This window comes from Humulus lupulus, chromosome 5 (genome assembly GCF_963169125.1).
Source record: "Humulus lupulus chromosome 5, drHumLupu1.1, whole genome shotgun sequence".
NCBI classification, from domain to species: Eukaryota; Viridiplantae; Streptophyta; class Magnoliopsida; order Rosales; family Cannabaceae; genus Humulus; species Humulus lupulus.
This window is the reverse complement of record NC_084797.1, coordinates 21,198,047-21,270,135: the sequence shown is the minus strand read 5'-3', so window position 1 is coordinate 21,270,135 and position 72,089 is coordinate 21,198,047. Positions and strand designations below refer to the sequence as shown.

The 72,089-nt window shown below is 39.3% G+C and overlaps 3 protein-coding genes and 1 non-coding gene across 9 annotated transcripts; 1 reads left to right on the top strand and 3 right to left on the bottom strand.

The window, feature by feature from the left end:
- Positions 1 to 38,428: 38,428 nt before the first annotated feature.
- On the bottom strand, positions 38,429 to 41,002 carry LOC133834604 (uncharacterized). Its single transcript, XM_062264273.1, has 5 exons — positions 40,713 to 41,002; positions 40,470 to 40,522; positions 39,451 to 39,624; positions 39,201 to 39,302; positions 38,429 to 38,908 (listed from the first exon to the last, which is right to left on the bottom strand). Exons 1-5 carry the CDS (start codon positions 40,927 to 40,929, stop codon positions 38,774 to 38,776), a joined length of 681 nt encoding a protein of 226 aa, XP_062120257.1. The 5' UTR covers positions 40,930 to 41,002; the 3' UTR covers positions 38,429 to 38,773.
- Positions 41,003 to 42,088: 1,086 nt separating this feature from the next.
- LOC133834603 (uncharacterized) lies at positions 42,089 to 45,752 on the bottom strand. 3 transcript variants are annotated; one of them, XM_062264270.1, is made up of 4 exons: positions 45,603 to 45,752; positions 44,651 to 44,692; positions 42,891 to 44,522; positions 42,089 to 42,801 (listed from the first exon to the last, which is right to left on the bottom strand). In XM_062264270.1, exons 3-4 carry the CDS (start codon positions 44,446 to 44,448, stop codon positions 42,398 to 42,400), a joined length of 1,962 nt encoding a protein of 653 aa, XP_062120254.1. In that variant the 5' UTR covers positions 44,449 to 44,522; positions 44,651 to 44,692; positions 45,603 to 45,752; the 3' UTR covers positions 42,089 to 42,397. The 3 variants fall into 3 exon arrangements, with proteins under 3 accessions (XP_062120254.1, XP_062120253.1, XP_062120256.1); XM_062264269.1 differs by having other exon boundaries at positions 44,660 to 44,692; XM_062264272.1 differs by lacking the exon at positions 44,651 to 44,692 and having other exon boundaries at positions 45,603 to 45,729.
- Positions 45,753 to 45,943: 191 nt separating this feature from the next.
- On the bottom strand, positions 45,944 to 46,015 carry TRNAM-CAU (transfer RNA methionine (anticodon CAU)). Its single transcript has one exon. It is a non-coding gene; the product is annotated as a tRNA-Met (tRNA).
- A 7,298-nt stretch (positions 46,016 to 53,313) lies between these two features.
- Positions 53,314 to 56,556, top strand: LOC133834601 (probable inactive receptor kinase At4g23740). Of its 4 annotated transcripts, none has more exons than XM_062264265.1 (3): positions 53,314 to 53,619; positions 54,166 to 55,499; positions 55,602 to 56,556. In XM_062264265.1, the coding sequence occupies exons 2-3, from the start codon at positions 54,257 to 54,259 to the stop codon at positions 56,258 to 56,260; spliced, it is 1,902 nt and encodes a 633-aa protein (XP_062120249.1). In that variant the 5' UTR covers positions 53,314 to 53,619; positions 54,166 to 54,256; the 3' UTR covers positions 56,261 to 56,556. The 4 variants fall into 4 exon arrangements, with proteins under 4 accessions (XP_062120249.1, XP_062120251.1, XP_062120252.1 ...); XM_062264267.1 differs by lacking the exon at positions 53,314 to 53,619 and adding an exon at positions 53,630 to 53,943; XM_062264268.1 differs by lacking the exon at positions 53,314 to 53,619 and adding an exon at positions 53,634 to 53,752.
- Positions 56,557 to 72,089: the final 15,533 nt, after the last annotated feature.

Below are 72,089 nucleotides of genomic sequence, written 5' to 3'. Positions count from 1 at the left end.
ATGGCGGACCTGCATCGACTTCTCTGATCTGAACAAAGCCTGCCCCAAAGATTGCTTCCCCTTGCCAAAGATCGACCAATTGGTAGATGCCACGGCGGGGCACGAGCTCATGTCTTTTATGGATGCATACTCGGGCTATAATCAGATCGCCATGAATCTAGCAGATCAGAAACATGCTAGCTTCATGACCCCAACCAATGTTTATTGTTACAAGGTCATGCCCTTCGAGCTGAAAAACATCGGAGCTACGTACCAAAGGTTGGTAAATAGGATGTTTCCCAATCAGATCGGGAAAAATATGGAAGTGTATGTTGACGACATGTTGGTCAAGTCAAAAACTGCCGATAACCATGTCTCTGATCTCGAGGAATGCTTTAAGATATTGAGAGAATACGGCATGAGGCTAAACCCCCAAAAGTGTACTTTCGAGGTCGCGTCGGGGAAATTCCTGGGTTTCATTGTCAATACCAGAGGAATGGAGGCGAACCCTGATAAGATTAGGTCGCTGCTCAAAATTCCCTCACCCCGGTCGTGAAAAGACGTTCAGAGTCTGACAGGAAGGGTGGCGGCCCTTAATCGGTTTATTTCTAAATCTACCGACAAGTGTTTGCCATTCTACAACCTGCTCCGGGGAAATAAAAAATTCGAGTGGACTAAGGAATGCGAACGTGCCTTCCTCGACTTGAAAGCACATTTGGCCGAGCCGCTCGTATTATCCAAACCAACGACAGGGGAGCCTCTTTTCCTTTACCTAGCTGTCACGGAAGATGCAGCTAGCGCCGTATTAGTCCGAGAAGAAGACCGATCTCAAAAGCCAGTCGATTACATCAACAAAAGGCTTCTCGGAGTTGAATCCCGGTATCCATTGATGGAAAAGATGGCTTTTTTCCTTATTATGGCCTCCTGAAAGCTCAGGCCGTATTTCCAGTCCCACTCAATACACGTCATAACCGATCAGCCTTTAAGGCAGGTTTTACAGAAACCTGAAGCATCGGGGCGTCTGTTGAAGTGGGCTATCGAGCTCAACCAATTTGAGATGCTGTACATACCGCGAACTACAATAAAAGCCAGGCCCTGGCTAATTTTGTGGCAGAGTGCACAGGGTTCCGGGAAGCTCCGGACCCAGATCTGGTAGAAGAGTCAGCTAAGGCCTCATGGAAGGTCTTCGTAGATGGCTCGGCTAACGAGAATGGCTCTAGGGCTAGAATCATATTGATATCCCCGGAGGGACATCAATTCCACTCGGCGTTATGATTCGGATTCAAAGCTTCCAACAACGAGGCTGAATACGAAGCTTTACTGGCTGGGTTAAGGGTGACCCAGGAGCTGAGGGCCAGCTCCGTCCACTGTTACAACGATTCCCAGCTCGTGGTAAACCAAGTGTTGGGGGAATACCAAGCACGGGGAACCAAGATGGCTGCTTACCTAGCCAAGGTAAAGAAAGAACTATCCGCATTCGAGCGCGGCTCAATCGAGTAGATACTTCGGGAGCAGAATGCCAACGCAGACGCCCTGGCGAAGCTCGCTACCTCTGGCGAGGCGGAGACTCTGGGGCTGGTGCAGGTAGAGTTCTTGGAAATACCAAGCATAGAGGAAGTTGGGGCGGAGGTCGAGATGATTGACGCCAGACCGACTTGGATGACTCCCATCCTCGAGTATCTCACAGCAGGAAAGTTACCCGAGGGATGAAATGATGCAAGGCGGGTACTTTACCAGGCTCCAAGATATACAGTGATAGATGGGACATTATACTGGCGTGGACACTCTTTACCTCTCCTATAGTGTGTTCTGCCAAGCGAGGCGAAGACCATTTTGTAGGAGGTACATGAGGGTTTTTGTGGAGATCACACTGGGGGGAAAAGTCTGGCCCTGAAGATACTAAGGCAAGGGTATTATTGGCCCATTTTGTCAAAGGACTTGATCTCCTACATCAAGTAGTGTGACAAGTGCAACCGATTCGCCACAATTGCCCAGGCTCCCCCGGTCGAGCTGAAGATGATCTCGTCCCCATGGCCGTTCGCGGTCTGGGGTATTGACCTGGTTGGTGCCCTCCTTACTGGAAATGGAGGAGTTCGCTACGCGGTGGTGGCTATCGACTACTTCACCAAGTGGGCAGAAGCAGAGCCCCTGGCGACGATCACTTCAAAGAGAGTCCTCGACTTCGTGGTCAAGAGTATTATCTGCTGATTTGGGCTGCCAAAGAAGATCGTGTCGGATAATGGAACACAGTTCGATAGCAACCTCTTCACCGAATTCTGTGAGAGGCACGACATTGTTAAAAGTTTCTCCTCTGTGGCCTATCCCCAGGCCAATGGGCAGGTTGAGGCTGTCAACAAGACGCTAAAGGAGAGCCTTAAGAAAAGACTGGATGAAGCTAAGGGAGTCTGGCCCGAACAACTCCCCCAGGTACTATGGGCATACCGGACCTCACATCGAACGTCGACGAGTCATACTCCTTTCTCCCTAGCTTTCGGGAGTAAGGCAGTCCTTCCTGTCGAAGTAAAGGTAGCCTCACATAGAGTCCAAGCATTTGACCAAGACCGAAATGAAGAACTGCTCTGCGCGTCCCTCGACCTAATTGATGAAAAACGAGAAGCTTCACAACTGCAGCTCGCGCATTATCAGCAAAAGATCACTCGTTATTTCAACTCAAAGGTCAAGAAACACGTCTTTAACATTGGCGACCTGGTACTCAGAAGAGTCTTCCTGGCTGGTAAGGATCCCAAGGATGGAGTGTTGGGACCAAACTGGGAAGGGCCCTATCAAATAACCGAGGTCGTGAAAGAAGGAACATTCAAGCTAGCTCGGCTTAACGAAGAAGCAGTCCCACGAACTTGGAATGCTACACACTTAAAGAAATATTATCAATAATATCTTTGTAAGGCTTAGTTAGAAAAGCCATCTTTTGTATATTAAGTAATAAGAGTTAATCTTTTTGCATTATCGTATATGTTTGTGGATGTAACATCAAGTAACCACGAAAGACCCTTTCCTGATTACTTGGGGGGCATATATCTTGGATATAACCAGGTCCAAAAACTTAGAAGTTTATTCAAATTGATTGATCGATGTTTTTCTTAAAAAGCACAAGATATCAATAAAGGATTAGCACGAACTAAGTTTTTAAAAATTAATGTCCTGGATACAACCAGGTCCTAAAACTTAGAAGTTGATTCAAATTGATTGATCGATGTTTTTATTAAAAAGCACGAGATATCGATAAAGGATTAGCACGAACTAAGTTTTTAAAAATTAATGTCCTGGATACAACCAGGTCCTAAAACTTAGAAGTTGATTCAAATTGGTTGATCGATGTTTTTCTTAAAAAGCACGAGATATCGATAAAGGATTGGCACGAACTAAGTTTTTAAAAATTAATGTCCTGGATACAACCAGGTCCTAAAACTTAGAAGTTGATTTAAATTGATTGATTGATGTTTTTCTTAAAAAGCTCGAGATATCAATAAAAGATTAACACGAACTAAGTTTCTAAAATTAATGTCCTGGGTACAACCAGGTCCTAAGACTTAGAAGTTGATTTAAATTGATTGCACGAGATATCAATAAAAGATTAACGCGAACTAAGTTTTTAAAATTAATGTCCTGGGTACAACCATGTCCTAAGACTTAGAAGTTGGTTCAAATTGATTAACATATGTTTTTTCCTAAAAAGCATAAGATGTCAATCATAACACCAACAGAAACTAAGTTAAACCACAAATATATATAAATATATTAAATAAATCTAAGGAAATCAATTGTCTCGAGGATAAAAAAACCTCGTAATATAAAGTTACAAATAAAAATAAAAGAAAATGGAGTAAAAATCTTAAGCCTCGCCAGGCCGCTCAGTTGAAGTCACTCCCTCGGCGTCCTGCTCGGTTGCAGTGGAAGTCTCCCCGGTCTCAGAAGGCGCCTCTTGTTGAAAGCGAGCTTTGAACTTTTCCAAGAAGGACTCCCACACCTCTGGCCCTAGGAAGGAAAAGTCACCATCCTAGTTGAAGGCCCAGCAATGGTACAGCATGGACTCCATGGAGAAGCTGGATGATGCCCTCTCCGCCACAAGGGCGGCCTTGGCCTCTTCAAGTTTAACCTTCGTGGCGTCCAGGGCGACCTTAGTAGCCTCGGCCTCCAGCAGCTTGGCCCGAGATGCCTCCAGGTCAGCTTTTGCAGCAACTGAGGCGGCCTGCGCGACCTTCTCGCTTTCCCGGGCAATCGCCAGGGCAGCTTTGGCATCCTGCTTCTGTTGTCGAGTGGACACGAGGGTGGCCTGGGCAGCCTGGTGCTCGCCCCGGATCTCGCCAATCCTGGCCCTGGACCAGATATGCTCCGGTGAAGGGCCAAAGTCGCCTGCAAGACAAAAAGATAATAAGGCAAGTGCCTTAGAGAAAAAAACAACATAAAGAACCAGTGGTAAAGCAAACTTACCGTGAGGGTCATCCCCAGTGAAGACTCCATCACATGCTCGGGGCTCCTCGTCTCGATCTCCCGCAAGTCCCTCGAGGTGGCATTGTAGCAGTGGTCCACCATGTAGGTCGCGGTTTCGTAAACCGTCCCCCTAAAGACCTCGAGGATTTTCTCGAAGGCCTGAGGATTGACCGGGACGCGCACGCCAGGAGTCGGGGCTGACAAGGACCCAGTTGGTACCTCCTGTTCCCGATTAGAGACAGGAGGTCGCGGGGGAGGTGGAGCCATCTTCTCCACTGCATGAGGGGGTGGAGGCACCTTCTCTATGGCAGCAGGACCCTAGTTTTTCCCCTTGGCAGGAGGCTTGGAGCTAGTTCCGGGGGGAGGAGTTTTCTTGGTCACCCGGAGCCGCTTCACCAAGGGTCCAGACGACCCAGAGGAGGGATTTCCCCCCTGGAACATAGACCGTAGAACGTTGTCCCCAGGCTACGACATCTCCTCATCTGAAACAAAGAGCGAATCATTAGTATGCATGTAAAAATACTTTGATAACAAAAAAAAATCTAAAGTATGTATTGAAAAAGGCCCTACCCTCCGAGCTAGAGGAGGAATCTATTGTCAGGACCTCCAGCCCCGGAGCTTCTACAGGGGAGTCTAAGATAATGACTTCACGAGTGAGAGGAGGCTCTGGGTCTGGATCCGCCTCAGGACTGGACTCCTCTACATACTGCCTAAGACCCGGAGCTACTACACCCTCTAGAAGGGAGGGCCACGACCTAAAGTTGGTCTCGTACTCCTCAAAAAAGGCCGACCTAAAGGCCAGAGTATTATCTACTACTACAGTACCCCTAGGGCGGCCCATGTCATAACGCAACACTAGCTGGTCAACACACTGGAGTAGAGTGATGTTGCGATCTGCGTCGTTTTGGTGGCGGTGAACGAGTTGGCTGGGGTTAAACCTAGCAAGTCGTAGGACTGCGGCGGCCCTGCCTAAATCCCTAAACAAGTAAGGGTTACCTTGGCCGTAGGGGCCGGCTGCTGCCCCGGACTGGGTCCGCTCTGCGTTGATCTCTTGGGCGACCTCAAGAGCCTGCTTTCGGCACACGAGGGGCACCTCATCCTCCTCATCCTCATCCTCATCTGCGGCCTCCTCCTTGGGGATGGGCGCCATCTCGTGAGCTGCAGGGATGATCTGTGGCCTCCTCAAGGCCAGAGTCTGGCCCGGAGAAATTAACTTACATGCCAGCATCGTCTCATCAGACACGAGCTGGCGGTAGTCTTTTTCACTTAGGGGAGCCCCACCAAGGTTTCGTACTGACCCCCAAGGGTCATGACTTGGCCGTCCTCGCAAAAATAGCTGCACGATAGTTTTCAAGTCAATAACGAATGGGAAGAAACTAACCATCGACGATCTTGCGAGCTAAAGTTAGAAGGAACTTATGAGGATAATTGAAGTAATGGTATTCGCAGTTGCAAAACCTCATTGACATGAAGAATTGATCCTTGAAGTCATTGGGGTGGCTGAGCAGCTCGATGACCGCGGCCGAGTTAGGAAAACGGGTCAGGTAGTAGACCCGTCACCTCGCCCCCGTTGGTCCGGGCTAGCTTTGAGGCAGAAAAAGTAGAGGATATCCGCCGGTGTGGGGACCTCCCATTCCTGCTTCAGGAACAAGTACTTCAACCCCGCTAACAGACGGTAGGAGTTAGGGGGAGTTGGTAGGGGGCCAGCTTCACGAAATTCAGGAAATCCGCGAAGTACTGATCCAGGGGGAGAAAGGCCCCAACCTTGAGGTGTTCGTCGCTCCAGGCCATGAACTCCTCATCGAGTAGTGTGCAGCTCTGCTCGCCCTCAAGGGGAGGACGGACAACCAGGGCGCCCTTCCCTATCTCGATGTTGTGGGAAAGCATGATTTTATTCACTTTCCCCTGGGTTGTAACCTTCGAGGCACTCTTCTCGGCCTCGAAGAAGGCATCAGGTCCCACCTTGACCTCCTTCTCCACGGTGGGACCGACGTGGGGGATTGGGGAGTCTGTTTCCACCTCTTTCCCCTTGCTGGCCCGCTGGGAGGACGAGCTGCTGACACTCTTCTTGGGCATATTCTTCTTGGGTCCCATCTGGTCGCTTAACGAACAAAGATGAAGAAAGTTTAGAAAAAGCAACTTGAGCATAAGAAAGAATCTAGCACGAAGGATGGTTTCCTTTACACGAGCTGAGGTAATCTCAGCCCGCGGCGAGTGAGACCACGCGGTTCTATGAACACGCGCCTATGCTCCCAACGGGTCCCCAATTGCTCGGGATCCGTGTGTCAGGAGGGTCAGGATAAAGTTTTCTTTGGAGGGAAAGTTTCAAAAGGCAAACTGCCTGTGAAGCATGTCCCCTAAGCTACCCAATTTTTGCACCCTAGAAACTTGTTGCCTTCCCCTCTCCAAACAGGCACTTAAAAAGATAACCCAGAAAAATTACCGCAGAGTTTTGTCCTATGAGTCATGTTCCTAGGCATTCTCTTTCCTACGGTCAATACCCCTAGGATAAAAACCTACGCACAAAATACCAGCAAAGAAAAATAAAAGAAAAACAACCTATAGTATGCGGCTAAAAAGGAAGTTTACCTAAGCAAAGAAAAATGGAAACATTTAAAGCATACAGCAGACAGAGGACTTACAAAAGTTTTTTGTTGCGTAAGGACTGAAAAGAGCGTAGGAGTTGGAATCCTGGTGGAATCTTTGGAGCCAGAGTCACGAAAGAACCCTCGTGTTTGGAACTCAGGAACGTCTGGAACAGTGACCGGAAGAAAAAAAAAGGGTTTTGAAACTAAGAAGAGAGAAGAAAGAAGATGAGAAAAAATTTCAAATAAAAAGGTGGCTCATGCGAAAGGTGGCCAACCTTATATATACGTAAAAGGCAAAAGAATGAGGGTCGTTCAATCGTCTTGATGTGGGATACGAGGATCACAACTCGAAAGACAAAACGACGGCCAAAGATAGGCTAGGCCATTTAATGTGATTCTCGGAAGACGGACCGTCTCCAACCACGATGCTCCACGTATCTGATACCAGCGCAATGGGCGGAACATGAAGAGTTGACAAGGAAGCCTAAAAGCCCCCACTGTGGCCATAGGTGACGTCATATGCCATGAGCAGGGGCTTGGGGGGGAAATGTACGCCCTAAATATCCACGGGTTATTAGCGAGCTGAAAAAGGGCATAACCCTACCTTCCACGTGGAAGCCACCTACCCGGAGCTGCTATTACGAGTCTCTACCTCTTTAGCCTGAGGTAGCCAAAGGTTTAGTAAGAACACTCAAAGGCATCGGGTCAGGAGTGTGGACACCACGAGCTGAGACTACATCAGGCTTGAGGTAAGACCTGGAGTTGCACATCCGACCCTTTATAAAGTCAACCACACAATGTAAACGTGTGCATATCAAACATCACATGTCTGCTCCATTCCTGAAATCTCAGACACACAGCATAAACGTGTGTGTTCAGGCACCCCACGACTGGCTTGGGCCATGCGGCCCATTATCCCCCTTACCTATTGATTAGACCACACTTCATTGTCAGGTTTTAGGAATTAATCATGAATGTCACAGAAGTGACATGATGGGTAAGAAGGTCACGGGATGACCCCCTTTGCCAACACCCAGGTGTCCTCTCCCTATAAATATGGAGACCCTGGGTGTTGCAAAGGGTTGGCTTCTAATTGGAAGAGAAACACCCTGTAAGAAATACCAGAGATATATAAATAATATTGACTAGTGGACTAGAGGGATTTTAACCTTCGAACCACCTAAAAAGAGTAAACGAGTTATAACCTTCCTTTGAGATTATTCACATATTACGGTTCATCATTTAGCACTAATCCATCCCATTTATTCATATAATTATCTGTTGCCGAAGAACCGCATCAACACACATAAATTAACATTTACTTTTCCACGATAAAACTAACCAACAAATAAAGTGTTTCCTTAGGGTCGGTTAAGTTAACTTAAGATAGCTTATAAGACAATCTTATCTTTATAATTTAAAACTTAAAATAACTCTTTATTTTCTCTTTTATATATAAAGTACTGCTGATTCGGTCAAGATGCAATTATCCACTACAAAAGCTTAATAAGGCATAGTGCCTTGATTAGGGGGCCATGAGAGCATTATTGGATTATTATGTGTTAATATGTGATTTAATTGGGTATTTATGTGATTATATGAATTGCATGATTTATATTATGATATGAATGATGATGCATGTTTAAGTATATTAATTGTGTGTAACAGGCCCACTTTTATTTAAAGGAGGCATATTGGTAATTTTTACCCGCTGATGGTATAATTATGAATATATGGTATTATATGATTGAGATCACATTATTATGTGGATATATTTGAGATATTTGGTAGGAGTCGGTCCTTTTGAGCAAGATAGCAGTTTAGTCACAAAGGGATTTATACCTGACTCGGGGTGAGCCAATGTGTATTTTGGTAATTTGGTGAGTTACTTGGACCCATTGGAGTATGAGTCGTATTTTGGGAAAAATAGTAATATTCTGGGTCTGGTGGAATTAATTGGGAATTTTGAGCTTATGAGGGATTAGAGAGTCAAAATGTCATTTTTCCCTTGGGGACTTAGAGAGGAGGATTAAGTGGATAAGGGTGCTTTGGTCTATTTGAGATCATTATGTACTTAAGCCAAGGAGGAGTTTATCAGCTCAGAAAGTAATCTCTCTCTACTCTCACTTATTCTCTCTCTAGAGAAATAAGTTTGCTCTCCTTTAAGCTCTTGAAGGGAAGCCTTGAATCCTTAGTTAGGAAGTGATATTTGGGAAATTGGTAGCTGTTAAGAGTACTAAAAACTAGAAGGATTTGAACTTGTTGCAAGAAATCAAGAGGTAAGCTCTGTTTTTCCTTAGCTTGGTTTCATTTTTTTAGTGTTCATGGGAGAGGGTTTGATTTTTGGTTTTTGTTGAGTTTCAGTTAATTTTTAAGGTTGTTTATAGTATTTCTAAGATGTTGGGACCATTATAATGGTCAAAATTGTGTTTTGGGATAGAATTGGGGTCAGTTGCGATTTGGAATCGCTGGTTTCGGAGTTCGTAGGGTTGTGCCGCGGCGCTGTTCTTAGGGCACCGCAGCCCAGATGAACTCCCCTACTTCGAACTACCTTAGCACCGCGATGCATGTGCAGGGATTATTGGGCTCTCTTCCTAGTTGAGTGTCGCGGCCCATTTAGGGACACACCGCAGATCAAATAGAGAAGGGTGAGGAAAATGTGTTTTGGGTTGTGGGAACCCAAACCTAAAGGCTCGGGAATGGTTCTACTACCCGGTTTAGTAGAATTCAAGGTCCCAGAGACTAGGACTTGGTCTGGAAGCCTTTATTGGTTCGTTTCTTGATAGTTATTCCTTGTTATGGTTGTAACTAGGGTTTATTGTTAGGCTCGGGAGGAAAGGATTGCACTCCGGGTTGCCATACTCTATTCGCTCAGGACTTGAGGAAAGAAAACTGCACCTGGACTATGGTTAGGGCTCGAGCACCAATTATCGAACATGGTTATAACCAATCTTAGAATGATCTATTAAACATGTTGGTTGCGATGTGCATACATGTACTATGTAATGAATAATTATCTGTTATATCTAATTGAAAAGCTCGGCTTATAAGTCGAGGGTTTATTGATTATATCTGATTGAAGAGCTCGGTTTATAAGTCGAGGGTTTATCTATTGAATCTGATTAAAAAACTCAGCTTATAAGTCGAGGGTTTATCTATTTTATATGATTGAAAAGCTCGACTTACCAATCAAGGGCGGCAATAGCATGTTCAATGCATGCTGATGTGGTTAAGCTAACCCAAAAGCATAATATACGCTTGAACGGCCCTACGGTCGCTTGGAAAATAAAGTGCAAGATGCATTGGGCTAGCCTTAAGGCTAGTTAGATGGAAATAGGGCAATGGGCCCCCAGTGTGACTCTATAGTCGCTTACATAGATTAAATACATGCACGAGTATGGTTATTACTGCTAGGCATGTTAATTATGATTCTGTAATATGTTGATTAACTGCTTATGATCATGATTATGTTTTCTTGCTAAGTCTTGGCTCATGGGTGCTATATGGTGTAGGTAAAGGAAAGGAAAAGTTGGACCAGCCATAAGTTGGTGAGCTTCAGAGGCGGAGTGTACATATGCGGCTTGCTCGACCGCCACAACCGATGGTATCTGTTGGAACTAAGGTTGGACCCTGATTTTTCCACTTAGGCCGACCTTTTGTATTCATTGCATATGTAACAATTTAAACTTTTTTTTGGGATTCCGTGTAAAGACTCAAACCTTTTTTATGAAATGGTTACTGTTTGACCGAAATTTTTAGTACATAAACCTGGTGTTAGTTTCAATCACACGTTTTAAGTACAAATGACTTGTTTAGCGAGTTAAGCACTATTTTAATTACACAGTGTAACAGTCTTGGATTAGTAGGACATTACAGTTATATTGTGTGTAACTAGTTTCTTTAATTGTAAGTCCTAACTTTTGTTTTTTTGTTGTTGTAGCATATCAATGTTTATTTTTATTATTTGAGGAAGAAGATTAAGTTGAGCGATAGTTTGAACAAGAGGGTTACAACTACAAACTCCTGGTTTGATACAACTATTAAGGGTATGTATGATAACTTTTGGCAGCCAAATGTGATCCAAGCATCATTCGTTCTGATAACCTGGTTTCTAATTATATTATTGGTGAATATTTGTTTTGTAACACTCCTTAGGTGGATGTGGATCATGTTCTTTTTACCGTGCATGTGAAGGTACCAGTTACATTGGATTTTCATACACTTTTGCATAAAGAATAGGATGCTAACTATCTAAACTCTTTGGTGGGCAAGAAGAATGAGACCATTGCTTTGCCATATGTAAAGGCTTATTCTATTGTTATGCCATATTTCCTGGACTTTCTTGATTTTTATGTTGCTAGGAAATACCTAGACTTGAATGTGGGTCCATATTCTATTGGGAAGAAGGAACCATGAGATTTTAGGTTTGTCAAAGACCTGCCTTCTCAAGAAGACAAGTAAGTAGTTGGGTTTTTGTGATTTGTTTTTTTTTTTTTATTTTGTTTGTTTTTATTAATTACATTTTTTTCAATGATTGTGAAATATTTGTTATCAAGTATGTTAATTTGTTTATCCATGGGAAAATGGATGACATCCCAAACAACATGGCTGTCAAAGTTGCTACCTATCACGATTATCTTGCTATTAACTTGTATACTCATGGAAAAAAGAAGCAGATTGGTGGGTACAAGATAGAAGATGATGGTCCATCGAAAAAATCAAAGATGAAGAAGAATAATAAGTAGAGATATTTGTAGACTTTTTAAGTTGTAGTAATGACTTTGACTTTTTTTAAAAGTAAATTTATGGTTTGTAACTGGATACTGCTTTGGAACTGTAGTTGTTTGTGGTTACTTTTTTTAGTTGTTTTGGTTAATGTAAAGGACTAGTTTCATCTTTTGGCTCAATATAATTTTTTTTTATATATAATTATGTGTATGTTTTTTTCCCAATAGTGTTGGTTAACTTTTTTTTTAAAAAAAAGTTTGAAGATAATGTTTTGTATATGTTTTTTTTCATATAGGTTTCTATCATTTTTGTAGAAGTTTGTGTGCTAATGGATAATTGATTATTGCAGTCTTTGAAATTATAAATCATATAGGATTTTTTTATTGTTTTTATTTTTAATTTTTGACATATTTTTTTGTTAAAGTATAATCATTTATTATTTATGAATTTTTAATATATTTGTAAGAGATAATTCATTAAGTAAATAGTTTGTAAATGTTTATTTTTTTAAAAATAGGTGTGTATCATTTTTTGGCAAGTTTGTATAAGGATGGCGTAACAGGTTACCTTACTTTTTGATAGTGTAATTCACAAATAACTGGTTACAATATATTTTTTTTAATTTTGATATATTATTTGTTAGAATAGGAGGATTAATTTTTAATGTTTTTGTAAAAGATATGAGATTAAGTAACTGGTTTTTATTTATATTTATAGGTGGTGTATGATTTTTTCCCAAGTTTATTTTTTGCTAGTGTAAATCATTTGTTACAGGTATCTATAGTAACTTGTTACCGTAAGTATATTTTTGTTTATTAACGTATGTGGTGATGGGTAACCAGGAACTTGAGTTTCTAGTTTATATAAAATGTTAAATGCTTAAAAAAGACACCAATTTCTATAATTGGGAAAACATATTTCCAAAATGTCTGACATTAGGATACAATTTTATTATATCCATTGAATGAATTGAAATTTTAGTCTATATAGCCCTTACAAACTTATTTGTCTAATTTTATTGACATTTTTGGGTTTCTCACCTTTGGGATTGGTTGATTTCTGCATGTTTTTCTATTGTGTCATGTTTGCCCGCATTGTCCACATTTAATCTACACTTTTGGCCCTCCTTTAGATCTAATTCTTTTCCTTCGAGGGTGGCCTGGTGGTTTTCTTGTTTTTGGTGGTAGGACATTTACTGGGATCATTATTAGTAATTGGTTATCGAATGTCTTGGAAAATAATATTAAGTGCAGAATTTATGTTAGTTACCTAAAATTTAATGGCCTAAACAAAATTTTCTCTGAGCATACTTTTAGCATCTGTTGTTAGTTGTGTGAATGTTCCATTCGCTTTGTTTTCATTTTTTTATACCCACGTTTGAACTAAACTTTGAAAGTCCTCCATCATTGTAGTGATTGGCAGCGTTCTTGCAGCTTTCAATGCAACATTTATTGATTCTGCTATATTTTATGTCATCATTGTATATCTTCTTGTTGGAGCATAGCATCTAGACCAAGTGTGATATCCAATTTTTCGTAAATATGGTCTTATGTGAGTGTCAATCTTGTCTATTTCGCGCATGTAGTGCTCAAATGATTTTACCTTGTATGCTTTTGCTACCTTCACAAAATTATGTTTAGGTCCTCGCCATGCACACCAAAATTCACTTTGATGTTGTTTGGCAGGTGGAATATGCAAGCTCCATGGAAAGTTTTTGGGTATACATTTTCTACATCATTTTCTATGCTTTTATGCCTGTCTAAAATGATTGCTAGACATGTTTGTAAAATCACGATTATGTAACTGGTTATTGTTTGGAATTGAAGTAATTGTTTTCATTAATGGAAATGGCTTTTTTTTTAAACTTAAGTTATCATTGTTTTGTTGAATCAGTATTTAACCTGCTACTTTTATGTGTTTAGTTTGTTTCAATAAAAATATGAAAAGAAAAACAGTACCTTCTCTTTCTCCATATGTCTCTTTTAGTTTTGTGATCCATGTCTCTTTTAGTTTTGTGAAAAGCCATAGCCATGATGAATCATTTTCATAATCTCCTATTCCAAAGGCTAATGGAAATATGTTGTTGTTGGCATCCATTGTTGAAGCAGTGAATAAAGTTTCTCCAAACGATGTCTTCAAGTAAGTTCCATCAATCACAATAACTAGCCTACAATGTTTCCATCCTTTGATGGAATTTGCAAATGCTAGGTACGTATATTTGAAGCGATCTTTATTGTCTGTTACCAGGAGTGTTATTGTACGTGGGCTTGACACTTTTAGCATGTGAAGGGAGATGAGAAGTTTCTGGTATGAATCATCTTGGTTTCCTCTTACCAATTCTAAAGCCTTTTCTCTTGCTCTCCAGGCTTTTTGATACCCCATTGAAACACCATAATCATCTAGCATGTTACTCATGATGTCATTTGGTGTGTGTACTCTCTTTATTGACATGTATTTTGTTTTGATTAGTTCTCCAATAACATTGCAATTTGCTTGTCTGTGGTCTTCCATGATGACGTTTGTGTATCCTAATTTCAGCACGAGTCTTTTACTCAGATCGTGTACAGTTGGCAGATAACTACACGGAAGGAATAGCCTATGAGTCCAGGTATTCTCCACGTTGACAGACGATTCTCATGATGGTTGTATGAGTTAGGGATGCCTAAATTGATAAGCGGGAGCTTATAATATTTATAAGGCACGAACTCCATGATACGAGTTTGATAGTGTATTCAGCTCGTGGTAAATTGAAAATATGGCGTGTCCACGGATCCCTGAAGACCCGGATACTTTATATGATCGTTTATGACCAGCCTGTGATATTTAATGTCCCAGATATTAGGAGTCTATTTATTTCATGATCATATCATATCCTAGTATAAATGGGAATATTTCATAATAAATGTAATAAATACGCAAATCTGTGATTAACTCGCAGATTTACCCAAACCTATCCAAGGAATTTCTCTATTAATACTGAGAATATTGGACAGGAAAAGGGACGATTATTCTGTAATACCGAAACTCTGTCAAAATAGAGAGAGAAAAGCAGTAATAATATAGACTCGTGGACTAGGTGGATTTTTGTAATGCCCTGGTTACCCCAGAACAGTTACGGTGATCGGTGAACCGGAAATTTGACCCGCTACCCGAGTCCTTTGGTTAAAAACGTGCTCTAAGTATGATTAACAGGTTAAGGTGGAAAAACTTAATAAAAAGGGAATGGATATATTTTTCATTACAAACTGCTCTGCAGAGCTAATCAAAACATTTACAAGTTGTTCTCAGTACAAAATAGTCATTACAGTTTCAAATTTACAATCCCGCCGACCTAAGCGGCAAAATAGGGTAAACCCCCTAGTTCCTCTGAGAACGCCTTGGCCGTGGTGGTCAAGCGGTCGCATATGTACACATCACCACCTAAGCTCTCCACTCAAGGCTGGGTGAGCTTCTCTTTCCCTTTACCTGCACCACATAGCACCCATGAGCCAAGGCTCAGCAAGAAAAGCATAATAAAGCATGATATAATATCAACAATGACCGTAATAATCATTCAGGACCAACAGTCCAAACAGATAGGTGACAGTCGCAAAAGTCACTAGTATGGGAACAGCACCCTTTAACCATGTGACAATAGAATCACCAGGGCTTAACAGATAAGTGAGTATCTAACTAGCTTTAACAGGATAGGTTCATGGTGATTAGTCACCAACATAACCTTCCTCATGACACTATGGAACAACGTTCCCTAGCCATGTGACAAGCAGTCACCGAGGCCATATGCCCTGGCTCTGTATAGCTAGTCTCAGACTAGCCAAGCGCTTATAATTTCATCGACCTTAGGGTCGGTCCAGTGTTAATGCCTTAGAGCCATTCAACACTGATATCGATTAGATCTAATATTCACTTGGCTCGACGTTCATGACGTTATGCCATTTCTGACTCTTAGGTCAGTATCCCTGACTAGTCAGTACATATACAGATAATCAACATTCACTAGCATTTAATATGCAATCCATGTCAACATCTATCAATCAACATGCCTCAATAGCCAACACGCATGTCAAATATTCACAGGGTGCAGTTTTCTTACCTCAGGTTCGAGCGAGAAATATAACAAGGACGACCCCTGAGAACGATCGATCTTTTAGTTCCTTAGCGATTACCTAGTCATAGCCAATTATAACCTTCATTAATGAGAATCCACATAAATAGGGTCTTAACCTAAGCACCACTCTCGGGACCTCGAAACATGCCCACACAGTGAGTAGATTCGATCCTGGGCCTTAAGGATTGAAACCCCAAGTCAAAAACCCTTAAAAACACTCAAAACGAGACTTAGAAGGAACAGGGTAGTGCTACAGCGCTCAACCCCTAGCGCCCCAGCACTATACTCAGAACCACCAACATGCCAAAAAGCCTCCTGAGGAGCGTTGTATTGCCCTAGGGTGGGCGCTATAGTGCTACCTCCAGACCAGCACTGCCCTGAACCGACCTTCTTCAACTCCTTCGATTCTAACCTGATTCCCAAGCTTCCAAATCCCATTCTTGATGCCAAATGAACCCAAAAACCATCCTAACACACCCCAAACATCACAAGCATGGGAACCCTAGCCAAAACTCCCAACAAAACCAAGAATTCACCCTAGAAATCTCAGCTGCAAAACAAAGCCAAAACAGGGCAAACCAGAGATATCTATGGTTAGAAACTTACCCAAAGCTCAGCTTATGATGCACTTCAACGGTGGAACACACCCCTAAGCTCCCAAGGCTTGCTTCCCAAGCTAGAATCCTCAAGATTGGTTCAAAAATCACAAAGAAAGGTGAAGAGAATAAGGTACGGGAGAATTCTTAAACATGCTCTGTTTTTACTATCTTCTTTCAGATATCAATAGACATATCTATCCTAGGGGTGAAATGTCCATTTTACCCCTAGGTCAATTAATTGTTTCTAAAGGCTCCCAAGGGCATATTTGGTACTTTCCTCCTATCTCGTTAATCATAATTAACGCTCTCCACTTCCCGCTATTCTCAATAATCTCAAACACCAAAAATTCACATCCCGTTACCCTTTAATACCCGACAACATTCTAATTATTAAAATCACCTCGAGACTCAACCCAGGCCCCGGTCTTAAACCTGTTGCGACTAAACCGCTAATCAATATTCCAAGATCCTCTCATGACGAATAGCTCGAACCAACCCACATTATAATGTGGTCTCAACACATATCATCAACGTGCATACAATTATACAATTATACCCTCAACGGGCCAAATTACCATCACACCCTTGGAATTAAAATGTGAACTCACATGCATGCATTTAACATCATATTATAATATAATTCACATATACATGCATAATATCATTTAATGGCGTAATTAAACAAGTATGGTCCTCCCAGCCTACTAATCCCGCCATTAAACCACATCAGAGAATTCGGGGCATTACAATTTTAATCGCTGAACCACGTAAAAAGACCATTGTTCTTGAGAGTTATTTTCTTACTTCGGTTTACCATAAGCACTAATTCAACCTTGTTATTTTCCTAATTCACTATTGGCGAAAAACTGCATCAACATTTTGGTGCTGTCATTGAGAGGTGAGATTAGTGCATTCATCAAAATTCCAATCAAATCTCATCATGGTGGTCACTCGCTCGATGCACGATAATGAGATGGAACAGCCTGGCGGGCAGGAGGCCCACCATAGCGCTGTTCCAAATGAGCATGGCCCTGAAGTTCAGCAATAACCTGGAAAGCAACCGGTGGGCCATGGCGATACTGGGAGTTCAGCGTCATTGCCGCCGAATCCAAACCCAGACTACTTAGCTGTAGTGGAAATGGAAAACACGCAGTTAAGAAGCCATCTTGCTATGGAAAATAGGCAAATCGAGGAGGTTTTGGCTCGGTTACCCCCTCTTGAAACCGACGTTAATATCGGAAAGAGGCAAAGTGGGTCTCATAAGTCCCACAGGAATAACCGATCCAAGAAAAATCGGTCAGTCAAAACTGCCACCCCAAGTTCTGTGCCCACAGCGCGAGATCGTCAAACTGCTCAACCTAGTGGCCCTCCCAAAGGTCATCGACAAGTTAGTCGATTGGTTAAAACCGCGACCCTGAGTTTGGTACCCTCATCGCACGTGCATGGGAATACCCATGGCAACCCACAAGGAGGGGCTGGAGCAGGCTCACAGAGACAAAATGTTTCAACCAAGCCTCCTGCGTCACGATCAGATCGCTAGGCGCAAAAAGCTAGAAATGGTGGGGCAGAGCGACCGCGGACTAATTTAATTTTCCCTGATGGGACAAGAATTGCCTCGCCAGTCAGGCATCCCCCATCACCCATAAGACATCCGCCACCGCCTCATTCTACACAGGACATTCCTACTTATGGGGACAGCAGGAGAAATCCTCCTCCGTCTGCCCCTACTTATGTCCCGTGGACACATGTCAATAGTCTGGATCCTCAGCCTCAACCGCGAGCAGTGAGCTTCGCTAATGGAAGTTATTGGACTGAAAGCCATCGAAGTGGCAGGTTTGAAGGCGATCTGAGAAATCACCTAAGTTTGGCTCAGAGTCCTCGATTCGATCCTCAACCTGATCTACGAGATCGCTTAAACTCGCAGAGAAGAAATTCAGCCCGAAATTAAGGATTTAGTTACACTCGTCAAGGGGGAGGTCCTTCCGAAGTACGTGATAATGGGAATGTCCCACAAAACCAAGCCCAAACTTGGAGGGAAAACAACCCGCCGAATGTGTACGATAGGACGAGAGCTATTGAACAGGCCCAGAATAAACAAGGAACCAGAGACAAAACCCTCGAAAGGTTAGCTCAAATGGAGGAGATAATGAAAAGGCTCATGTCGAAAAAAGAGAAAGATGAGTGCGATTCCGAGGATGAGATCGAACTTTTCGCCTCGAATATTGTTGCGACTACATATCCATAGGGTTTCAGGATGCCACATTATTCAAAGTTTGACGGAGATGGAGATCCTTCTGACCACTTGGGGATGTTCAACACCATGATGATGGCCCACAACATCGAGCCCGAGCTAAGATGCCTGATATTCCCCTCGACTCTGATTGGGCCAGCTAGGCAGTGGTTCAAACAGTACAAGAGGCATTCAATTAGCTCGTGGAAGAGCTCTTCCACTGATTTCAAAAGAGAATTCAAGGCTTCTCAAGCAACTAGGATTAAAGCTGACTCTCTGGCAAAAGTAAAAAAACAGCCCGGTGAACCATTGAAAACATACTTAAGTAGGTTTTCCAATGTTGCTGCACGAGCTAGAGACGCCGACGAGAGTTCTAAGCTCATGGCAATGAGGACGGGAATACTTGTTGGAGGCGACCTGTGGAAAGAGCTATAGAGGAAAGGATTTAATACAGTGGATGAGTTCTTAAACCGAGCTCAAAGGTGGGTCAACCTAGAAGAGGCGCGAGCTTCCGTCACAGGAACCAGCCAAGTCCCTGCCCAGCCCATTGGAGCGGTAACGGATGTAGTAGCTACAGCTCAAACCGTTGCCCAGAATAACCAAGGGGGAAATAATAAGAGAAAGGGAAATGGTGAGGGCGACCAGAATGGAACAAAGAAAAACAAGTCCGTGGAGAAATTTAAACCAGTCTACACAACATATACCGATCTCACGAATACTAGAGAACGCATCTTCTTGGCAAATTCTGCTCGCCTTCCATGGAAGAAACCAAAACCGTTAAAGAATCAAAGGGTGAAGAAAGATTCTTCGAAATTATGTCGATTCCAAAATGATATTGGTCATAATACTTATGACTGCAGACACCTGAAGGATGAGATCGAGACTCTCATTAGGGTAGGACCTTTGGCTCAGTACGCCCAGAATCGGGCAACTCCCAGTCAGCCCGCTGGACAAAACACTTCGTCAGCTCTGGAAATTCCAGTAAATCAGACCAGAGCTCAGGTGAATCAGGATAATCCTCCTCCGATAACATGAGGAGATATAGCCATCATTTCGGGAGGACCTCATCTGGCAGGCACGAGCAGAGGTGCCCAGAAGAGGTATATCAACGAACTGAAATCCCATAACGGAGTAGAGTTTGTCCCGGAGCAACGGTTATCAAAGCAGCAGCGATTGGAAAAACAACCAATCAATTTTACGGAGGAAGATGCCAGCCATGTCCAGTTCCCACATAATGATCCTCTAGTCATAACCGTTCAGCTCGCCAACCAGAGAGTTAGGAGTGATACTAGTAGATAATGGAAGTTTTGTGAATCTACTCTTTAGGCCCACCTTATAAAAAATGGGATTGTCTGTAACCGAGCTAAAGGAAACTTCCATGATTCTATATGGGTTTTCTGGTGAAGGGTCGACAACTATCGAAACAATCGAATTAGTGGTGACATTGGGTGAAGGTCCACGAACTGTTTCCAAGCTTCTTGAGTTTGTGGTCATTGATTGTCTAGTCGTATACAATGTGATTCTAGGCTGACCTGCGTTGATGGCGTTCGAAGCCATAACCTCTATCTGCCACCTAGCAATCATATTCCCCTCATCTGCGGGAATATGCACTGTCAGAGGCGGCCAGCTCGCTGCCCGGGAATGCTATAACATTTCCATTAAGGGGAAATCACAACCCGAGCAGCAAGCGATGGCTATAAATGATGAAGGTGAGGAGTCCCAGGAAGTGGAAGTTGCCTCCGAGACAGAAGAACCTCAAGAAACAAAGGATAAAGGCGTCTTCCCAAGTGATGACATCGATCCATGAATGGGCGAGGACAGGTCAGAGCTTCAAGCTATTGAGGAGCTCAAAGAGGTAAATATAGATCCCAAAGACGCTTCAAGAGTCGTTAAGATTGGAAAAAATCTTGGTGATGATAGGAAAAATGAGCTGGTAAATTTCTGCAAGGGAATCTAGATGTTTTCGCCTGGACTCACGAGGACATGGTGGGAATAAGCCTGAATGTGATCATGCACACCTTAAACTTGGATAAAAGCGTGCCTGCGAAATCCCAAAAACAGAGACGTTTGGGAACAGTTCGAGCTGAGGCATTGGCAGAAGAAGTAGCTCAGTTATTAAAGTGCGGGTTCATTCGTGAAGAAAAATACCTGATCTGGGTAACGAATCCTGTCCTAGTACCGAAGTCGAATGAAATTGGCGGACCTGCATCGATTTCTCCGACCTAAACAAAGCTTGTCCTAAGGATTGCTTCCCATTGCCGAGAATTGATCAGTTAGTAGACACCACCGCGGGACACGAGCTCATGTCCTTTATAGATGCATACTCTGGATATAACCAGGTCGCGATGAATCCTGCGGACCAGAAGCATACTAGCTTTATGACTCGAACGAATGTATACTGTTATAAAGTTATGCCCTTCGGGCTGAAGAACGTCGGGGCTACCTACCAACGGTTAGTCAACAGAATGTTCGTTGATCAGATCGGGAAAAATATGGAAGTGTACGTCGATGATATGCTATTCAAATCCAAGACTACTGATAACCATGTTTCTGATCTAAAGGAATGTTTTGAAATCTTGAGGAAATACAAGATGAGGCTAAATCCCTATAAATGTACTTTTGAAGTAACGTCGAGAAAGTTTATGGGATTCATAGTCAATACAAGGGGGATAGAGGCGAACCCAGAGAAAATCAGGTCATTATTGGAGATGCCTTCGCCCAGCTCGCATAAATAAGTTCAGAGCTTGACTGGAAAAGTGGCGGTGCTAAACCGATTTATTTCAAAGTACACTGACAAGTGTTTGCCCTTTTACAACTTGCTCAGAGGAAATAAGAAATTTGAATGGACTGAGGAGTGCGAGTAGGCATTCCTCGCCCTAAAGACGCATTTGGCCGAACCCCCAGTATTGTCTAAGCCTATATCTAGAGAGCCCCTATTCCTATATTTGGCCGTGACAGAAAATGCAACCAGCGCCGTGTTAGTTCGGGAAGAAGACCGTGCTAAAAAATTGGTGTACTATATAAGCAAAAGACTTCTTGGGGCTGAATCATGGTATCCACTGATAGAAAAGATAGCATTATGCCTGATATTAGCTTCCAGGAAGCTTAGACCATACTTCCAGTCCCATTCAATCCACGTCATGACCGATCAACCTCTAAGGCAGGTATTGCGAAGACCTGAAGCGTCGGGACGTCGCAGTAGAGCTAAACTAGTTCAAGATACTGTACACACCACGAACCTCGATCAAGAGCCAGGCCCTTACTAATTTTGTGGCTAAATGCACCGGAGTTCAAGAGGAGGCTTTGAAGGAGTCGGTGCAGAAATTGTGGAGAATATTCATGGATGGCTCATCTAACGAGAATGGATCTGGGGCTGGGATCATATTGATCTCTTCAGAGGGGCACCAATTCCATACAACGCTGAGATTCAAATTTGAAGCATCAAACAACGAAGCTGAGTATGAGGCGTTGTTAGCCGGGCTTAAAGAGGCAAAGGAATTGAAAGCAAGGGTCGTCCAGTGTTATAGTGATTCCCAGCTCGTGGTCAATCAAGTGTTGGGGGAATATCAAGCACGTGGTACCAAGATGGTAGCTTACCTAGCTAAGTTGAAGAGAGAGCTATCAGAATTTGAATACAGTACTGTCAAACTGATCCCTCGTGAGCAGAACACTAATGCTGACGCTTTGGCAAGGCTTGCCACCACCAAGGAAGCTGAGACTTTGAACATAGTACCGGTAGAATTCTTGGAGAGTCCAAGTGTGGCAGAAAAAGTGATAGAGGTCAAGATGATTGACACAAGGCCGACCTGGATGACCCCCATAGTGGAGTATCATACAACAAGAAGGCTACCTGAGGAAAGAAAGGACGCGAGAATGATACTCTATCAAGCTCTGAGATATGTAGTAGTGGATGGAACATTATACCGACGTGGTCATTCATTGCCTCTTCTACTGTGTGTTTTGCCTGAGGAGGCTAAAATTCTGCAAGAGGTGCATGAAGGATTTTGTAGGGATCATGCTGGGGGGAAAAACCTAGCCTTAAAAATATTAAGGCAGGGTTATTTTTGGCCCACTTTAACAAAAGATTCCATCTCCCATATTCAGAAATGTGACAAATGCCAACGCTTCGCCACAGTCGCACGAGCTGCACCAGTTGAGCTAACGATGATCTCATCCCCGTGGCCATTTGTAGTATGGGGAATTGATTTAATAGGATCCTTACCTATGGGAAAGGGAAGTGTTCGTTATGCGGTGGTGGCCATTGATTATTTCACGAAGTGGGTAGAGGCCGAGCCTCTGGCAACCATCACTTCAAAGAGAGTCCTCGACTTTGTGGTTAAAAAGATCGTGTCAGATAATGGAACCCAGTTTGACAGTGATATCTTCACTGATTTTTGTAAAAAGGCACGGCGTAATTAAAAGTTTTTCTTCGGTTGCATATCCACAGGCCAATGGACAAGTCGAGGCTGTGAATAAGACCCTAAAGGCGAGTCTTAAGAAAAGGTTAGATGAGGCCAAAGGAGTCTGGCCTGAGCAGCTCCCGCAGGTACTCTGGGCATACCGAACTTCCCACAGGACCTCCATAGGATACACTCCTTTCTCCTTGACTTTCGAAAGTGAGGTCGTTCTTCCCATCGAAGCAAAGGTAGCCATGCACAGGCTACAGACATTCAGCCAGGAGCGGAATGATGAGTTGCTTAACGCGTCTCTCGACCTGATTGATGAGAAACGAGAGGATTCACAACTACAACTCGCACATTATCAACAGAAAATCACTCGTTATTTTAATTCCAAGGTCAAAAGATGTAGTTTTGGTTTGGGCGATCTAGTTCTCCGAATGGTCTTTTTGGCGAACAAGGATCCTAAAGACGGCGCTTTAGGTCCGAACTGGGAAGGATCCTATCAGATCGTGGAAATTTTTCATGAGGGAACTTTCAAGTTAGCTCGGCTTAGTGGAAAAACAGTCCCATGGACCTAGAACGCGATGCACTTAAAGAAGTATTATCAATAGTATTACCAACCATCTATGTAAGGCTTAGTTATAAAAGACATTTAATTAAATAATGGGGGATTGTTATATAATTTTTCTTGTTCGTGTGGTTATAAATATTTTTCCTTTATAAGATTATTTATAAATTAGTTTGTGTATTAATGTTTGTAAAAGCAACCAAGAAGGTCTTCACATTCTGGTTACTTGGGGGGCATATAACCCGAGGTGAATCAGGACAAGGTTGCAGATTGAGGTTAAGTTATTTAAAATTTAAAATCCTGGATATAACCAGGTACAAAAATATCCTGGATATAACCAGGTCAAAAACTTAGAAGCTTGGAAAATTGATTATCCGACGGCTTTTTAAGAGCATGAGGTGTCAATAAACCTAGCACGAACTAAGCTCAAATTACTTAAAACCCTGGATACAACCAAGCCCAAAACTTAGAAGTTAGCAAAATTGAATATTCGATGGCTTTCCTAGAAGCTCGAGATGTCAATAAACCTAACGCAAACTAAGTTTGAAATATTTAAAACCCCGGATATAACCGGGTCCAAGGTCTGACACATAACAGGTACGATATAAATCAACACATTAAATTTGGAAATAACCAAACTCAAAATATCTATCCCGATCTAATGACTGATTCCTAAAATCCCGAATATGCAAGTATAAAAAAGCATAAATATGAGGGATAATCAAGGAAAAGACAAATAGATTAAAATTTAGATATATGAATTAAAATTCAAGTTGTCCCGAGGACAAAAACCTCGAACTGGCCCAAGGGCAATTGTTTACAAACATATATAATAAAAAAAAAGGGAAAAGGAAAAATAAATAAAGAAGGCTTCATCATGCCCCTCCAAGGCGTTCTGAGGACGTGACCTCCTTAATCTCCTGCTCGGCCGCAGTGGAAGCATCCCCTGTCTCCGACGGCTCTTGCAAGATCCGGGCTTTGAATTTCTCAAGGTATGGATCCCACAGCTCGGGAGCCATGAAAGAGAAGTTGCCATCCTGGTTAAATGCCCAGCAATGATACAACATGTCTTCCATGGAGGACAGTGAGGTCGCTTTCTCTTCCTTAACCATAGCAATGGCCTTTAGCTACTTTGCTTTGGCCTCAGCAACCTCGACCTGAAGAACAGTCAAGGCAACATTTTCGGCCTGCTTGCTTTCTTGAGATGATGCAAGGGCAGCCTTGGCATCATGCTCGCATTTTTTAGTAGCTTCAAAGGCAGCTTTGGCAGTTTGCTCGCCTTCTTGAGCAGCAGTCAGGGCAGTCTTGGCGACTTGGAGCTCAGCCTGGAGTTCATCATTCCTAGCCCTAGCTCGGGCTATACTGCGGTGCTGAGCCAGGGCCGACTTCTAAGTAAAGAGACAAGTTAGATGCATACTTGGGCAAGATGAAAAGAATAAATTCACTAAGGAACGATATCTTATTGTGAGGGTCATCCCCAAGGCTGACTCCAGGACGTTCTTCGGGCTCTGCTCTTCTATTGTCCTCAGATCCCTCGGGTTGGCTTTATAAATGTGTTCCACCATGTGGTTCGCCGTCTCGTACAGGGTCCCTCGAAAGGTATCGGGGATCTTCTCCAGATCTTGAGGATTGACTGGGATGCGCACAGTAGCGGTGGGGACAAGAGGAGCTGGGGGATCAGCTTGTATAACTTGATCCTGAGCAGATGCAAACCGAGGAGGAGGAATCCTTTTCTCCATCACGGTGGAAGCTGGAGCTACTGAGCTCATACCTTTCCCCTTAGCAGGGGATTTGGAGGTGTTTCCTGCCGTAGGAGGCATTTTCTTCATAAATCGGGGCCACTTTACAACAGGACCCGAGCTGGACTTTCCGCCCTGGAAAGTGGTATGGAGAATAGGAGCTCCGGATCGATCCATTTCTTCGTCTGAAAAGAATAAGAAGGGAGTTAATACACAAGTAAAGTCATAAATTTACATAAAATAAATAAATAAAAGTCCTACCCTCTGGGCTAGGGGAAGAGTCTATTATCACGACCTCCGGCCTTGGGACTACTAGAGAAGGTGGGGAATCTAAGTCTACAATTTCTTGGATTATAGGAGGTTCGGACTCAGGTTCTATTTCGGGGCTGGAATCCTCTACATATTACCTAAATCCAAGGGCAAAGGTGCCCTGGAGCAAAGAAGGCCACGACCTAAGATTGGTCTCATACTCCTCAAAAATGGCTGACCTAAAGGTTGAGGTATTATATACAACAATAGTACCCTTAGGTTAACCCATATCATGGTGCAACACTAAATGGTCCACGTACTGGAGCAGGGTTATGTTACGGTCTGGATTGTTAGGGTGGCGGTGGACGAGCTGGTTTGGGTTAAATCTAACTAGCCTAAATTCGGCGACAACCCTATCTAATTCCCTATAAGGGTATGGGTTACCTTGGCCGGAGGGGTCGGCTGTTGCCCCCGATGCAGCTCGTTCTAGGTTAGGACCCCGAGCAGCCTCGAGAGCCCACCTCTTTCGCACAAGAGGCACTTCATCTTCTTCTTGTTCCTCGCCTTCAGCGACCTCAAAGTCTCTTTCTTGAGAAGGCGGGAGCTCATGGGCTACCGAAAGGGTAGCCCATGTCCTTCTTAAGGCCAAAGTCTGGCCTTCACCAATCAATTTGCACGCCAGCATTGTGACGTCATTCACGAGCTGGAAATAATCCTTCTCGCGAGGCAGAAGCCTAGACAACGTGTCATACTGACCCCCGAGGGTCGTAGACTTCTCCGTCCTCGCAAATATGGTTGCACAAAAAATGGTAAACTCAATTAGTATAAGCACAAGGAGTATGTCTATTAAAAAAGAGAGAATGACTTCGCGAGCTGAGAAAAGAAAGAAGACTTATGAGGATGGTTGAAGTATCGATGCTCACAGTTGCGGAACTCATTCGACATAAAGAATTGATCCTTGTAGTCGTTGGGGTGGATGGGGAGCTTGATGGCCGAGGTTGAGTTCGGGAATCTGGTGAGGTAGTAGAATCCATCACCTCGCCCTCTTTGCTCTGGGTTGGCCTTAAGGCAGAAGAAGTAGAGGATATCTGTCAGAGTGGGGACCTCCCACTTGTGCTTTAAAAATAGGTATTTCAACCCCGCCAGAAGTCAATATGAATTTGGGGGGAGCTGAAGCGGTGCCAACTTCACGTATTTGAGGAAGTCAACAAAATATTGATCTAGGGGAAGGAAGGCCCCCACTTTTAAGTGCTCGTCACTCCAGGTCGCGAAGTCTTCCTGGAGGGACGCACAGCTCTGTTCCCCTTCGAACGAAGGTCGGACAATGAAGACCCCGGACCCGACCTCTATATTGTGGCTTAGCATTATTTTATTGACCCTTCCTTGGGTCGTGATCTTGGAGACGATCGTCTCTGCTTCGAAGAACGTGTTGGGGTCAACCACTATCTCCCTCTCCACCACTGGGCCGAAGTGAGGAAGGGGAGATTCGGGGGTGATCTCTTTTCCCTTGTTTGTTTGCAAAGCAGACGAGCCATATGCATTCTTCTTGGGTGCCATTAGATCGCCTAACGAACAAGAATGACAAGTCACTTAGTAGGCGACCTAAGATTTTGAAAAGGTAATGACACCGAAGTACGAAGGAAAATGGTGTCTTTGATATACAAGTTGAGTTAGTCTCAACCCGTTGTGTGATGCCACACGCTACCCTACGCTACGCACCTCGGTTTCCCCAACAAACCCCTGATGTTTAGGGATTCGTGTGTCAGAAAATTCGGCCACTACTGCCCTTGGGGGGCGGTTTAGAGCAAAACCACCCAAGAAGCGTGTTCCCTAAGTAATCTGATTTCAAACCCTAACCTTTCATCTTCTATATCCCGAATGGGTATTTCCTAAAAATCACCATAAACTACCCAAATTTGCCCAAAAATTACCAAATCCTATGAATATCATAGTTTTAAGAGATGTTCTAAGACCCTCTCAGTAAACCTAAGTTGAAACCTATATGCCAAAAACATTGATAAAACAACCTAATATTAACTACGGTGAAGCATAGATGAGCATGGTAAATAAAACACAGAAATCAGTAAAGAAAGAGTTTATTTGAAACGATAAGACTTACAGTGTGTTCGTCGAAGAAGAAGTAGATTTCGCAAGGCCTAGAAGACTCACTCCTGAGTAATTGAACAACTGGGTGTCGGGGAGATCTTGCAACAAAAATTTTTTGGGGTTTCTTTTCTCTGAGAAAGAAGAAGATTTGAAAAACACTCAAGAGAGAAGATAGAGAAAGTTTTCGAATAAAATGTGATGAACTGTGGTAATTGTCTATCCTATTTATACGTAAACGACATAAATCAATGTGAGCCACCTGATTTGGTCAGTACAAGATATGAGGGCTGTGTTTCAAAGGACAAAACGGTGGCAAAAGGTTGACAAGACAACTATCGCAGTCCTCGAAACCCAATAGACGCCAATGGTAGTGTTCCACGTGTCCAGTACTCGAGTAGTGGACAAGCATGGGTAATTGCAATAGAAGTCTAAAAGTCCCTACTGTGTAGGTCAGAAGATGACATAGTAAACCACGAGCAGGGACTTGGGGGCAAATGTGTATCCTAATTTCAGCACAAGTCTTTTACTCAGATCGTGTTCAGCTGGAAGATAACTGCACGAAAGGAATAGCCTATGAGTCCAGGTATTCTCCACGTTGACAACACGGTTCTCATGATGATTGTACAAGTTAGGGATGCAGAAATTGATAAGCGAGAGCTTATACTATTTATAAGGCACGACCTCCATGATACGAGCTCGACGGTGTATTCAACTCGTGGTAAATTGAAAATATGGCGTGTCCGCGGATCCCTGAATACCCGGATACTTTATACGATCGTTTATGGCCAGCCTGTGATATTTAATGTCCCATATATTAGGAGTCTATTTATTTCATGATTATATCATATCCTAGTATAAATGGGAGTATTTCATAATAAATGTAATAAATACGCAAATCTGTGATTGACTTGCGGATTTACCCAAACCTGTCCAAGGAATTTCTCTATTAATACTGAGAATATTGGACAGGAAAAGGGACGATTATTCTGTAATACCGAAACTCTGTCAAAATAGAGAGAGAAAAACAGTAATAATATAGACTCGTGGACTAGGTGGATTTTAAACGCTGAACCACGTAAAAAGACCATTGTTCTTGAGATTCATTTTCTTACTTCAGTTTACCATCAAGTACTAATTCAATCTTGTTATTTTCCTAATTCACTGTTGGCGAAAAACCGTGTCAACAACGTCCAAGGAGCAATTGTGAGTTTTGACATACTTTCTGATTTTAAATGTTTCTGTTTTCCTGAATTTTGAAGCTTGAAGTAACCAATTATAGTTATCATCCACACAAGTTACTATGTGTTCTCTCGGTTCAGATCTTTATGTCTTGAATTGGAAGTTGTGGATCATAGCATAAAAACATAGTGCAGATTTCAAGAGCCTTTTGTCCTTATAAATCTGTCATTCTTCAACTTTGAAAACCTTAAGATCAATTGTAATTTATGTCTCTTCTTGTCTTTTTCTTTTGTTTTCTTTTGTTCTCTCTATAAATTAAATCAGCTACATTATCAGCTATGTTAGTAATGTTTGGGAAGGTTTGTACCTGGTTACTGGTCCTAGAGGTTGTTTCTTCATATTGTAACTCTGGAACTGATTGTTGGTTGTTTAGTTGCAGAACTAGCATTTATAGATCTATGTTCTGTATTTGTGTTTCTTCTTCATATGTATTGTGTGCAATAGTTTCAACTAGTGTTTCATCAAATATGGTGATGCATAGTGGTAACTCCATTACTTATTTTTGCTTCTTTTTCAGCTCAATATATAATAGGATTAAGTTGTTAATGAGCAACTTCATTGGTGGCATACCTAGCGATAACTGGTAGCACAACTCAATATTTTGCATATTGCATTTTATCTCATTTTTCACTAAATGAACCAAATTGTAACAACTTGTTGGTATTAGCAATCCAGTCATGGTGTAGTCATCATAATGATATATGTTTGTCCATTTCCATCCAAAATGGATCAATGTCATTATGGATTCTGTACGCCCTGGTTTTCCCACGGGCTGTTTAGCAGGACGAGCCTCGGACTAAATCAGGTTTAGTCCGAGGCTCCCACAGGCCGGAGGCTCTATTTCCAGGACGGGCCCTTGTCAGCTCGAGGGGGTCCTGTTTCCAGCTCGCACTTGTTGCCCCAGGAGCTGAGAATGACATCCGACGGCCACGGACGGAGAAGCTCGGGTTATGAACTGCTCCGGTCGCGAGCTTCTCAGGAAGCTCCGACCCTATGGGAAGTCAACACGCAAGATAAACGTGCATATTCCTGCCATCACGTGTCCGATATCCCCCTGACTTCTCGGACACGCAGCAGGAACGTGCGTATTCAGACACCCACGGACGGGTTGGGCCGTGCGGCCCATTATCTCCTTCCATACTGATTAGACCACACTTGTGTGTCAGGTTTAGGAATTAATCATGAATGTCACAGATTTGATATGACAAATGGTAAGGTCACGGGATGACCTCCCTACCAACTTCCAGGTGCCCTCTCCTATAAATAAGGAGACCCTGGGAGTTGATAGGGGTTGGATAACATAGTCCGTAAAGACCTATATACTTTGTAAACCAAATACCCAGAGAATATCAATAATATTGACTAGTGGAGTAGAAGGATTTTAAACTTCGAACCACTTAAAAACTTGTCTTGAGTCACCTAGTTCTTCCCCAAAGATTTCATATCTGTGACGGTTCTACTTTTAGTACTAATATCTTTCTCTTCTTCTCTTAATTATCTGTTGCCGAAGAACCGCGTCAACAGTTTGGTGCTTTCATTGAGAGCAAGTCCGATTAGTACTACCACAAACATACAACTATGGTGACCACTCGATCCAAACATGGCAACGAGACAGAACAGCATGATGGGCAGGAGGCCCACCATGTTGCCCTCCCTGATGAGCAAATTCCTGAAGTCCAGCAGAGGCCAGGGAAGCAGCCGGCGGGCCAAGACGACACTGGTAGTTCAGCACCCCGGCCGCCTAATCCGAATCCATGTTATTACACTGCGGTGGAGATGGAGAATGCTCAGCTGAGGAGCCAATTAGCAGCAGCTGGTCAGCAAATCCAGGATATTCTGAGCCGACTACCCCCTCTCACAACCAACGGTAACGTTGGAGAGAGGCAAGGCGAGGCTCCTAAGTCTCGCCGGAGTAATCGATCCAGGCATAGCCGTTCGGGTAGACCTCCTGCAGTCAACTCCACCCCTTCATCACACCATCAAGAGGCGAACTTCAGGGAAATGCCTCGGACCGAACAGTAGCAGTACAGCCGTTCGGTTAGGACGTCAACCCCTAGCTCTCAGCCTTCCTCGAGGACGCCCAGAAGAGATCGAGGAAATTCCCAAAGAAGGTCCGAGGAGATCCGGAGACGTCAGCCCGTCCCCGAAGAATGTCCAGTTCCTCGTCCAGCTCGCCCAGCGCGAAACCAGCAAGCTGGCAGGGCCGAGAGGCCCCCACCAAATTTAGTCCGACCAGACGGTACCAGGATCGCCTCTCCGGTCAGGCATCCTCCTTCTCCCATCAGATATCCGTCTCCTCAGCCCATCCGAGACATCCCGACCTATGGGAATAGCAGGAGGGGCCCGCCGTCAGCTGGACCCTCCTGGCGCGGCAGGGTGCCGGAGGAAGGATCAGGTCATGGCCGCCAAAGACGCACTCCGAGTCTGTCCAGCAGGAGTCACTGGACCGGCAGTGCACGGAGTGATCTCTCGGGAGGAGACCTGCGCCAGCGACTAAGTTCAGCACAAAGTCACCATACTACCCAGGGAGGCGACCTTCGAGATCGCCTCAACTCTCACAGAGAGGATCGAGTTAGGGATGGTAGCCAGGCCCGTTCAGTTGGGGTCCGATCCGAAGTACGTAACGGCGGGAATGCCCCAAATGACCTATCTCAAGATAGGAGGGGCAACAACCCGCCTAATATGTACAACGGGTCCGGAGCTGTTGAACAGCCCCGGAATAACCCAGGATCTCAAGACAAAACCCTAGAGCGCTTAACTCAGATGGAGGAGCTGATGAAGAAACTCCTATCGGAAAAGGAAAAAGACGAATATGATTCAGGGGATGAGATGGAACTCTTCGCCCCCAATATAGCAGCAACGGCATACCCTTCTGGCTTTCGTATGCCCCACTTGTCAAAGTTCAACGGGGATGGAGACCCGTCTGACCACTTAGGGATGTTCAACACCCTAATGATGGCTCATAACATCGGATCGGAGCTTCGTTGCTTGATCTTTCCTTCCACCCTAACTGGGCCCGCCAGGCAGTGGTTCAAGCAGAGTAAAAGGCAGTCAATCAGCTCCTGGAAGACATTTTCGGCTGACTTCAAAAGGGCATTCCGAGCCTCCCAGGCCGCCCGGGTCCAGGCCGACTCCCTAGCTAACGTGAGACAGCAACCTGGTGAGACGCTGAAAGCCTACTTGAGCATATTTGCAAATGTCGCTGCTCGAGCCAGAGACGCTGACGACAGCTCCAAACTCATGGCCATGAGGACCGGGATCCTAGTCGGCGGAGATCTGTGGAAGGATATTCAGAGGAGGGGGGTCAGATCGGTTAGTGAATTCCTTAACAGAGCCCAAGAGTGGATAAACTTGGAAGAAGCTGAAGCTTCAGCCGCGGGGACCAGCCAGGTCCTGGAGAAGCCCGCTGGGACGGGAACAGAGATCATAGCGGCGATTCCCGACGTTGCGCAGAGTAACCAGCCCGGTGGCGGCAAAAGAAAAGGAAATGGTGAAAACCGCCAGCACGGTCAAAAGAAGAATAAGTATGTGGATAAATTCAAGCCCGTGTTCACAACGTATACCGAGCTCACTCAGACCAGAGAGAATATTTTCCTGGCCAACACTACGCGAGTCCCCTGGAAGAGGCCGGAACCATTAAAACACCCTAAGGGAAAGAGAGACGCTTCCAAATTCTGCCGTTTTCATAACGACGTCGGGCACAATACCGACGACTGCAGGCACCTCAAAGATGAAATCGAAACTCTAATCCGAGCAGGTCCATTGGCGCAATACTCGCGAAATAGGGTCCCGACAAGTCGACCCGCTCCGGAGGTCCCAGCCAATCAGCCCGGACCTCGGGTAGATCAGGATGTCCTTCCTCCCGCGGTCGAGGGGGAGATCTCCACCATCTCTGGAGGACCACACATGGCTGGCACGAGTAGAGGCGCCCAGAAGAGGTATGTGAATGAGTTGAAGGCCCACAATGGAGCGAAGTTCGTCCCGGAACAGCGTCAATCAAAACAACAAAGATTAGAGAAACAACCGATTATCTTCGCGGAGGAAGACGCATGCCATGTCCAATTCCCTCATAACGATCCCTTGGTCGTAGCAGTCCAGCTCGCCAACCGGAGAGTAAGGAGAGTGTTAGTGGACAATGGGAGCTCGGTGAACCTCCTATTCCGGTCCACCTTAGAAAAAATGGGTCTAACCGTCTCCGAGCTGAAGGCAACCTCGATGATGCTGTATGGTTTTTCAGGAGAAGGATCAGCAGCGATAGGGACGATTGAGCTGGTGATCACCCTAGGAGACGAGTTCCGAACGGTGTCCAAACTACTCGAATTCGTAGTCATTGACTGCTCCGCTGCTTACAACGCCATTTTGGGCCGACCTACGCTCATTGCTTTCGAGGCTATCACTTCCGTCCGGCACCTCGCCATGAAATTTCCTACTTCGACAGGGATCTGCACTATCAAGGGCGATCAGCTCGCTGCCAGGGAATGCTACAGCATTTCCATGAAGGGAAAATCTAAACCCGGGCAGGTGACGATGGCCGTTCAGGACGAAGAGGAATCTCGAGGACCCAAGGCGGCCCCCGAGATTGAAAAACCTCAGATTTCTGAAGGCGAAAAGCTCACCCTAAGCGAGGACATTGACCCCCGAGTAGGCGAGGACAGGTCCGAGCTCCAAGCTATTGAAGAGCTCGAGGAGGTAAACATCGATGAGCAAAACCCGTCACGGACGGTTAAGCTCGGAAAGAACCTCTGCGATGGAAGAAAGGCGGAGCTAACTACGTTTCTGAAGAAGAACCTGGACGTATTCGCATGGTCACACGAGGACATGATAGGGATCAGTCCGAGCGTCATCATGCACACGCTCCACCTAGACAAAAGCATCCCTGCCAAGTCTCAAAAGCAGAGGCGTTTAGGGACAACCCGAGCCGAAGCCCTTGAAGAAGAAGTGGCCCGGCTCAAAAGATGTGGCTTTATCTGCGAAGCCAAATTTCCCATTTGGGTTGCCAATCCCGTGTTAGTTCCAAAGCCCAATGGGAAGTGGCGGACCTGTATCGACTTTTCCGACCTGAATAAAGCCTGCCCCAAGGATTGCTTTCCATTACCGAGGATCGATCAACTGGTGGATGCCACGGCGGGGCACGAGCTCATGTCCTTCATGGACGCGTACTCAGGCTACAATCAGATCGCGATGAATCCAGCAGACCAGGAACATATCAGCTTCATGACCCCGACTAATGTCTATTGCTATAAGGTCATGCCGTTCGGTCTTAAGAATGCCGGGGCTACCTACCAAAGGCTGGTAAATAGAATGTTCGCGGACCATATCGGGAAAAACATGGAAGTGTACGTTGATGATATGCTTGTCAAGTCAAAGATTTCCAGCAACCACGTCACCGATCTGGAAGAATGCTTTAACATACTGCGAGAATATGGCATGAGGCTCAATCCTCAGAAGTGCACTTTCGATGTCGCATCGGGGAAATTCTTGGGTTTCATAGTCAATACCCGGGGAATCGAGGCAAAGCCCGACAAGATCAAGTCCCTGCTCGAGCTTCCTTCCCCCCGATCGCGGAAAGATGTCCAAGGCCTCACAGGAAGAGTGGCAGCACTGAACCGGTTCATTTCCAGATCGACCGATAAGTGCTTGCCCTTCTACAACCTGCTCCGGGGAAACAAGAAGTTCGAATGAACAGTAGAATGCGAAGGCGCATTCCTCGACCTAAAAGCGCACCTGGCTGAACCGCCTGTGCTATCAAAGCCCAAGGTAGGAGAACCTCTTTTCCTCTACATGGCCGTAACTGAGGACGCAGCTAGTGCCGTTCTGGTGCGAGAAGAGGACCAGGCTCAGAAAACCCCTGCATGTGGCTACAGTAATATTTTTTACCTAAGCTACAGTGGCATGCTTTCAAAGTGAACAGGGTCAGAAGAACTTACAGTATATGGTTGGATGGTGAGCGAGGTTGCTGCGCTGGTAGGAGCTTCGTTGGTACAGTGGCCTCCCAGGGCTTTGAAGAAACTCGCACGCTTAAGCTTCGTGAACGGAGAAGATGGGAACAGCAGAGATGAGGGTTTCGTTCTTTGGAAGGTCAGAGAAAGAAGAAGGAAATTTGGGAGTAATTTTTTTTTTTGAATGATAAGGTGGCCCGTGCGTGGGATGACCACCCCCTTTTATACAAGGGAAGGATCACGTGTAAAAGGCTCTTGGGAGACCCTCCACTCGAAATGTGAAACGACGGCTGGACAGTAGGCTAGGCCATTTAATGCGGTTCTCGTAGAGTGTACCGTCGCCACCCACGACGTTCCACGTATCAGACGCCTGCGAAAAGAATGGAATGCGAAGGGTTGTGGGGGAATTCTAGAAGCCCCTACTGTGGTCTCCTGTATCTGACGTCATAGACCACGAGCAGGAGCTTGGGGGGCAAATGTACGCCCTGGTTTTCCCACGGGCTGTTTAGCAGGACGAGCCTCGGACTAAATCAGGTTTAGTCCGAGGCTCCCACAGGCCGGAGGCTCTATTTCCAGGACGGGCCCTTGTCATCTCGAGGGGGTCCTGTTTCCAGCTCGCACTTGTTGCCCCAGGAGCTGAGAATGACATCCGACGGCCACGGACGGAGAAGCTCGGGTTATGAACTGCTCCGGTCGCGAGCTTCTCAGGAAGCTCCGACCCTATGGGAAGTCAACACGCAAGATAAACGTGCATATTCCTACCATCACGTGTCCGATATCCCCCTGACTTCTCGGACACGCAGCAGGAACGTGCGTATTCAGACACCCACGGACGGGTTGGGCCGTGCGGCCCATTATCTCCTTCCATACTGATTAGACCACACTTGTGTGTCAGGTTTAGGAATTAATCATGAATGTCACAGATTTGATATGACAAATGGTAAGGTCACGGGATGACCTCCCTACCAACTTCCAGGTGCCCTCTCCTATAAATAAGGAGACCCTGGGAGTTGATAGGGGTTGGATAACATAGTCTTTAAAGACCTATATACTTTGTAAACCAAATACCCAGAGAATATCAATAATATTGACTAGTGGAGTAGAAGGATTTTAACCTTCGAACCACTTAAAAACGTGTCTTGAGTCACCTAGTTCTTCCCCAAAGATTTCATATCTGTGACGGTTCTACTTTTAGTACTAATATCTTTCTCTTCTTCTCTTAATTATCTGTTGCCGAAGAACCGCGTCAACAGATTCCATATCTGCAATATAGCACAGCATAATTTTTATTGTTCTTGTTTTATTAATTCAAATGTAACTAGTTAAGTTAGTGAATGAATTTGAGCAAATGTTCAACATATATCATGCAAATGGTTTCATATAAGTAAATGAATAACTAATTTCCATGTTCCATGCTTAATTATTTTGCAGAATGTTCAATTTTGCGTGTGTAACTGGTTACGTAGTGAATGTGTTTCCTTGTTTTTTTTTTTTTGTAATAGTTGAAAAATGCAAATGTTCCAAATATAAAGATCTAACTTCCAGGTTCCATGTTAAATTATTTTGCAGTGTTCTTTTTTTTTTTTTAAGTCTGTGACTGGTTACGTTATTGAATGTGTTGTCTTGTTTTTTTTTTTTTTGTTGTAATATTTGAATTATGCAAATGTTCAAAATATGTCATGTAACCGGTTTCATTTAAGTAAATCAAGAACTAATTTCCAAGTTCTTTGTTTAATTATTTTGCATATCGTATATTTCAAAGAAGCTTTAGTTTAAATGTTATCTGTTTGAGAAATCAGAAAAGTTGATGGATTTGTGTTTTTCCTGTTGTAAACGAAGCTAAAAGTAGATGATGTTGTCGGAGAAGAAGATGTGATTATTGGAAAAGAATCCAAAACTAGTTTCAGTCGCCGAAGAAGAAGAGGAGGTGATCGGAAATTGAATTCTACGTTTAACACCGGTTGTTGTTGCTGGAGAAGAAAATGCGATGACTGGAGAAGAATGTAAAATTAGGTTCAGTCGTCGGAGAAGATGATGTGATCGGAAATTGGAATTCTTGATTTGCTTTATGTTTAAAAGCATGTGATGTTGCTGGAGAAGATAATGTGACGTTCGAAAACTATGGAAAACAAGTTACAGTGGTCGGAGAAGGGAGATTTGATTTGGTTTCTTGATTGGAATCTTGTAGTCGACAGTTTATAGGAAATTTCGAAATGTTATGGAAATCTGGTTTCTTAGTTTATGGGAATTCCATATTTTATACTTTGTTTTAAGCGTGTATTACCATATTTTGCTTAATTATTTTTTTATCCATATATATTGAAAGTTTAGTTAGTTTTCCCATATTTATGTAAAGTTCTTTTTTCAAAAATATCATTTTTTTTCATATATATATATATATATTTTTTTCCTTTGGACATGTTTTCTTGCAAAAAAAAAAGATAGAATAAATTACAAATAAAAATATCAATTGTTTTTTTACAAGCTTTTTTATTTCATTCAAAAATTATGAAAAATGCATAATTTCTAAAGTCTTCTAAAGGCTTGATTAGTTGATTTTAAAAGAAAAATCATGAAACATAAATTATAGAAAAGAAATGTTGGGATTTTAATGCATTTCAAGAAACAAACTACAAAAGAAATATAATCAAAGTGTTAAAAACTTATACTAGGGATAACTTGAAAAGCACCCATTTTTAAGATTAATCAACCAAAATTAGCCACTAAATACATTTAGTTTAATATTACTCATTTTTATAATTACATTTTTCATTATACCACTTGAAAAGTAGAGTGTTGTGAGTATTTGAGCAAGAAAAATGGTATAACAGAAATAATAACTAAAATACTGGGTATAAAAATAAAAAGATTCAAAATATGGCTAAAAAATGAGAGAGGATCCCTTAAAATAGATACTCTATGTAATTTTTACAACAAATAAACTAATCAATCCATTCCCTAATTATTATTCTTTAAATCCAATTCAGTATTTTAAAATTAATTTTTTTTAAATATATAACCGAACTGTATGCCTTACATTTAAGAACCCGACACTTGTCGAGTTTGGATCCGGGTTAGACACAAATTGGGCTGATTTTGTGAAAAAACAAGACCTCAAGTGGAGTGGGTTGTGCGGGACAAACGTTCACCCCTACATAAAACAATTCATTTTCTCTTAAAAAATAACCTTGGGTGCAAGGGATGTGTTCGTTAAAAGGCCATAACTGAGAGTCGCCCAACAAATCATGCAGCAACACTAAAAACTTTCACATTGTTGACTATGCATTTTTCTCAAGAATCATTAATATATTAGTAAACGCTTAAATTACTCCCAAATAGAAAAAGGGCAATGAAGCAAGAGCAAAACCAATAAGGGAAAGGATGACTATGACTTGGTAAAGATGGTTCGCTACCAAAGACTTGGATACCATCATGATGATTGTTGCTGAAATTATCTAGTTTACCAGTTGTAATTATTGTGGCTCGACTTAAATTCGAAATCCAAAGTTGAAAATAGGTCCTACTGAAGAGCTTATAATTCAATATTCATAGTGTTCACAGCATAAAGATCCACGCCAATTATATATATATACGTACTATATACTGGCACACACAAAAATTTATTTTAAAAAAAATGTAGAATGGAACGAAGACATCTATACAACTTTCTGACTAAAAACACGAAAAACTATGACAATGACACTGTATGAATTTTGACTTTTGTTCGACAAATAAAAACTTGTGCCAATCCCTTAAGTGCTGTACAATCGTGCTGAACCCAAAGGTTCATACAATATAGGCATAACAGTCTTACCAATACACCACACCACTCTATCATCAGTGTAGGATTACTCAAGAAGAACCGTTGAGAAGATGTGCCAGTGCCTTATCTGTATCATTCTCATGCATTATTAGAGCTTCAGCAACACTCTTCGATGGGAATCCCATTTCTCGTAAGAGGTTGTAGCCATTGACAAATTCCGGAACCTGAAATAAGTAAAAACAAAAACACATCATCAGGTGTTTTCATGTCGAAATTAAAGCACCAGCACCACGATAACACCAGCTTAAGAATGAGTGAAAAATTCTATCATGCAAAGATGATGTTATGAACTAGGCTCCAATTCATCAAGCAAGATATTTCTACTTGAGACCAAAACATTCTGAACCACATTTTAATGACATTAAAAAAAAGGAGCTACCAAGTAACAAGTCTATACATGTAAGCCCATACAGAACTCAAAATAACAGAGAAGAGTTGCAGTGCTCAAGAAAGCACCTTCATGGGATTGTCTCCATAATGCCCCACAGCAAGAGTAACAGCTTCTCGGTTCAGCCCTGAAGCAATATATTTGGCAACAGTAGGGTCTGTGTTGGAGCCCTGCCATAAAAATTTATTAATCAACAATTTTATGACTGTAAAACCAAATACCTGCAATCTATTAAATATTCTTTGGCAAGTAATTTATCATCGATTTTTAAAATATTGAAAATATGACAAGCAATGACAGTCAATGAAGATGACATACCACCGAAGACATTGAAGACATTGATGCTGGAGTCCTAGATGGAGGATTTTCCGGCACAAACTTCATCCAGTTCTGGTTTTCCTTCTCCGCTTCAGCAAGAATTTTTCTCTCAAGTTCAAAATCAAATTGGAAATTACTCCGAGGTATCTCTCCCACATGCGGTGACAACTGAGGCTGCAAAATGAGACAAAACCCAATATTACACTATGTTGCATCTCTTCAATACAGATAAGAAAGGCAAAGATATTATTCAGTTAAACTGCGAGAATAATGCAAATACTACTCTGATAATTCTTCAAAACAATGGCCAAACATTAAACTCAGTAAATCCACACTGATAACATAATTTTATTCCATAGTCAGAGTGGGGGAAAATGTAAGGTCAAACTACTTCACTAGTATGAAGAAGTCCAATATCATTCATGAACAGAGGTGTAAACCCAAAAAATTTCAGTGGTACGAAGATGTCTAATAACATGATCAAGGGGTACACTGACAGCAGTAACATGACAGATGAAACATCTATTGCCCAGCTCAAATTTCTTCAGAAAAACCACACACAAAATATATATATTACCGCAGTTCATATTGCCACCAGTGCAACTATCATATAGAATGTACGCTTTTAGGCAATAGCGCAATACCACAGTTCTAAAGAAATCAAAGATATATTAACCAAGTATTTTGGCAGAGAGACCAATTAAAATAAAAGCAAAATTCCTTCACTAGCATAATCGATAGACATATTATATGTTCCTAAGAATTATTTAAGACTTTCTATTACAATCTTCATCACTGTTGAGTAATCAATAGTAACGCCAACAAAATATCGACTGAAGACGAAACTAGCAACACAAATACTCAGTATCGTCCAATCAAGCAAATTTTTTGGAGTTTCTTAGCTCCCAAAATTTGCAGGGTTCAATCGTGAAGTCAATAAAGTAGAATAATCAAACAAGTACACGATCGCTACTAGGGCTAATACAGTTTTGTAACCAGAAAAAGAAGTCGAATCTTACAGGAGGTGTGATCCGATACTCCGGCTTTATAGTTACGCGTATGCCCAATCCTGCTGCAAATTCAAAAATTTGAAAGAAAAAAAAAATCAGACAACAACGAAAATTGAGTAGTTGGTCAAAATATTAAATAATAAACATCCGATCGATCAACAATTAGGCGTGCATACGAACAAACCTATGCTACAATGCCCTAACCCTAACAAAAATAAATAAATAAATATATAAAAAAAATTGAAGACCTACAAGAAGAAGAGGAAGGAGGAGGTGGGTTGTGGTGCTGGGGAAAGGGACGGCCTTGGGGGGGAGGGGCTGCGGAGTGGCCAATCTTGGGGTAGATACCGGCGGAGGAAGAGGAAGACGGCGGCGGAGGACCGTACATCGGATGGCTAGGCTGCGAAGACGATGAGTGTTGACGGTACATCGAGATTTGCGCGTCCAAGCTCCTTAATTCCAAAACCATACGACAGAGAAGAGAAGAAAGAACAAGGGAGTATACGAGACGGGATATATATAGCTACTTTACTTAATTCTGAGTTTTAATTTTTTAATTCTCAAAATATTAAAAACCACGTTGGAACTTGGAACCTACTTATACTTTTCGCGGGTGTTTCTTAGGGTGTTTTTCGTCGTTGTGCTAAAAGCACCCCAAGTTTTGAACTTTGCACCCCAAAATTTAATCAGTACACTTTAATTTTATTAAAAATTAATATATATTATTTTTTTCTTTTTACGTGTAATTGTCAAATTTTTAATTAATTAAATAAAAAATTATTTTTTTAATAGTTACCAGCACCAAAAATTTTACTAAACGCACCCAATACTAAAGTAAATCAACAGTTTGTTGTGTTAAAGCATCTCTAATGGATTTGTTGTGTTAAAAGTATCTCTAATGGAGTGTTATAAAAGTAATGTATAGTTATTTTTTAACTCATCTTTAAAAATTGAACTTCAATAATGATCTAATTTGTGTGTCAAATTTGATACAAGCTCAAAATTTTGCCAAATTTAACACAAAATATAGTATGAACCAAATTTCACCCACAATAAATATCACATTATTTAATTACTCATTAGTCACTCATTAATACGATTTATTAATTGATTTTTTTTTTTTTGGGCTGCCCCTTGCAATTCTCAATGATTTTGAGTTTGTAAATGGGCTGTTTGGTAAAATTTTTGTTTCTGAATTTTTTAAATACAAAAATAGAAATATTATTTATTTTTGTTTCTTTATTTTTAAAAATTAAAAATATGTTTGGTAACTATTTTTGTTTTTTGTTTTTAAAAACAAAAAATAATAAACACGTTTGATAACTTTTATTTTATTTTTATTTTTTGTTTAACATTGATTTGAAGAAGAGAAGAAGAAAAAAAAAAGGAAAAATTGAAAACTATTTAAAAAAAAATTTGAAATAAAAAAATTCTATTTTCAAAATTTTAATTAAAATTTTAAAAAATAAAAATAGAATTACCAAACACATTTTATGTTTAATTGTCAAATTTTTAATTAATTAAATAAAAAACTATTTTTTTAAGTGTTACCAAAAAACACCAAAAAAATTTCTCCATTTCTTTTATCTATTTTATATTTTGCCTTTTCTTTTATAATAACAGATATATAGCCTGAACACAAACTTGGAAAATTTGACTAATGCAATACGAATATTACATAGAAATCAATATTAATGAGTAACAAACAATGTTACAATTGAGCAAGTAATAAGTACACATACAGAACATTAACAAAGAAAAAATAGTTATATACATGAAGCTACGGTATATTATGTAACGTGACGAGTAATGCTAGGGACAAATTCAAATACCAGGCCACCATAACATCTCGTCAATCTACCCCAGAGAAGATTCTAGGAAAGAAAATATAGCAGGGTCAATTCAAATGGAAGAAAAAGAAGAATAAGAGCACAAAGTCACAAACCAAATATGTGGTCATTTGAGTTGAATATTGCAGCGCTAAACTGTCTTGTATTCAAGTCATTTCCATCCAAAGGACCAAACCGATCAAGCCACTGAGATGGGCTTGAGTTTTCACTCTCCTCTACCCACTCTGAAGTCATATCTATGTCCTCGAACTGAATCGGATCCGCTTCTAAAGGTTTCAATCTCGTTTGTCTTGCTAACTTGAGATTGTAATTTATGTAAACAAGATCATTCAAAGCTTCTCTGTCGATCTTGTTGCGTTTCTCCGAGTGGATTTGCTGAAATGCGTTCCAATGCCTCTCAAATGTGAAACTGCTGCAAACTTGACTGAGTATTCTGATTGCAACTCTTTGCAGCACTGGAGCAGAGTCACCATATTGTTCCCACCAAAGCCCTATGAAAAATAAAAAAACTTAGCAGTGAGTTTCTAATGTATGGTGTGGAGTCACATTTAAGATAACACATCTAGGATTGTAATTTTACCAGGTGAAACCACATCTCTTGCTTCCATAGCTAGGCTGCAGCCGAACATGCCAGTCGCCTTTGTAAAAGTACAAATCTGATTGGTGATATCGCGCCTCATTTCAGGAGTAGGGAGCAGCTTCTCCAGAACTTTGAAGAAGTCTTCTTTTATTGATGTAAGAAACTTTATCTCTGGATTGTACTGAATACTCGGGTTCAGAAATGCTGCAGCTGAATGCAGAGGCGAATGGTGTTGATCTCGCCACTTTCGATCTACTATGCCTAGAAATGTCTTGCACTTATTTTCATCCATTATATAATATGTCCTTATAGATTCCTTTGCCCTTGTCATCAACTCGTATATCGAACCAACCGCAGGCTTTCCTCCAGAAACTTCCCTCAACACTTTCAGAAAAGGCTCAGAGATTGCCACACATTCATCTACTGCCCTCCAGAACTCATTATCCTCAAGAATGGCAATACAAGACACACTTTGTTGTTTATTTAAGTACGAGGAGCTTGTACAGTACTCAGGACTGTTAAACATATGTTTCAACCTCGGCTTCTGCTTCAAGATCGATTGTAGCGAAAGGAAGTTTGATACAGATTTTGTGATACCAGTCCTAATGAGTTCTTGTCCTCCAGTGTACTTTTTCATCAGATCAAGCATCGAGACGCTATTGTATATGAACTTTGATATAGTTTGTGCGTGTATGATACATCGATTCACCCACTCCACCTTTGAGAACTCTTCAAGGATTAAATTCACGCATTGAGAAGCACAAGGAGACATGAAAATGCTTGAATAATTCTGCAGGATATGGTTGGCCACACCGGGATAGTTGAAAGTATTGTCCATTATAATCTGCACAACATTTTCAGGACCGAAATCCTGAATGACAGAATCAAATAAATCAGCAAGGCATTTTGCGTTCTTGAAGTAGGAAGACACATCAACAGACTTGTGGAAAAAGGTCCTGGTAGGTGATGAAACTAAGAAGTTAATCAAAGCCCTTGACTTGTTATCAGTCCAAGTATCAGCAATGATTGTACAACCTGTTGTAGCCCATTCTTTCTCAATATCTTTCGATTGTAAGCTCATTTCGCACTTGATCCTTTCCAGCCATGTAGTCTTAAGAGTTTCAGCAGAAGGACCAGAAAAACCAGGGCCGCACTTTGTAATGGCGTCTATCATCATCTGATAAGACGAAGAACGTGCAATGCTAAAGTCCAGCTTATTCTCGAAAAAGAACAAAGCTATACTTCTTTCTGCATTATCTTGGTTGTTCAAAGGAGGAGGAGCCATAGGAGTGACAGTTGGGAAAACTTTTGTAACAGGGGACGGTACATCAGTAACAACAAGAGTTTTACTAGCAGAAACACTCACAGGAGATTTCACTTCTACAAGCTTTTGCTTCTTAGTGCTAGATGCTTCTTTCACCTCTTCCTTTGATGCTATAATGGCTCTCACTCTATCAGTCACATCATCTCGTACCTTGCTACACGGGTTTACGCCTTTACTCGGTAACCGAGATAGATGATGCTTCAACCTACTAATGCCACCATTCAAAACTCTCATACAAAATTTACATCTGACCTTATTTCCATCTAATTTTTCAGCATATTCCCAACATACATCTTTTTCTCGAACCACTGCCACAAACAACATAAGCAAAACTCAATCAATATCTTTTATGTCTATATAGTTTGTATACCTAATCTAACACCTACATTTTTATGCCTCAAAAACAAACTACCAATATAGTCAAGTCAAGTATTACCAAACTTACTGAGTTATTAATGATGTAGAAATCTGCCCCCACCTACAAAAATATAAAAAAATTACAATTAGCTATTAAGGACTGGTTGCTTTGCATGCATAGGGATGAAAAAACAACTACATTACATATCTCCAAACCAAATTAACTTCTAATAGGTTCACAGAGTTTTAATCAAATTCCAGTTCGAAATTAAGGACATGTTTACTAATCAGTAATAATCAAAAAGGAAAAAGTTTAAAAGGAAAATAAATAAGTGACAGGACTCAATTTTCTTTATCCTTGCTTCTTAGAAAATCAACCGATCCGGTGTACTTACCTAATACCGATTTGAGAATATGAATCAAAAGTTTTTAGTGTGTATAATTTTATCCCATTATCTCAGTTTTCATTGAGTCCTATCGTGAATTGGTAACAAAGGGTTTCATAAATTGTCAAGCAATAGTCAGTTTTCCACAACAATAAAGTATGTAATTCCCAATAATTAATCTCTACTAAGCACAATTTTTATCATAATTAAACAAAATTTAGTTGGAAATATAATGGCGTCACCTCCACCTATACTCGAACATATATCTCACTGTTTTTCTCAAGTCTCTGTTTTCACATGCACGTACGTGTGGGTATATACCTAAGTGCTATGTTGTTAACAGAGCAAAGTACTTTTTGGACAGGAATGATTATCAGGGAAAAAGTTTTCCGTCTAGAGAAACAGACACAAGTACAATTAAACACATTTTGCAATTTAACCCCAAAAACAAAATTTCCCGAAATCAGAGTTTCAGTCTCCATATTTTCTCATAAACCAAACAAAGAAAATCCAAAGCAACTAATAAGCAAAAGATAAATCGGTTGATTGGAATATCAGAAAAAGAATTTAAATGAGAAACGTGACGATTGGGAAAACTAAAAGAAAAATTGAAAAGAGATATAGTGAGAAATTTATGACACTTACAGCGAGAGAGATTGGTCTTCTCGACGGAGAAAAATACGGAGGCTTCAAGATTTTGGGGGGTTTCTTACTTATCGCGATATTTTGGAGTTTTTAGGGTTTCTCTTATCTGAAAGTTCGTGTTTCTCCAAAATTCTCTTCTGTTTTATCTTCTTTAATATTATTTTATTTTTTAGTTTTTTTGACGATATCTCGCGGACAGTGACAAATTAGGTGATTAACAGAAGAAATCGAAGCGCGACTCATTTAAAGTCTACTACTGAGTCTGTAGATAAACGACGTCGTTTAGCATGGAACGACTGAAAATAAAAAAAATAAGAAAAAAGGCGGAAGCCACTCTATATTATCAGAGCCAGGTTTCGATCCTGGGACCTGTGGGTTATGGGCCCACCACGCTTCCGCTGCGCCACTCTGATTTGTGATAGTTTGAGATCCAAATATTATTTAAAGGTTTAAATAAAAATTTGTACAGCATTGTAAAGTTAATGAAAGTAAAAAATCTGCCATTTTTTGCTCTAATACTTTAGGTAACACACTTGCAATATTTGGTTACAGTAAATTTTACAATGAATTCTTTTGGTAACTATGGGCCTCTTGGGCCCATTCAAAAAGCCCAATTGAATTTAACAACCACACTCCCTAGTATTGATCATAAAGACCATATATTATGCATCACGTGTCAAATATATATTCCACCAAAAAGTGGAGATGTGGTTCATGAATCGAATTGGCCAACAGAATATTGTATAGGTCTATTTACTGGGTTAATGGGATTTTAAATTAATTAAAATGTTTTTCTTTGATGTGATTATTTGTTTCTGATTATTTTATTGTTGAGTAAAAAATGAACAAAATGTATATACATTATAACTTGAAAAACATTCCATGATATGATTGTGACACAAAAAAGATAAGTAAAGATGATGATATTTACTTTATTCTAAATCAACTAGCGCCAAATATATGTATACATATACGTGTATATATACATAAACATTACACTTTCTTCAAATTAAACCATTCAATTAATTCAACCTTGTATCGTTGTGTCTCACCAAAATATTCTCAGATGATGTCAAATTTACGCCAAGCACACAAATTTATTTGCTAGGAAAAATAAATAATAATGTAGTCAATGCATGCACATGTATTGTTTGGTCGTCCAATAAAATAAACCTATCACATATATATATAAATAAATAAATAAATGAATTTTATTAGGTTGGATTTTATACAAGGCTGGTTTTGGACGCAAGGAAGAAAACTTCTCTTTCTTGGAATCTTACGCTTTAACGTTTAGTAAGGAATTAGTTGAAAATTAAAATACAAAATACAAAAAATTCTTAAGAGATATTATATCCAAAATTCATGACGTGTAATTTATGTTATTAGACTCAAATATCTTCCAATTTTTCTCAACTATTGTTAGTTGGATTCAACCTGTTTGATAGAGTTTTCTATAATATATATATAAGAAAAACACATGCATGCACACATCATTAGCTTAATTTTTAAATAGGGTTTTCTATATAATATGTATATATATATATAAAGCATATACATATGCATGCACACAACATTAATTGATGTGATTCTTAAATTGGGTCGTTATATTGTGGTACCAAGTACACCATTTTCTCATGTCAAAACAAGCCATATAAATTTGATCATGAGCAATGTATATATATTAAAAATCATGAGGAAAATTAATCTATTCAAATATATAAATTAATGTATGATATAATATGAAATAAATCGTGAGCACATTTTGATTTATTTTTATATATGTGTACATGGATGAAGAAAGGCCACGATTAACCACGGTCTGTGCCTCATTAAAATTGTTCGTATTAATTAAGGTATGCAACTTAATGCTACAATTATTAGCTATAAACAAATAATTTGCCAAAAATAAACTATGAACAAATTATTAGTTGACTTTCAGGCTAATAAACTTTTTCGCAATTCAGCCAATCTACGAGTCACAATAAATATAAGGGATTATACTTATTTCGTACCCTATATTTTTGCAAAGTATCATTTTAGTACTCTCTATTTTCAATTATGTGGTACCCTGTATTTTAAAATCGTACATATTTGATACCCTAAATTCAGATTTGATAGATAAAATTTTGTCAATTTAATCAAATTGCTGTCAATTATGTAAGTTACAAATTTAAATTTAATTACATAATTACATATAACTGATGACAGTTTGATCATATTGACAAAATTTTATCTATCAAATCTGAGTTTAAGGTACCAAATATGTACGATTTTAAAATACAGGGCACCATATGAGCATTATTGAAAACTGAGGGTACCAAAATGATATTTTGCAAAAATATAGGGTACTAAATAAGTATATTCCCTAAATATAATGAATTAACTAAAGTCTATTAAGTATACAATAAATATTCTACTTACTCCTAAGTATAATAAAGTGAATTAATATGATATATATATATATATACATATAGTTTCTTATGTAGAGGCATTATTTTGGCCTTACCGTATGAAAGTTTTTTATTTTCGATACCTGGAAAAATTATAACTAAATTTGTTTGTATGACACTACACATGATAGTTATAGTAGGCATCACGCCAATTTTTAAAAAATTCCGATAAATTTATAGTGCCGAAATTAGAGTTCAAATAATATGTTTTCCACGCGTATAAAAAAAATTTATTAGGCTTGCAACTGACTATTTGAACTCTGATTTCGGCATCGTAAATTATACAGAATTTTTTTGAAAATTGGTAGGATGCCTATTATAACTACAATATGCGTCATCGTGTAAAAAAAAATTAGTTATAATTTATCTAAATACCGAAAATAAAAAACGCTCATACAATATGAGTAAAAGTGATGCCCCCACTAAAGAAGTTTCCTATATATATATAGAGAGAGCGAGAGAGAGAGAAAATCTACAATATAGGCATGTCTTTTGTCCCCACTGGTATGACGCGTTTCTGTTTTTAGTTCATGAAGAAATTATAACACAAATTTTTTATATGACGTTATACGCTGTAGTTATAGTATGCATCCCACCAATTTTAAGAAAATTCTGAATAGTTTACGGTGCCCAAAAAAACTTCAAAATAATTTATTTCACGCACTTATAAAACAGGCTTAAAAACAACATTTGTTTTGTGTTTTTGTTATATATATAGATTACAATTCAATTTTTTTTATATGACGGTGTACAACATAGTTATTTAGAAGGGTTTATATTTTTTTGGACCTTGTATTTTTTCTGATTACCTGTTTGGACCCTGTGTTTTAAAAAATTCTTTTTTGGACCTTATATTTTGTAAAACGATTAAAATAGTCCCATAAACTCAATTTTGATGAAGAAATAATTGAATATAACAACACATTTTTTTAAGCAGAATGATTTTATTTTTGTTCTGAATTGTTAGTTTGGTGAATTATTTGTGATTTCAGTTGATAAAACTTTGACCAAAATCGAGTTTAAGGTTCTATTTGAACTATTTTACAAAATATAGGGTCTAAAAAGTAATTTATCAAAACATAGGGTCCAACACAAGTAATGAGATAAAATATGGGGACCAAAAATGTATGAGCCATTTCTTCCACAAAATTTTGAGAAATTCTAAATAATTTACACTGCTGAAAATAATAAATAAGTTGTTTTAAAGTTTGTTTTATATGCGCGAATAAGTTATTTTAAAGTTTGTTTTTCATTATCGTAAATTATTCATAATTTTTTAAAATCTGATGGAATATCTTAGATAATTATAATGTATACTGTCACATAAAAAAATTGATTATAATTTTTCCACGAGACAAAAACAAGACGCCCAACCCTATATTTATATGTATGTATATATATATTTATATATATATAAAAGTTGAAGCCACCCTAAGCTAGCTAAGGAAAAATTATGCATTCGAAAAATGAGAGACAAGATAAAATAGGCCTACAGATAGAGGGACCAGATTTCGAACTGCTCTTCTGTTTTTCCCATTTGTTGGTTTCTATTATATATTATCAACTAACCATTTAGTTTTTATCAAACGCAGACTCAAATTAATTTTGAAATTTAATATAAAAGAATTTTTTATATTAATTAATTAAGTAATAAAAAATTGAAAGGAAATTTAAATAATAAAAAGTATAAATTAAATTCGTCAAATTGAAAACATACCCCAAATATTTTACAATTTTTTTTTTCAATTTTATCTAAAAGCTACAAACTTAGGCTCTACGTTGCTTAATTTGGTTGGGTTATAACATATTTTAAATAATTCAATGTAAAATATTGAGTTGCAAACATTTAATTGTAACATGCCTAAATAAGAAAAAAAAATGTTTAACCCACCCAATGAATTTTGCGATTTAGTTGGGTTAACTCATTTAAATCGATTTTCAGTTATCAAATAATCAAATTCAATAAACTAATAGTATAATATATATATTTCCTGCTTAAAATATTATATTGTACATTCATTGATAAAAATATAGGATTTCATTTATTTTATTTTTAAAAAAGATAATTCATGTAATAGTATATATATCTATATAAAAAAAACTCTTATTTGATTTATTTTGGTTATTTGAGTGGATTGTAATACAATTATTAGATTGGGTGTTTTGAATTTTTGTTGAGTTTTTTAGATTGTATTTTTATTGGTTTGTTCGATTTGGCTTGGGTGAATTATTCGGTTTAGACGGTTCGCGAAATTATTTTAACAAACCTATTAAAGTTTTGATTAAGAGACATAATTTCAGTTATATATTTTCTAATATTTTATTAATAACTGATAAAAATATATTGGAGACAACTTCATAATTTGTTTAACCATAATAATTTGTTGACTAATCAACTTTCTCATCTGCCAATCTGTATTATGCTTAGGAGTAAGTAGTATACACCATGCTCTTAAAAAATACATTTATATATATATATATATACATATACACACACAACATGCATTTTTCATTAAAAAAAACTTTAAAAGAAAATTAGATATAAAAGAACAAAACAAAACGACAAAACACAAAAGCCATCAAAGCTACAACGACATGCAGTTTTACTTGGTCAAACACTAGTGAGTAATATTATATTGACCAATGCAAATTATTGACTTGTGAGACTAAATGGGACCCACAAACTAATTTTGTGTGGCTCTGATTAAAGTAATCCGATCGGAAGGCTTACCTCGGTTCCTGTTGCTACCACGTAACCCACGACTGCGTACGTTAGCATTTGCCACGTGTCAAAATCATTGCACCACCGTGCGCCTCAGCAACAAACGCCGTCGGAATGACGCGCGGGCCCCTTCGTGGCACTCAACCTCCACAAGACTTCAAAGTCAACGTCTCGTCGTTGGAGCGTGTATTAAACGCGCTAACATTACAGGGTAAAGAATTCGTAGTGTTAAAAAATATTAGGTGACCTACGCAAGGACGCGATTTTTTACGGTTTTATCATTACCGTCGAAAAATATTAAAAAGAAATAAAACAAGAAGTCAACCTTGCATGTGCGGTGATTTCATAAATGAGTAATTAGAAAAATAATTTAGATTAATGATAAATAAAATAATTACCATAACTAATAAAGTGGCCAAACCTAATCAGTGAAGATATAACATAATAATATTAATAACATTGAAAAAGATTGTTCAACCAGAATTGCAAATGGCTTTCGGTCACTTATGTGTGTGTATTTTTTTTTTTTTGTGTGTGTGAAATAGATAATTAAATTGATATTCCATTTTCGCAAAAGTTTCAGACCAATAATTAAGAATGTGTAGTGATGAGATGGTACCCCATCTCTCGATTATCTTAAATGGGATATTTATTGCTTCTAATGCCCTTTTATGTTAACGTCCAGCTAATAATAAAAGTCTTTCATTTAATGCATGTGATGTGATATGCTAAATTATTGTCAACATTTTTTTGCCTATTAATAAGGTTTCATTTAAGGTTTTATGCTTTTTGGATGTATTATTTATCTTATTATTTGATTTGATTATGTGTTTTGATAATTTTTTTTTTAGATTTTATGTTTTGTAAAATTGATCAAATAGACACGTAAACGTAATTTTGATAAAGAAAAAATTGAATATAACAACATATTTGTTAGACAAAATAATTTTGTTTTTGTTTTAAATTGTTATTTTAGTAAATTATTTGTAATTTTAGCTCAAAAAATTTTGACCAAAATCAAATTTAGAGTTTTATTTGAATTATTTTATAAAACACATAATTTAAAAAATTATTTATCAAAACATAGAGTCTAAATAAGTAATTAGACAATATCCAACTCTAAAATAAAAAAGAGTATAAACCCTTCATTTAATTCACTACATGTGTGGCCAAGTCCTTGTGTGGATAATAGGTCTTAACCGTTGATGATTTCCTTTAAATAAAATTGATCTTAACCGTTGTAATTGAAATTTTGAATATTTTCAAATGATGACAAGTACATATATTTATTTTCTTTCCCAAAAAAAAGTACATATATTTATTTTCTTTCCAAAAAAAAAGTACATATAAATATTTTCATATATACATCATTGTTGAGAGAAGAACATTATTGTTCAATATATAATCATCTATCTTTTTAGTGCACTTAGATATCTACCAAAAAAAATCGTTGGGGAGTCAAATCACTTGTAAGTTGTAAGCTATGTATGTGCTTATATTTCCCATTAATAAAGTTTTTTTAGATGAAACCATCAATTTTTTTTTTCTTTCTTTGTGAGAATGTTAATTAGAACATTTGAGCAATTTATTAGTGAAAAGTTCACACGCAATTATCATCCATGACAATAAATATAAATATATTTTTTAAGAAAAGGATAAATATTGTTATTTGTTCTTAAATTATATTGTTTTAAACTTTAAGAAACATAATTAAACCAACAATGTTAGATAAATATTCATTTTATACAGTCAAAATATACACAATAGTATGACACCCATTTTAAATTATTCAAATTAAATAAAGTAATACTACCTTATTTTCATGTTCACAGCATTTTGATTGTGAAAAAATAAATGTGTATCAATCATTAAACATATTGTCTTGTTTATTTCTACTACCCTGAGTCATTAACCAGAGTCTATATTTTCTTTACTATTCTTTTACCTGATCTTTTCCATTACTATTTTATCTATATATCCAAACTTTGTATAAAAGTAGAAACTGTATCAGGTAATTTCAAAATTACTAATGTTAAAGGACACAACAGATATTAGACACCAAATGTCACATAAGAATGACAATGTTCTTTTAAAATATATATTTATATTTATATACCTACTAGTTGGTGAAGAATTAAGCAAGTTCTATTTATTTATTATGTCAGAACCTAAAAAGGAAGTAACAAAATAGTGTTGATCTCAAATATTAAACACACAAAACTCTTTTAAAGGCCATTGATTAAATTGCCACATTGTTTTTCCCCTATTTTACAAAATATGTCAATGACTCAACTATAACTAATTAAAGTCTTAATTTTTTTTTTTGGAACAATGACCAAAGTCTACGGTAGAAGAATATTGCTAAAAGAGTACATATAATGGTAGTAGAGTAGTTGTTCATTTAAGCTCTTTTCAAGTTGTTTTTTTTTTTAAATTTGATTTGTTGTCTCTCCCATCCACATGCATTCCTCTTGGTGCGCTATAAAATATTTGTTTTTACAAACCAAAAATCCCTGTGAATAGATATAGTTATATATATAGGTAGATAGATAGATAGATAGATAGAGAGTCTTCCCTTCTTTCTCATTGATTTATCTAATGCTTTCCCAAGCCTGTTGGCATGTGGTGATGCTGCTTTCACAAGCAATTACCAGCTCATTTCCATTATTACAATCATCATTGCCAATGACCCACTTTAGGAATTTTCCTCTCTGAACTGTTTCTCAAGTCTCAAAACTTAATCGACCTACCACTACTACCACTACTGGATCTATCAAAACATTGGTGTCATTGTTGTTGGTGGGGGTGTCAAGTTACCAATCCTTAATTAGCAGCTATGCAAGTAAGTCTTTTTTTTTTTATTCTCTCTCTCTCTGTCTGGAAAAACTAGAATTTTCCCTTTAGTTCTGCCAGAAAAAGAACTCTATCTATAGGATTTGTTGTACAAGTGGGAGGCAAAAAGAAAAAGCAAAAGGGTACTGAATAGTTCTCTGATCTGGGTGTATCTTAAAAAGTGATTCTTTTCTTGTTTCTGTTGGTTTCGGTTGAGAGACTCAATTTTTTTTGTCCCTAACTAGAAGAGTGAAGTTGTGTTCTCTTTCAGCTTTGAGAGTTTTTGGTTTTTCGTTTCTCAAGAAAATTCACCCAACAGAGTTGGTAAAATTAGGCACGTAAACCTATCTGGTTCCTATTCTTAATTCAAACTTTGAACTGCTTTTCTTGACCAAAACTCCTAACTGTAAAGCATTAAAAGCCAATCGTTATTGCTGAAAATTTGCGAGAAAACGGCTTTATGCTTTGCTCCACAGTTTAATATAGTGAGTTACAGCTCAAATATGTTTGATTCTGCTCTAATTCTTTTTTGTTTCCTGTTCTAAAACTATTGCAGATGTGACATAGATTCCTGAACCAAGTTTTGATGGTTTGCTTACATCTTTGGGGTGAACATTTGAGTCTAGTGATCATTTTTGACTGAGAAAATGAGGAAAAGACCAGACTTTTACTTCATTTTCTTAGCCATTTTCTTGGTTGGAACAACCTCCTCCACTAGTGTCACAGCAAATATAGCAGAAGATAAACAAGCTTTGCTTGATTTCCTTGGCAATATTTCTCATTCTCATACTCTTAATTGGTTTAAAAACTCTTCTGTATGCAACCGCTGGACTGGAGTCATTTGCAGCAGTGATCAGACCAGAGTTACAGAACTCCATCTGCCTGGAGTTGGGTTCCGTGGCTCCTTCCCATCTAACACTCTCAGTCGCCTATCCGGGCTTCAAGTTCTGAGTCTCAGACTCAATAAGATATCAGGTTCTTTTCCCTCTGATTTATCCAAACTTGGAAACTTAACATCCCTTTACCTTCAATCCAACAATTTCTATGGCCCTTTGCCTTTGGATTTTTCACTCTGGAAGAATCTTTCAGTCCTTAATCTCTCAATCAATGGTTTCAATGGGAGTATCCCTTCTTCAATTACCAACTTGACTCACCTCACAGCTTTGAATCTTTCCAACAACTCGTTTTCTGGTCAGATTTCGGACATTAATATTCCTAGTTTAGAAGAGCTGGATTTATCCAATAACAATCTCACAGGTATTGTGCCTAGGTCTCTTAGAAGATTTCCAAGTTGGGCATTTTTGGGTAATAATATTTCACCAGAAAATGCCACTCCCCCCTCTCTTCCAGCTGAGCCACCAAATGCCCATCCACCAATGAAAACCAGGAAACTCAGTCAGCCTGCAGTTCTGGCTATTGCCATTGGGAGTTGTGTTCTTGTGTTTGCATTGGTGGCTATGATGCTGCTTCTTTGCCGCTCAAACGGTGGACAGCAAAAAGGTTCAGTGGTTGCTAAACCAAATAAGAAAGAAACCTCATCAAAGAAGGGTGTCTCTGAGAGCCAAGACAAGACAAACAGGCTCTTTTTCTTTGAGGGTTATCGTTTTGCGTTTGATCTAGAGGACTTGTTGAGAGCATCTGCTGAGGTTCTTGGTAAAGGAACGTTTGGGACAACTTATAAGGCGGCTTTGGAAGACACAACCACTTTGGTGGTGAAAAGGTTGAAGGAAGTGACTGTGGCGAAACGAGAATTCGAACAGCAGATGGAGATTGTAGGAAAGATCAGGCATGAAAATGTAGCTCCTTTAAGAGCATATTACTACTCAAAGGATGAGAAACTTATTGTGTTTGACTACTATGAACAGGGGAGTGCCTCTGCTATGATGCATAGTGAGTTGAAACTTCTTCAATCGTGGCACACCAATTGACCCCTTTGACTCAATTTTATGTATAAAGCAATTTATTTAACGAGTGGCATTTCTCTTATTTCAGGCAGGAGAGGAGAGGGTCAAGGAAGAACTCCAGTAGACTGGGAAACTAGACTAAGAATTGCTGTCGGTGCAGCAAGAGGAATAGCTCATATCCACACACAAAATGGTGGCAAACTTGTCCATGGTAACTTAAGAGCCTCAAATATCTTCCTCAACTCTCAAGGATATGGTTGTGTCTGTGATACTGGTTTGGCAACACTAATGAACCCAATGCCGCCACCGACGGCGCGGTCATTTGGGTACCGAGCACCAGAAGTAACTGACACCCGGAAATCAACTCCAGCATCAGATGTCTACGGTCTTGGAGTGTTGATACTTGAGCTTCTCACAGGAAAGTCTCCAGTACATGCTACAGGTACTGAGGAGGTAGTTCACTTGGTGAGATGGGTGAATTCTGTGGTGAGAGAGGAGTGGACAGCAGAAGTGTTCGATGTGGAGCTGTTAAGGTATCCAAACATAGAGGAGGAAATGGTGGAGATGCTGCAACTGGGAATGAGCTGTGTGACGAGAATGCCAGAGAGGAGACCAAAAATAACTGATGTTGTGAGAAATTTAGAAGAAATTCGTCAACTCAACAGCGGAAATCGGCCATCGTCTGAAGTGAAATCAGAAGTTAGTTCTACTCCAATGCCAACTCCAGATGCTATAGTGAATCAATGATAGGATCATCTCAGTGATTCATTCATTCTAAAGTTTATATATTATCTTTTTCTTTTTTTTACCTATTAAAATTCATTCCTTATTGCTCAAATGGTTTTGATTGTTCTAGTGCTGAGATTTTTAATTGTATGTTATAGCAGTTACTTTAGATTCTAATTAGCTTCTGAATCTATTGTGTTACAAATCCAGGCCTTGAATTGAATGTTATGTATGTCGAATTTGAAGGTCTCAGCTCGACTACTTGACACCATTTTATTTTCTTGAATCTAATACACAGTTACAGATAACGTTTGATTGGTCACTGTCTCTTAAAAAATAATAATGATAAAATGATATCTGTGAAACGGCACCACCAACCTTGGAACTGATATAATCATGATCGATCATTTTGTACAGCTAAACGAAAGAAAAAAAAATTAACATTTCTTTTTAATATATATACTAGTATAATGTGCTCGTGCTAGGCACGTGCTGTAGCATTACATAAATATCATTTATTAAATTTTATAATAAATTATTACATTTTGATTATTAATGAAAAAATAATAAAATATTGTACCCGTATAAATTTTTTAAGAGTAATAAAACTTTGTATCTCTTTTTAATTAGGAAATGTCGGTACACATCTTTGTGTTTTTGTACTTGAAAAGTTATATCCTATTTTTTTTTAATATGATGGGATAAATTGTATTTATTTAGAATATCACATAAATTTTTCAAAAAATTCTGAATAATTTACAGAGCCGAAAATAGGTTTCAAACAGTTGGTTTTATACTCATGTAAAAAAAACAAGCACACTTATAATAGACTATTTTAACCATGTTTTGGCACGATAAATTATTTAAAATTTCCCGAAAAGGTGCAAGATGTTCTAAATAACTGTAATATATATCCTCATATAAAAAATAGAATATACCATTTTGGCCCCTACGTTTTTCCTAAATACGTGATCGACCCCTATGTTTTGTTAAATGACAATTCAAACTCCGTATTTTACAAAATGGATCAAAATAGTACCTTATACCTAATTTTGGTAAAAAAAATCAAATATAAAACTATTAAATATTTTTTAAAATGTCATGAAAATATATATTTTTTCAATGTTATGTTAGGTATTGTCATAAATTAAGTGGTTCAATTTTTTGAGATTGATTCACCATATTTTATATTTTATATATGTATTTTGATAAAAAAAAAATAGCATTTAGGGACATAAATGATACGATTTGAAAAGGTTGAGGACTTAATTGATACAAAATCAACTTTTGAGACCTAAGTGTTACAAAGTGTAAAGAATGGGGACTGCAGCTGAAAAAAACAAAATTTTAAAATTTACTTTTAGACTTTTTTTTTTGTTAAAATGTTAAAAATAGGAATAGAAATATTGATTATTTGAACATTATATATTGACCGATTACCCATTTTGACACTTTATTTTTTAAAATGAACTTTTGGACAATGTATTTATTCAAAAAGTTAAAATTCTTTATAAAAAAACAAATTATATAAATTTATATAATTTATATTTTCTGTAAAGGTTCTCACCTTTTTTAACCTTGTATTTTAGTCGATTATCCATTTAGACTATTTATTTTTAAAAATTAACTTGCGGACCTCATATTTTGTCAAAATGTTAAAAATATGAATAAATAGATAACTTAGTTGAACCACATGTTTTATTAAAAGATTAAAAATAAAAATAGATAGATTACTTAGTATTATTATTATATATAGATATTTTTAATTGACATATATTATAATTATTATTAAAATAAAAAAGAGAAAATAAATAATTTTTTTGTTGATTAATTAATAGTCATAAATTAGAAAAGTAGAACAAAAAATGAGGAAAAATGAAGTTTATTATTGTAATTTTATATATGTTGTTAACATATGTTTTTATGAAACTATTTATGTTCACATAAAAAGCATAAATAATACGAATAAACTATTTTTTTATGACCGTGTTTTCTCCATTAATTTGGTCTTGGTGGTTATGAATTGTCCATCAATTTATTAAGTTCGTTATGGAGTTGTTTCATTTTATTTCATTCAAAAGATTTTTTTTAAATGAAAATGATTAAAACATTTCAAGATATCAATAAATTATATATCTCTTCAATAAATAAAGTATTATAATAATACCAATTTGAAATTAAGTATTCAAGTTTTGAAGAATTCGGTTATGACTCTTGTTGACCACGATTTTGGCCAACGACGAGTAGACGTCAAAACTACAGTAAACCTTCAAGAGAAAAAACGACACCGATAATTTTATAGTGGTTCAGCCCCAATTTATTGGTAATAGCCTAATGCACTTGGAGTTGTGATATATATGTCCTATACTTAAGATCAGATGGACTTGAGTCAACTGAGTTTCTTAAGTGTAAGTAGAAAAATACAAAAGTTTCTCTCTCTAAACTGTCTTAGAAAATGCTCCAAGAATGCCCCAAGTCACAGTCTCAAACTCTCAAAACTAGAGAGTTTTTCTCAGTCTAAAAAGATCAGATCCTCAAAATGATGCCATGAGCCATTTATTTATAGGCTCATGGATCATACATCAGATATTCCCTTTGACCGGATCATTGGTTATTCCAACAAACTTTAATTAATAAAAATATAAATAAATTTAAATAACAATAATATAGCTATTATTCTGGGATATCTAAGAGATTCCCGCGGCAGTTGAGAATTATTCGGGTTGAAGCTGTTACTAAGGACATAGGCAAGTACCTCTCGTCGGCAAAGCACACCTCTGGTCGGTATAGGCAAAGTACTCCTCTAGCACACCTCTGGTCTAGCATGACACATCTCTAGTCTAGCAAAACACTTTACTGGTCGGCCACACACTTCACTGGTCGGCCAAGCACTCCACTGGTCGGCCACACACTTCACTGGTCGGCCACACACTCCACTGGTCGGCCAAACACTCCACCGGTCGGCCAAGCACTTCACTGGTTGGCCAAGACCGGTCGGCCAAGCACTTCACTGGTCGGACAAGCACTTCACCGGTCGGCCAAACACTCCACTGGTCGGCCAAGCACTTCACTGGTCGCCCAAACACTCCACCGGTCGGCCAAGCACTTCACCGGTCGCCCAAACTCTCCACCGGTCGGCCAAGCACTCCACCGGTCGGCTAAACACTCCACCGGTTGGCCAAGCACTTCACTGGTCAGCAAAACACTCCACCGGTCGGCCAAGCCAGGTGACTGGTCAGTAAAAAATCTTTACCGGTCGGACAAAAATTCTATCAGGTCAGTCAGATCACTTTATCACAACTCCGAAGAGCCAATACATTTATTGATTATTATTGTGCCATTTACTAACCATGCATTGCCACTTGTCACTTCTGATTACCACGTCATCGAACTGAAATTTTGGGGATAACATTTTCCCCCCAAGTTTATTATATGATTTACTCGTATGATAAACTTTTTCTGTAGCAAAATGTTTTTGAGGTCATTTAAGAGCTTCCATCCGGTCAGTAACCTTCACTTTTGTAGTAAACCCACGACTTAACTTTCCTGTCCACAAAAATGGTAGTTATGAGTTTCCCATTTCCATTGCTCTTTCAGGCTCATGGGTATAGGATAACCATTGATGTTATCTTGAAGTTTGTTGAACCCTTGAAAATCAACTTGTTGATCTTGTTTGCATAGTTCAAAATCAAGAAAATAGGTTCCCCTTTTAGCCCATCAAACCCATAACCTTGGCCACTTTCAGCTATTTAAACCACTCGAAGCCATGCCCATACTTCCCGAACACACCAATCTAGCTCCTCGAATGACAAGCTCCTCGGATGGCCAGCCAGCATCTCCTCGGACGCCCGACCCAACTAATCGGATGCGCGCTTGCTGCTCGGACGCAAACCCCATCCCGTTCGGACATTCGAACACACCCCCAAAACCGCTGGGTTACTCGGACTGCTGCTCGGACACACGCCTGTTGGGGTTTTATGCCCTAATTAAAACCCAAATTCTTTGTAATCTCATTTTATTATCAATAAAAGAATAGAAATCATTTTTTTTGACTTGGTCAATCACTTTGCTCACATGTTTTATTTTCATGATTATTTGTTTAATATAAACTTCTATTAAATCCCGAGCATATAGCTAATCTTATTTATAGTGACGTAATCACAGTGGTATATAAATATGATTATATGTTCAAAAATAAGTTAGTCCTAAGATTAGTCAATGCACCGGATTTACACTGACTTGCCAATCTACGATATGATCTACTTACACATCACAATGTTATGTTCTTTCCAGAACATTAGCAAAGTAGATAAGATCGGATGTATTTGTTACATCGGACAGGACCGATATTGACAGTTGATAAGATAAGTAAACATGTCGTTATTATCTATTATAGTCATATCATATAGTTGACCATAGGTCAATTCAATCTCAATTCTGAGTGGTTAGTATTCTAACTGATTGTATTATTTGAGTTATTTGTCTTGTTCGTTACCAGCTTACCCTACGGACTAGCCCATACTTACATCTTGGGAACTCGGTAGTATAATTGAGTGAGAGTGTTAATCATAGATATGAACATCTATAGCTTCTGATGAAGAAGTGAAACGATGGTTTCCTTTTAGTTTGGTTCAAGTTGATAAATGATAGAGATCTCATTTCAGTAATTAAATTAGTTTACTGAAATATCATTTACAAGGAACTAAGTGTTTTAAGGATAAAATACAATGAGGGGTAAAACAGTACTTTAGTCCTATCTCATTGTAGACCGTCTATAGAGGATTGAATGACAATTATGGTTGTAACAATGGATAATTAATAGCGTATCTATATTTATTATAGAGCGTTCTATGAATTCAAGAATGCAATTCCAAGTCTATAGTGGAGTCACGAGGAATTAATAAGTTTGTAAATTTATTTGTTAGATTTATTATAACTTATTGGAGCTTGATTTCATAGGCCCATGGTCCCCATTGTACCTTGGATAAAATCATCTAGATAGTCTCAATTAATTGAATTAATTATCAATTAGAATTATCAAAGTTGACCATGTCAATTTTGGATAGTTTCACAGAGTTGTGTAATTTTGAGAAGAAAAGAGAAATTATGGCAGATTTATTAATTAAGATAAATTGGTATCTAAATTAATAAATAAGTTTAAATCAATGTTCAAATTATAAATAATTAATTTTATAAAGGATTTAAATAATTATTTAATTAATTAAATCAATAGAAAATAATACAGGCCTTGCTTTTAAGTCCAATGGGCTTATAATCAAATGGGAAATTTCACGGGCCTATAGCCCATGATAATTTTGACCTAGGGCTTCAAAATGGCTGTTATTTTATTGATTTTTTAATTAAATTAAATGGCCTAATTGAGTCTATAAAAGGAGTGCTTAGAGAGAAGATTTCAGAGACGACAGATAAATCACAAGTCAGATTTTCTGATAGTTTTATATTCTCTCTAAACACAAGTCCTTTTCTAAACCTCTTTGTTATTTTCTTTTCTTCTCTCTATATCTATCTCATGTGTTGAGAATTGCCCACACTAGTCTAGGTGGTTCTAAGGATACATTGGAAGATCGTGAAGAAAATAGAAGATCGGTTCAGTTTCTTGATAATACTCTGCGACAGAAAGGATACAAGAGTTAGAGAAACTGAAGGAAGGACTATTAATTCCGCTGCGTATACTGTAAGTATTATATTATTTGTTTCTCTTTGAATTCAATTTTAGAAACATGTTTTAGGCTATCTCGTATTAATTTGTTTAATATTAGATATACATGAAAATAAATAAAGATCCTGTATAAGCTTTTCCAACAACGCCTAGCCATTCGGATAGCACAGCCACTCTACCGCATGCCTGCTGCTCGGACACACGCAGCCACTCGGACGCATGCCCTTATGTCCTCGGGTTTGCCCAAAAACTTTATGGTTCATGCATTTATACTTTACTTTTCTTTGTTAACTTGAAACATTCTAAGTCTTTTTAGACTTAAAAAGTTATAAGTTTTTTGTGAATAGTAAAGTCACTCTGATGTATGCCTTATATTTTTGTATGAGTACTTAGTTTTCTAACTTAGAAATTCTAGACATTTCATAAGTCCCTACTAAGTATGCTTTCTCACACTCTTATTGCTCTAACATTTTATGAGCATAATGTTTATTGTCACATGAATATCTGCTTCTAACTTGATTTTTTTTTAATTCCAAGTTACTTAAGTTTTGTCAAACAGGTTAGCTTAATGGCCTTTTTTTACTTCAAAATTTTACAAGTCAGCCTAAAAACAAATATGTTTACTCGTGCTCTTATTGCCTGTGTTAAATTATATACCAGCATTGTAACGACCCCAAATTCGCTAATGAGGCTTAAGGGCTTTGATTAGTATGCCGGGAGGGCATTACTGGGTTAAATGTGGTTTGCATGAATATATTGATTTAAATGCATGATTATATGGTTAATGATGCTTGTGTGATTATATTGGCTTTTATGTGATATGTGAATATGGTAATTGTGAGAACCACATTATTATGTGGGTATAACTACAGAGCACGACTCAAGGCGATCCTAGAGTTAGTTAGCGGGGAAAAAAAAGTCACAACAAGGCTTAACAGCTGACTTTGGATAAGTCAAAGGTATTTCAGGCATTGGGTAGTTATTCAGACTATCGGGTTATGAAAATAAATATATGGAGATATATTTGAGGTTAGGAAGTCTAGGCGGGGATATTGGGGAATTTTACCGTTTTGCCCTCGGGAACGTTTCCAGCACCCCGAGCCTCGGGATTTACTTAACGGGATAAGGTTAGACTAAAGGAATAGAAAACAGTAGACATGAATATTAGACTGACTCTTTCTCAGCTCTTCTCTTTACTCTCTCATTCAAAGAAACACAAACAGTAAACCATTGATAATTTAGTGGATCAAGCTGGGAATTTCTGAGAATTGAGGTGGGGATTTGGAGGCTTAGCTCAAGAATTAATCAAGAACTAAATCAGGGCTAAGGTAAGCACTTAATTTCCTTTTCTGTGGTTAGAAATTCTAGGTTTTGGTTGGGTTTTGAGGTAAATATGGTTTTGATGTTTAAAGACAGAATTAAGGAGGAAAGCTTGGGAATTAGCTTGGTTTTGGCTTGGTGAAGTGGTCTAGCAGAAGGGGTAAGTCTCAATTCATGATTTAGAAGTTTTAATTTGGGTTTGAATGGCTGGTTTGAGTGTTTATAGCTCTTGAGTTTCAGAAATTGAAAAGAGAATTCTAGTGTATGTTAGGTTGGGTTTTTTGTGGAATTATGTTGTTTAAGTCATGCTAAAAGTGTTGGGATTGTTAGGTGTTGAAGTAGGGAGCTTAAGGGTGGTTTTGGCTAAGGTTTCAAGCCTAGAAATGGTGGGAATTATGGGCTCGAAGGGAAGGGCCGCGGCTCTGTTCTAGAGCGCTGCGGCCCTAGGATGAAGATGAACCAAGGAGGCTTGGCCAGGGGTGAGCGCCGCGGCGCCCATTGCAAGGGCCGCGGCGCGTGTCCTCTTTCAGGGGTGGTCCTCGACTCTGTTTGAGGCTAGGGCCGTGGCTAAGCTTCAAGGGCCGTAGCCCTTCGTTATGCACTTGAACTTTTAAGGATTTTAGGCATGGGAATGTGGTCTAAAATGCTCAGGATCATTTTTCACCATCGTGCTTGGTGGAATTCGGATTCCCAGAAGCTAGTTTTGTAACCAGAAACCCTAATTTGAATATTAATGGAATCCTATACATTGGTTGTGACTAGGTGATAAAAGCTTAGGCTCGGGAAAGGATCGTGCTTGAGGAGTGTTGCTCATAAACAATAACCGTAAAGACTAAAGGTAAGAAAACTGCACCTGGTTGAATATATGTAACGGGACTAAGAGTTCCCTATTATGAAAGCTTGAAAGATGGTATTATGCCATGCAAGCTATTTAATGAACCAACGGCCTAAGGGTGCCAAGGGTTACACTAGCGCACAGGGCGCGACTCGGCCATTGGTAGCCGAGGACAGCTTAATATGCACTGAGCTCGGTTTAAGCGGGCCGGAGTCAGTGGGATAAACAGAGGGTGCGGCCTAAGTTGTCGGCCTTGATTATTATGTGATATAAATGTTATAAGTGTTTGATTGCTTCCATGACTCTGAATACATGCTGATTGACTATTGTGGATTATTTGATGAAAGTTCATGCTTAGTGAGTTTGTTATTTGTTTCTACTGTTTATGTTGCACATGTTTTCTTGCTGGGCCTTGGCTCACGGGTGCTACGTGGTGCAGGTAAAGGCAAGGGCAAATTGGATCAGCCTTGATTGGAGAGCTCAGCGGGCGGATTATACATGACCAGCTGCTCAACCGCCACGGTTGAGGTTTACGCAGGGACGCGAAACCCAAAGATTGTCTATTTTGCCTTAGTATGGCTTACCTTTGTTTATGTACTTTTGGAAGTCTGTAAATCAACTTTTAACTCTATTTCTTTTGGGATCCCGTGTATATAACAGTTTAATTATATAAAATGAGTCTTTTGAGACCAAAACCTTTATAACCCTAGCTCAGACATATTTAATGACACATTTTCAAATTAATGGCTTGATTAGCAAGTCTTGCACATTTATAAGTACATAGTGTAGCGGTCTTGGCTATCCAGGGCATTACAAGCATACCCCATGTGCCCCCCAAGTGATCGAGGGTTGAAAGATCCGGGTCACTTGCTACTTGACCGAATCTGTTCGAACAATTAATTACTCATGAAACACATAGAATATATGGAAAATATTCGAGCAGTTGAACACTGCTTGAATGTATCGACCAGTTGAACACTATCTGATTTTACCGACTAGTTGAACACTGTTCGGATAATTAACACATATGCACATTTGTAGCGAGAATCGACCACGCTGCGCGTAGTCTCTTTTATTACTCGTAAATTAAAAAAGGACAAAACGTGTCTAATAACGAGTCTGAAACAACAAAAATTGTTCAAAAATAGATGACTGGTCAACAAATAACCAGCTCATAAATAAAATTTAAATAACAAGTTAAACAACTTGAAATTAGACTACCACTCTGAAAGCGGTATTTAGAAATAATATATCCATAGATGCTTGCCATTCCAGTGGTTCCCGATTAGGCTCCGTTCACCAAATATGATCCTAGCACTCCCGCTCTTGTCGAAATGTCTGGGCATACCTCTCCCTTGCTTTGTTACTATCTTCAGCCAAATGTGGACCTCCACATATAGTGTCTAAAGTAAAGTCCACAGGCTCGGGTTGCAAGGGTGGAGATCTCTGTCGTTTGAACCCAGGATTGCTGCTGCCTCCTTTTCCTTGGGGTGTCTCTGCCCAGTACTTTCTCAACTTGCCCGACCGGAGAAGAAATTCTATCTCGTCCTTGAGGTTATTGCATTCATTCGTGTCGTGACCATAATCTCCATGGAAACGACAAAACTTATTCATGTCTCTCTTCCTCATCTCTTTCCTGATGGGTGGAGGTTTCTTGTAGGGAACCTCTTCATGACTAGCAAGATATATTTCCGCTCGGCTGGCTGAGAGAGTGGTATAATTAGTGAACTGAGACTCATACTTGGTTGGCTTTTCGTTTGAACTCAACTTTGCTTTCTTTTCTTCATGGTGGTCAGACCCGTTATTCCCATGTTTCTTTCCACCATTCTTAGGGTGGTCAGTAGATCCGCTCGGATTGTTTATGCCATTCTCCTCTTTCTCAATTGCATCATCCAATTTCATATACTTGTCTGCTCGGTCAAGAAATTTTTGAAGTGTTGAAATTGGATTTCTATGTATCCTATCCCACAAAGGGCTCTGATAAGTTATCCCAGCGGATATGGAAACCATCTTCCCCTTGTCTCCCACAGCAGTTGCTCTATTGGCTTCTCTCATGAATCTCTATATATAATTCTTTAAAGACTCATCTTTTCCTTGTTTGATATCTGCCAAGTGGTTGGCATAAACTGGTGGAGTCCGGGCAGTGTTGAATTGTCTACAAAACTCCTTTCTGAATGCTTCCCAAGAGGTAATGGAGTTCGGCTTAAACTTCCAATACCATTCCTGGGCGGTATCTGACAAAGTAGTCGGGAAAACTCTACATCGATAATCGTCACTTACTCCGAGCAATTCCATCTGGTCCTCAAATTTCCCAACATGTCTGATGGGATCTGCCTTTTCTATATATATTGGCAGAACTGGTGCTTTATATTTTGCCGGAGGCTGGCCTACTCTAATCCGCGCACAAAATGGGCTGCCACTCCGGTGGTCTATCGCATCCATCCTGGAAGGTCGTTTTGACAAACCTTGCACTGCAACCGTTAGCACGTCAAGCTGGGCTTGGATGGCTGGTGCAACTGACAAAGTTCCAAGGTTTTGACCGCCTGGTCGGGCATTACCATCTGGTGCACTGTCGTCAAGTGTTTCTACTTGACTGGCAGGGCGGTTCAGATTTTGCCCTTCGACCAGGACGGTCCTCCTCCTATTGGTGATAACGTCCCTTAGATCCTTCCGGGAAGCATGTTTTCTTGCCTGATCGAACACCGTACTCTTCGATTTTTCAGAGGGCTTACTACGCGGGACTTGCTCTCTCCCACTACGCTGCTGGCCGGGGTGCAGTGGAGGCCTTTCGGTACGTCCCGGGCAGTCTTTTCCTCCTTGTTGGTCATTGCCCTCCTTTTCCTTTAATTGGTCGGTGTGATGACTATCAGCCTCATCACGACCATGCCCATCTTGGAATTATGAATTCCTCTATCTCGATGAGTTCTGGTCTGATCCTGCCTGGATAGAGTCTTTTTACTGCCTGATCGGTGACTCCCTGATCTAGAAGTTTCTGATTGGTGGCTCCTGGAGGGGGTTCTAGACTTCTCCCTTTGCGTCGAGGCAGTTTCGGATCGGACCCCCTCATCTTCCCGACCAGGGGGGTTACTCCTGCTTCTGTCCGATCCCCGAGAATTGGCTTTGTCAGTGGTCCTCCGACCAGCATTATTATTTCTTGCTCCCTGGGTCGTTGCTTGTGCATTAGCTTAGGCCAATTGGGTAGCCGCTTCTAGAGCAAGTGCTGCTTCACGATGTCTCCGATCAACTTCCTCCTGTCGTTGTCTGAGCTCTTCGCTTCTGGCCTCCATATCGTGCCTTTGCTGCTCTAATGCAGTTCTCTGTCTGGCCATCTCTTCAGCGAAAGATTCCTGCCGAGCATTAAATTGCACCATCTCCTCTTGGAAAGCACCTATTGCTTCCTGGAGTTGTTAAACTTCTGGAGTGGTCTCCTCGAGAAATACCCTGGGCTCAGTCTCTAGGTTATGCGGTCCAGGACCTTCTGATCTAGCAGGCTCTTTTGACGTGCCTGACTTTTTGGATGCCACATTGGTATTCTTGGGCGCCATCTTGGTATGATAGTCGTGTGTTTCTTCTCTTTAAGCTCTCAATGAAAGCACCAGAATGTTGGCCACGATTTTGGCCAACGACGAGTAGATGTCAAAACTACAGCAAACCTTCAACAGAAAAAATGACACGATAGTTTTATAGTGGTTCAGCCCCAATTTATTGGTAATAGCCTAATCCACTTGGAGTTGTGATATATATATATATCCTATACTTAAGATCAGATGAACTTGAGTCAACTGAGTTTCTTAAGTATAAGTAGAAAAATACAGAGTTTCTCTCTCTAAACTCTCTCAGAAAATGCCCCAAGAATGCCCCAAGTCACAGTCCCAAAGTTTCAAAACTAGAGAGTTTTTCTCAGTCTAAAAAGATCAGATCCTCAAAATGATGCCATGAGCCATTTATTTATAGGCTCATGGATCGTACATCAGATATTCCCTTTGATCGGGTCATCGGTTCTTCCAACAGACTTTAATTAATAATAAAAAAAAAAATTAAATAACAATAATATAGCTATTATTCTGGGATATCTGACAGATTCCCGTGGCAGTTGAGAATTATTCGGGTTGAAGTTGTTACTAAGGACATAGGCAAGCACCTCTCGTCGGCAAAGCACACCTCTGGTCGTTATAGGCAAAGCACTCCTCTGGTCTAGCATGACACATCTATGGTCTAGCAAAACACTTTACTGGTCGACCACACACTTCACTGGTCGGCCACACACTCCACTGGTCGGCCAAGCACTTCACCGGTCGGACAAGCACTCCACCGGTCGGCCAAACACTCCACCGGTCAGCCAAGCACTCCACCGGTCGACCAAGCACTCCACTGGTCGGCCAAGCACTTCACTGGTTGCCCAAACACTCCACCGGTCGGCCAAGCACTTCACCGGTCGGCCAAGCACTCCACCGGTCGGCCAAGCACTCCACCGGTTGGCCAAGCACTTCATTGGTCGGCCAAAAACTCCACCGGTCGGCCAAGACAGGTGACTGATCAGTCAAAAATCTTTACCGGTCGGACAGAAATTCTATCAGGTCGGTCATATCACTTTATCACAACTTCGAAGAGCCAATACATTTATTGATTATTATTGTGCTATTTACTGACCATGCATTGCTACTTGCACTTCTGATTGCCATGTCATCGAACTGAAATTTTGGGGATAGCAACTCTATTAATTACTTTTGTATTTTTTATTATTTATCCATAAATGTTATTAAAAGGAATAACATGTGAATTTTTTTTAATTTTAGATTTATAGAAGGTTTAGATATTATAGTTTTTTCTTTTTTAATAATTAACTAATAATTATAAATTTAAAAAAGAAGAATTAAAAAATGTGAAAAATTTAGAAAAAAAATTACAAATATGGTAATTTATTAGTGTAATTATATTTAAAAAATAAAGTGTGAGGAGTTTTTAATTTTAGATATTTAGGTGGTTTAGATATTATAGTTTTTTCTTTTTTAATTATTAAGTAATAATCATAAATTTAAAAAAGAAGAATTAAAAAATGTGAAAATTTTAGAAAATAGAAAAAATGTTTTCAAGTAATTTTAGAGTGTCACGTCATTTCTTTTATGCTCTCCTTTATATAAATATATAGATGTTAGGCGAATTCTTCAATCCCTCACAGGACTCAATCCTTCAGTGTGGTGTCCAGCTTTTTGCCAATTGTCCAAATTTTATAGGACTCAGTCTTTTTTTCACATTTGCTTTTGACTTGCAATGACCGGTTGTGTGAATCGGTTAGAAAGTTGTTGGTGATGTGGGTATAAAAAGTAGGGGCAAAAAAGTAATTCCCTGTCCAAAAATATGTACAGTTGATGACTTGATCGTAAACTTAATATGAATTTGAGAGATATTTACGATTTTGGTAACGTAAGCATTATGCTTCCGGCAAGTGATTTATATGTTATGTTGAGTGAGATGCAACAATAACCACATAAGTAAAACTGATATATATTTTGTAGTTGTTTTTTAAGTTTTTTCCCTGGACTTGATCGTAAACTTAAGGACTTGATTGTAAACTTAATATGAATTTGAGAGATATTTACGATTTTGGTAACATAAGCATTGTGCTTCCGCCAAGTGATTCATATGTCATGTTGAGTGAGACGCAACAATAACCACGTAAGTAAAACTGATATATATTTTGTAGTTGTTTTATAAGATTTTTTAAAAAAAAATTTCCCTGGAGAAGTTTCATTTATTCAATATTGGGATGAATGAATCACTAACTAAATTAGGTATGGAAAAACGTTATTTAGATGGTTGATTAACTAGGAGAGTCATTACTTGCTTGACTAATATATGTTTGACACTAACATGTTAATATCTTGCAACTAGTGTTTACATAAATTAAGTGTTCAAATATTCTTAATACAATATCATAAGTTTAGTTGAAATATTCTTAATACCTAGGTTTAAAGTGAAGACCACATTGGTGGTTTAGTGGATGAGGAAATTATAATTTTCTTATCAATTGCATGAAAAATTGGTTCAACCAACTGAGAAGTGTCGATTCTATGAGTGAGTCGCATTAGGGGTAGTAGAACGTCCCCAACCACGCTTGTGTAATCTATGTTGTAGTAATAAAAAACGTATACACTCATCTGGTTTAGTGTTAATACTTTTTCACCATTCGACCACACTTGCCTAATTCTTGTATCTAATTGTAACTGTTTTGGGATAAGTATGTATCCACTACCTTGTCTTGTTGCCGATAATATTTTGAAAGCCCTTATGCCAAGGAGGACTGAATATCCATTGAGGCTAATGGTGAAGACATCTTCAATTTGTTGGGGTAAGTTAATAACTTTAACAGTCGGACTTCTAGAGTCGAACAAGAACAAAACTTGAGTAGTACATTATGTGGCATTGACACCATTCATTGTTACCCTTAATATTTCATAAAGTACAAATATGATTAAGTTTAATTATGATGAATGAAGCTATTTATTTTAAGAAGAAATTATGATCACGTATCTTTGAGACTAGGGTAAGAGATATTTATGACCAGTTTTCGCACTATACTTGGTTGTCATTGAAATCTTTTACAGTGGCAAAGGCCCTGACATGCCTTCCCATTGATGGGAGATGGCTCATTTGAACTGACTGAGGTTGGCCTATATCCCATAATTCTAGTCTCTTGGTTGAATGTAGAATGACTCCTTCATTGCTACTCCAGGCAATTGGTGTTGAAAATAAAAGTGGTTGTAAGAGAAGTCCCACATCACAATTCATTTTAATAGTCCCATTTGTAAGATCAAACAATTTAATGAAACTATCTTCGTGTTTTCCATATAGCAGTAGATGATGACTTGGGACATGGCAGTGATATGCTTCATTATCTTGTTGTTCTTTTTCTTTAGTGGTTTTGTGTACATATGATGAGAGGCATTGAAATAGATGGTATTCCCAGCTAGAAAATCCTCCAAAATTTGTGGAAACCATTTGTGTACATTGTGACACGTTTATATCGATCTGAATATCCATTTGTTGTGATCGTAACTTGATTCCAAATTCCAGAGGGAAGAATTTTACCAGTGCAGTACCGTCTTGAAATAAGCTATATTTTGCAACATGAAAAGGGTGAACAATTTATAAGTTATTAATCACATAGTAAAACGATAATGAATTAACTTGGTAACGATCATTGTAAAAATGAGTAGAGTTCATTTGTATTAAAAATTTAGAAGTTCAATTAATCATTTGGATTAATTTACGAATTTAAGGACTTACCAAACCTGTGAGAATATCGTATATACCACATTGTCCTTCGTCGAAAACAAAAATGACAAGGTTTCCATCTGCATTTGTAAATTTTGAATATCTCCTTGATGGAAATGGGAGCCGTATTGCTTGTATATGACGCTTTGCAAGAGAAATATGTAACAAATGTGTTGGGATCTTGTTTTTGTGTGGGTCGTAAGCACAATTCTCAGTTTTGATATTGGCAACTATTTCAATATTTTTTGTTTCCAACTCTATGTCTTGTGGGTCCACCATTTGGGAGGAGAGGTTGAGATTATAAACACCCTTCAAACTTTCAGTTAATGGAGTAAATGACGTAGGCAAACTACAATCATATAATAAGGTTAATGTTAGTATTTAAAAATTTTATATTATACTCATTAAGTAGTTAGTGAGCAAGCCAAATGAGCAAACTATTGAAATTTTTCTACACAAGCCTTCACAATTTTTAAAAATTTCTTTACAGTTTGTTTCTTGCCCACTTGAGGAAGTGAAGTAGTCCAGTTTAACTTATCAATAATTTTGAGATAAATGTGGGCTACCAAAGTCAGGCCCACTTGCAAAGTGAAGAACCATTGGAGTTAAAAGATTGAATTCCATTTTCAAACATCAAATTTGGTGAGGTATAGAAAATAATAGGTAAGGTTACTTGTGGACATTCATAATTAAACTGAGCTGGGTGTGTTAATTTTATGATTGACTATAGAAAAATTTCT

What these genes read in the sequence shown, in the direction of transcription:
- LOC133834604 (XM_062264273.1), bottom strand. Translation starts at nt 40,929, where the DNA reads ATGGTTTTGGAATTAAGGAGCTTGGACGCGCAAATCTCGATGTACCGT. An exon ending in TCCTCCTTCCTCTTCTTCTT is followed by an intron (nt 40,523 to 40,712) that starts GTAGGTCTTCAA and finishes TTGAATTTGCAG; the next exon opens with CAGGATTGGGCATACGCGTA. An exon ending in ATGGAGACAATCCCATGAAG is followed by an intron (nt 38,909 to 39,200) that starts GTGCTTTCTTGA and finishes TACTTATTTCAG; the next exon opens with GTTCCGGAATTTGTCAATGG.
- LOC133834603 (XM_062264269.1), bottom strand. An exon ending in AAGAGATGTGGTTTCACCTG is followed by an intron (nt 42,802 to 42,890) that starts GTAAAATTACAA and finishes TATTTTTCATAG; the next exon opens with GGCTTTGGTGGGAACAATAT.
- LOC133834601 (XM_062264265.1), top strand. Translation starts at nt 54,257, where the DNA reads ATGAGGAAAAGACCAGACTTTTACTTCATTTTCTTAGCCATTTTCTTG. An exon ending in TGCCTCTGCTATGATGCATA is followed by an intron (nt 55,500 to 55,601) that starts GTGAGTTGAAAC and finishes CTCTTATTTCAG; the next exon opens with GCAGGAGAGGAGAGGGTCAA.